General features: G+C 40.3%; 1 protein-coding gene across 1 annotated transcript; it reads right to left on the reverse strand.

The window, feature by feature from the left end:
• Positions 1–3,115: 3,115 nt before the first annotated feature.
• LOC126095069 (mitochondrial genome maintenance exonuclease 1-like) lies at positions 3,116–57,633 on the reverse strand. Its single transcript, XM_049909752.1, has 5 exons — positions 56,575–57,633; positions 31,898–32,120; positions 21,888–22,023; positions 19,442–19,615; positions 3,116–3,307 (listed from the first exon to the last, which is right to left on the reverse strand). The coding sequence occupies exons 1-4, from the start codon at positions 57,353–57,355 to the stop codon at positions 19,442–19,444; spliced, it is 1,314 nt and encodes a 437-aa protein (XP_049765709.1). The 5' UTR covers positions 57,356–57,633; the 3' UTR covers positions 3,116–3,307.
• Positions 57,634–72,089: the final 14,456 nt, after the last annotated feature.

The following is a 72,089-nucleotide window of genomic DNA, read 5'->3' on the forward strand; positions in this document are numbered from 1 at the left end:
AAGGCTGAATTGTACTTAAGAGAAAAATAATCAGAACTTTCAGCTTGAGGATCAACTATAGGTGCCTTATTTACAGCCAGACAGGTAGGAAAAAATGGGAATTTGGGAAAGACATCACAGTTATGTTCATCATAAATACACAAAGACAAGTGGCACTGTTAGAAGGAAAGAGTTGTGCCAAGATCTGAATAGACTGGAACTGCCAAAAGAGATGCAACTCAGAATCAGAAACATGTATAACAACTGCCTGAATTGTGTTATGTTAGATGGCAAAAATCAGAATGGTTTAGAACAGATTGAGGGGTTTTACAGGAAAGTGTGCTCTCACCAGTACTCTTCAATAAAGTCATGGAAAACATCACAAGCAAAGTTGGCCGAGGGTCAACAGCAGATAATATGAAAATCATAGCATATGAAGACAGTGTAATGATATGGGAAAACAACGAGCAGGGATTCGAAAAACAACTAGGTAAATACATGACAGATGGTAATTAAAGAAAAAAGGATGGAAATAAGCTTAACAAAAAGAGAGGTAATAAAAATCAGCAGGGAAAATGATAAAATGAAAAATGTAAGTTGTAATGGAAAAATTATTAAAGAAGTAGATGCTTTCAAATATCTAGGAAGTAAGTTAATGAGTAAAGGAAACATCAAGGAAGAATTTCAGGGAGGATAGAAAATTGTCCAAAACTTTATTATTGTGGAATAGATATAATTAGGAATTGGAAAATACCTGCCAATGTAAAGATCATGATATACAAATCATATTACCTACCAATTTTGATCACTGGATAGGACACAGAAAGATTCAAATACAACACAAGCAACAGAGAAGCCCTTTCTACAAGGATAGGACACAGAAAGATTCAAATACAACACAAGCAACAGAGAAGCCCTTTCTACAAGGGATCTTGAGTAAGATGAGATGGGACAATATAAGAAATGAAACAATATGAAACACTTCAAATGAATCCCCTAAAAGGAACTATGGGGAAAAACAGGCTGAAATGGTTGGGCACATTAAAAGAATGGTTAAAGAATGACAATCAAGAATTGCTCTGGAATGAACAGAATCTGAAAGACCACAAGCAAGATGGACAGACCAGGTGAAGGATTATGTGAATCAGAGAGAACTGCAATGGGATGAAATGCTGAACAGTGGACTGTGGGAGAAAAGGGAAGATTATAAGAGCCTCTGTGAATGCTGCCTAAGCAGAAATATTTTGGGAAGAAGATGAAGATGAAGAAGAAGAAATGGACGAGACACTGACAGGTATGAAAGGAGGTTAGCCACCTAAATTGGATGAAATAAGTGCACAAATGATTACAGCAGCAGAAGAGGTGGACAAAAAGTGGCTGTATAATTTTATGAGAGCTGTGTGGAAGGAAATAAGAACTTCAGGAGACTGGAAAAAGGGAATGCTTGTATTTGCCTTCAAGGAGCGATGCAGAAAGCATTTTGTAAACTACATGGGTATTATCCATATGTGTCATTGAGCAAAAAGTTTTGAGAATATCCTGGGGAGAGAAATCCAGAAAGTATTGGAAAAGCAGCTCACAAAAGAACAGTATGGCTTCCATTGTAGATCTCATGTTTCGCAATGAGACAACTGAAGGATCACCAATATGAGTACAGAAGAGATCTACTGCTGGTTTTCCAGGATTGGGAGAATGTATACAACACTGTAACCAGCAGTAATGTTTGGGAAGCACTAACAAATAAAGGGCTAGCGAAGAAGGTTGTGCTGTGGATAAAAGAATTGTACAAGGACAAATGTGGCAAAAGAGCTAGGAGACAGGCGGACAGCAATGTTATTTGCTGATGATTTGTGGTGTGGAGGAACAATGGGAAAGAAGTTGTGCAAATTATAACATTAGTATACACTACATTCAAACCCAAGAGGACACTGGTTTACATTAGTCACACACAATGTACATTTGTATTAGGCATGGTGTTATTAGATTCCTCTAGTCAGATGATTATGCTCCCATAAACAGCCAATTCAATTTCTTACATAAGTGTAATGAATGAATGGACGGATGGAAGTAGGTACCCTCCTCATTTTCCTTGTCCTTTGTCAACCTTGCCCCCCCCCCCCCCCCCACCCTTGCCGCCCTCTCCAAACATGCACATAGTCTGTCCTATCGTAGTTTAGTTCCCTGTGTCACAAACTGCTAACTTTTGGTCTTTGTATGTTTGCCTCAGGACTTATTCACAAGTCTTCACAATCCCAAAATACTGTAGCAAAGTAACAGCCACCAACAACACCTGTATGATAGTTTTTTCCTTGGGGGATTGGCGGGGAGAGCCTATGCTGGACATATATGAAGTATTTTCAATATTTTGGAAAATGAATGGCAACTTGTAAGTAGCCATAAAAATGTTTCAGATCCGACTCTGTTAAAAACCTGCCTAATACCGCCATTTAAACTGTTTCTTGAAAGAAAAACACCTGAATACACTATATATTGTTTTTCCTTTCCCTGGGAGCAAGGGTGGGGGTCTTGCTGCTGCCCCACCCCCCACCCCCCGCCCCCGTCACCCCAGTTGTGGGCACCCTTGGCAACACAACTTCATTGTTGAACATGAGCAACCATAGCCAGCTGTCTGAATCATGTGCAGTGGTACCATATAAAACAAGTTGATAATCAACGTTTCTTTATTATGTTACTTGGATGGTGACTGCAGAAAACATGATGCTGTGACGACACACTGCATTTACAGTCAATGGCTATGGGGACTGTATTTCATTAGCAGTTATGAATGAAGGAATACAATGAGTACGATAACAAATGTAGAACCGTCTTCAACTAAAAGGTTAGTGTAAATGGCACAGTTTTATGTAATTCCTCACCTTCACTCAACCTTTTACTAGCTTATCCACATGTTTATAAGCTGTTTAACAGGCTAATTTGTAATCCAAGCCTTGAAGCAACTTGGTATTATTTCACATAGAGAAAGCATTGCCAGGTGTGTAGATCATTTTAAGTATCAGAGAAAAGCATATGAGCAATGGGAATCATATTCTGATTCTTTGCATTCTAAAACATACCCACCAACACATCATCCTATACAATAAAATTAGACCAACACGCCAAAAAATAAATACAATAACATTTATTCAATATAAACTGATTTATAGCCACAAAAATTGTGATGTAGAGATTCCATTCAAAACTTCAGTACAAAATATATTTAAGACTTAGTGGAATATTTTGTAAAATAAGATCGGGCTTCCTCTATATAGATTCAGCAGTAACATGCTACTGAGATAATAACATTGAACACAACTGAAGAGGTCTCATCCTGAAACAAACAAAGAACTGAAGTTAATATTATAAGGCACTCAAAACATATAAGAAATTTTACATTATGCTGAGGTATTTATTGTAACTTTAATTTCTGTCACATTACAGAACTGTACAACTAAATAATACTATAAAATAGGTGATAAAATTTACAACATTGGAGCTGAAAATAATTTTTTCTTGACCAAGGAAAAAAAAGGAAGAAAAGAAGAAGCAGAAACAGGAAAAAGAGAAATACGAAGCTAAATAATGAATTCAGTTCAAGTGAGTTGGGTTGGACTGTTTGGGAGACGAGACCAAGCAGCGAGGTAATCGGTCTCATCAGATTAGGGAAGGATGGGGAAGGAAGTTGGCCGTGCCCTTTCAAAGGAACCATCCTGGCATTTGCCTGGAGCGATTTAAGGAAATTATGGAAAACCTAAATCAGGATGGATGGACGCGGGATTTAACTATCGTCCTCCCACATGAGAGTTCAGTGTGCTAAGCACTGCGCCACCTTACTCGATCAGCTCAAGTGAGAAAGACACAAACTGCAGATTGGAATGGAACTTTAACAACATACTTCAGCAGTAGAAAAGAAGTATGACAGACCATAACTGAGAACTTGAGAAAAGACAGTATTACAGAAACAGTACAAAACTTTTCAAAGGAACCATCCCAACATTCGTCTTAGGTTACACTACAGTACAGTTGAAATGTAGCTTTTTACAACATTCTTTGAAAAAACTCAGTTCATTTCTTGCCAAATGAGGCTTACATGATATTTTGCATTCTTGATGACTATCTTCACTGACAGAGTCATGAACACACTGTCTTACCTAATGTGCTAGTATGTTATATGTAGCAATCAGTGCATTGTATCATGGAGATGACATACAAATGTCAAAGAATTTACATACTCTAACAGTAATTAAGTTGATGTCTGTGGCAGAGGAATCCTCAATGACAATATATCAGGGTGTCAATGTAAGAGACAGGAATTTTGTCTTATCACAAGTAATTCCATGTTTGATTGTGAGGCCATGCCGAACAGCTGCTGATCTGCCCAAATCTCGAGTCTGGCATCAATGATCTGCACAATCTACATACAGAATAGTCACTATACCTGCCATTGCACTCACAAGCTATTTTTCCTGGATTTCCCGGTTGAAAATACACTTTCTCATGGGTGAAAATACACTTTATCCGTGTTAAGTGACAGTACCGATATACTTTTCCTTGGCACTCTAAAACTTATCGATCATTAGAATGTTTATGGTTTCCTACACAGACGTAGAATTTGTCAGCACTTTAGAAAATGAAACCCAGGGGGGAAAAAAAACTTTTTGGAAAGATTTTTGATGTGCAGCAACATGTACACTGCATTTTTTCATGTTACGGAGGTATAAATTCGAATTCCACCAAACACTGCATGTTACTTTCCGAAGCAATGAAATAAGAGCATCATGGATATTCACAGGTCTATGGTGACCTGGCAGTGAACAAAAGCACAATGAGTCTGTGATCACTGAAACAAGGCCACACAAACCTGTCTTATCTCCCAGGTGCTGGCTGGCTGCACACTGCTGCAGGTCCTGTGATGTTGGAAAGTACAGACACTCTCATTTCAGGTGATCAACAGATTACAATCAAACACCTCACTACACAAATGGAAATGACTGCTGGTAGTGCTGACACACTCGTCCACCAGTTTGGGTAATTATTTATTTATTTATTAATGCATACATCTAGTTCTGTAGCACCAAACTGAGGAGCAAATCTCCAAGGTCATGGAACAGGTCAGTACATGAAATTACAACATAAAAGTAATTACAGATAAAATAAAATGTTTATGAACCCAAAAAAAAGTCAAGCCATAAGTTTAAGTAAACCCATTTGAGTCACAGACAGGCACAATGAAACATTAAAGCTTTCATACAGTAAGTCCTCCCAAAACAGAAAACACACATTCACACATTCTTAGCATTTGCAATGTGTATTTTGTCAGGTGCCACAAACATGGATACCAGAAAGATAGTTTATCACTGCTACTTTGAGTCAGTTATTCGTTATGGCATAATCTTCTGGGGAAATTCAGCAAATGTCACTAGGCTCCTAGTATTACAAAAGAAAGTAATTAGAAATGTGTGTTGCAAAAAAAATGGGAATCCTGTCGACCACTGTTAAAAAATTTAAAAGTACTATCTATCCCCTCACTTTACATATGTGAGATGGTGGTGTTCCTATATAAAAATCAACATACACTAGACACTTTCCGTTTTAACCACAACTACAGCACTTGCCACAGAGATAACTTCAAACTTCCAACACATTGTTTAAAACTTTATGCCAAAACACCAGAGTGTATGGGGTTAAAAATCTTCAATAAAATAAAAGGCAGTAATATATTTAAAATGGAGCTTAGTTCACTGAAAAGACTGCTCTTTACTCTTCTGTTGAAAAAGTGTTATTATTCGTTGATGAATTCATTGAGGACAGCTTCACAGTCTGAACACAGGGATTGTATTATATGTATTATTTTATGTACATGTGTACCTGTAACTTAGAAATGTAAAATATAATGTAAACTTATGTATTTCTCTCAAAAAATTGAAAAAAGTTTCTTTTCTAAACCTTGACATGTCTCCTGTACATAAAATCAAATGATTTGAAAATTGTACGTAATGTGATGAATAAATCACATATCACACAAGCACAACTCATACACATGGCCACTGTCTACGGCTGCCGGGGACTGGCTGTGGATTGTGACTGCATCTGACACGAGCAGAAATTGCTGAGGTGGGTGGCTGCTATTGAACATTACCTTTTCCAATGCCCAACTGACTGCAAACCTGCTCATCATGAACAACTATATCCTCACCCATAGTTACTTTTCCTTTGAAGGGCATCGCCCACAAACAAATCCATGGTACAGCAACCTATTCATGGGTCTTGTAGTATAGCCCTTCCTAACTACCCAGAATACCAAACTTCTCACCTGCTTCAGATTCATTAATGACATTTTCATGATCTGGACTGAGGGTGAGAACACCCTATGAAGAGTCCTCCAGAACATCAACACCTTCTCCCCCATTTGCTTCACCTGGTCCTCCAACCTGTATTGGTGAGCAGTCCTTCTCCTAATCTGCCAAGAGTCTCATTGAGGCTTTCACAGACCAAAATCACCATGTTGTCCACACACACATCTCCCATGCCTTGTCTCTCCAGTCACCTACCATCTCCCACATACCAGCTGTCCAGCCACAAGGAGCACTCCTCTCGTGACTCTGCAGTCAGTATCGAATCACAATCTCTGCCACAGTTTTGACTACCTGTTATCATACCGTGAAATGAGGAACATAATGCCCATCCCTCATACAGTGGTATTCCGCTAACTACTGAAACTATGCAGTATCCATATGCACTCTTACTCCATCGCTGCCCCCAACACCTAGCCTCATGTCCCTGCAATATACCTAGTTGCAAGACCTGTCCCACGCATCCTCCCACTACCACCTGCTCCATTCCTGCCACAGGCATATACAGGGTTTGTATAAAAAGTAATGAGACTGAGCTTGTGAATCAAAATTTATTGTAGATATCACTACAACCACTTAGTACTCTTCAATGTATGACCCTTGAGAGTCAACAATCCACTGCATGCAAGATAACCATGCTTCAAACACTGCTGCGAACGCTGAGTCCAGGATGGCCTTTAAAGCCCTCGTCGTGGCAGCTTGGACCTTCCTCAGGGTCTCACAATGCTGCCCTGAAAGAAGTTTTTAGTTTGGGGAACAAAAAAAAAAGTCTGGTGGGGCCTCATCAGGACTGGGTAATCATTGGAACCCCTTTCTTGGCCAGGTAGCTGACCACCATGAAGCAGCTTGACTCAGCGTGTTGTCATGATGATGCTTCCAATCACTGGTGATGGCTGGCCTCACGTGATGGACCCTGGCTTTCAGTCTCTTGAGCACTTCACAATAAAAATCACCGTTGACAGTATGGCCTTGGGGCACAAACTCATCATGAACCACGCCCCCTGATGTCAAAAAACACAATCAGCATGGCTTTCACCTTCGATTTGCTCATGCAAGCCTTTTTGGATGTGGGGATGCCACGATGTGCCATTCGGCTCTCATGCACTTTATCTGTGGATTGTACTGAAACATCCAGGTTTCATCTCCAGTGACAAAATTATCTAAAAATTCCAGATCAGCTTAAAGGCTCTGGGGATTGTCTTGGCAGGTGTCCAAACGTGCTTGCTTTTGAACATCTGACAAAATCTTTGGTACCATCTTGGCACAGATCTTCCTCATTGACAATTCTTTGGTGATGATGTTGTGCACTGTCATTTTATCAGGTCTGAAGTCATCTGCTATAATCCTGACACTCATACAATGGTTTCATCTCCAGTGACAAAATTATCTAAAAATTCCAGATCAGCTTAAAGGCTTTGGGGATTGTCTTGGCAGGTGTCCAAACATGCTTGCTTTTGAACGTCTGACAAAATCTTCGGTACCATCTTGGCACAGATCTTCCTCATTGACAATTCTTTGGTGATAATGTTGTGCACTGTCATTTTATCAGGTCTGAGGTCATCTGCTATAATCCTGACACTCATACAATGGTCAGTGTTCAATAAAACGCACACATGGTCAACATTTTCATCCGTTTTGCTAGTTGACGCGCGTCTGGAGCGGTCCTTGTCCTCAAAGCTGTCCCAGCCCTCTTTAAAGCTCTTCACCCATCTGAGAACCTGGACTTTTGACAGGTAATGATCGCCATAGGCTTGCCGACGCATATCCAATGTTTCCATACCTGATTTTCCTAGTTTCACACAAAACTTGATGGAGTAACATTGCTCGATTGTTTGCTGCATGTTGGACCACGACCGAAGAATCCACTCAATGCATGATGCTGCCAAGACAAGAGTCCGCAGGTGACTGACACGCCACGCATTTTCGGCCAGACACCCCCCACCACCAATCCCCCTGGGTGAGCGTGTGCTGTGAAGTACAGTTGCATCGGCAAAAAATCAGTCTCATTACTTTTTATACAAACCCTGTACTACCCTATCAACGGGGTTACCTGTGAAAGCAGCCATGTGATCTACAAACTAAGCTGCAACCATTGTACCACTTTCTTTGTGGACATCAGCACTAATAAGATGTCTGTCTGTGTACATGACCACTGCCAAACCATAGCCAAAAGACAGCTGGACTACTCAGTGGCTGAACATGCTGCACAACACAATATGCTTTTCTGAACTGTGCAGGTGGTAATTCTCCCTAGAACATGTTTTTCATTCTTGTAACCTCCCTGGCCTAAACATTCACCACTCCCTGTCCTTCACCTACGTATCCCCTTTCCTGATTGTTCCCAGATGCAGCGCAGCATCTTCCCCCACCCCTACCCTGCTATCAATTCTGCTCTCCACACCAAGCCTCCTCCTTACACCCACCACCCACCCCAGCAGATTGCTGCTCATATCAGATGAAGTCACAGTCTGCAGACATTGTCCTTTTGCTCGTGTGTGTGTGTGTGTGTGTGTGTGTGTGTGTGATTTCAGAAGAAGAGCTTTTTTATCTGAAAGGTTAAATGTTTAGCAGTCTTTTTCATTGTGCCTGTCTCCAATACAAAACCTTTCATACTTGAATACTACACAACACCAGACTTTGTCCCAGCTTCAGTGCAGCAATGTGTTCTTCAATAATCAACACTAATGATACCTTCTCATTAGCAGCTTCCCTTTTCATTACTGTAAGCTTCAGCACAATATTGACTGCCCTGTTGTCAAGAAATGTACTGATTGCTCAATCTGATATGCTGTGCCAGTTCCCACTTCATTTTACAGTACATTTATTTGGCTGTCAACATACTTTATAAGTAGTACACAGCTACTTTAGATTGTAAAAGGCGTTTATTTTCTTTTTTGATCATTTAATCATTTGTTATGGCTGTTTGAATATCAAGTATCAGATTGATACACGACATCTGATTGCGTTACTTTATAGGGATTTTATTATTTTAGGTGAGAGAAAGTTAATCATGGCAAGTTACATTAAGGTGTGTAAATTCCTCTCCCCCATGAACCACAGACCTTGCCATTGGTGGGGAGCCTTGTGTGCCTCAGAGATACAGACAGCCGTACTGTGGGTGTGACCACAACGGAGGAGTATCTGTTGAGAGGCCAGACAAACGCATGGTTCCTGAAGAGAGGCAGCAGTCTTTTCAATATTTGCAGGGACAATAGTCTGGATGATTGACTGATCTGGCCTTGTAACACCAACCAAAACAGCCTTGCTGTGCTGGTACTGTGAATGACTGAAAGAAAGGGGAAACTACAGCCGTTTTTCCCTACGGCATGCAGCTTTACTGTAAAGGTGGAAAAGAGCTCAGATGGAGAACCAGTCCTAAGCAAAGAAGAGAAAGCAGAAAGGTGAAAGGAGTAGATAGAGGGTCTACGCAAGGGCGATGTACTTGAGGACAATATTATGGGAATGGAAGAGGATGAAGATGAAATGGGAGATATGATATTGTGTGAAGAATTTGACGGAGCCCTGAAAGACCTAAGTTGAAAAACGGCCCCGGGAGTAAATAACATTCCATTAGAACACTACTGATAGCCTTTGCATGACAAAACTCTTCCCTCTTGTGAGCAAGATGTATGAGACAGGTGAAATACCCTCAGACTTCAAGAAGAATATAGTAATTCCAATCCCAAAGAAAGCATGTGTTGGCATATTTAGAAGGATGGGAGTTGCAGTATCTATTCAGAGATGAAGAGGCTTGCACAGGATAGAGTAACATGGAGAGCTGCATCAAAACATTCTCTGGACTGAAGACCACAACAACAACAAATTACTCAATCCAAAAAATCTTGAAGAAATCAAATGTAAATTGTTTGAAATGGATAATAATGAAGTTAAAGAGGATTTTTTAGGTGAAATGGACAGATTGTGATGATGAAGTTTTAGTTTGGCTGGAAGATTCATAAACCAAGAAAAAAGGCAGTGGTAATTATGATGATGATGATGATGGTGATGACGACAATGAAGTACTCAAGAAAAATGCCCATTACTATATTGGAAGGAACAAAGACTTGCATTGATGACACAAAAGGTGGAGTCAACATTATAAGTTGACAACTTTGTGCAATGTTGCCACAAATGTGCACAATTTGTCCATCGTTACATGTTTTGCAATGATCAATGTGAGTCAAATCAGTACACAAGGAATTTATTTCAGCAAGAATGACAATTTTGTCAGGAGAAAAAGATTTCTGAACCAACTGTCTTATGTATTAGTTTTGACTCATTTTATCTGAAAAGTTTGGATACCTCAGGAAATCATGTGAATCCTCAGCAAAGGCTAAAACATTTGAAGAAAAAACAATCTTGGTTGCAATTCATTTTTTTTACCAAATATGCATTTTGCCTTCATGGGGCACCTTCGGATTATCTTAAAATTTATCTTTTACAAAATTTTAAACACTATAAAATGTCTCTGTGCTAGAGTCAAGCATGTGTTGAATCAGATGAACCTGCAAGGACCTTAATAATGCCATACCTGCAGGCCAGAATGGTGCAATGATAGGACCACACTCATAAAAGGGTAATAATGAAGGGTAGTGATTAATGTCCTGTTGACATCAAGGCCATTAGAGATGGAGCACAAGCTTGAACTGATTTAAGGATGAGGTAGGAAATCAGCCATGCCCTTTCAAAGGAACCATCCTCGCATTTGTCTGGAGAGATTTAGGGAAATCACGGAATAACTAAATCAGCATGGCTGATCGTTGCTTTAAACGGTCATCCTCCTGAATGCTAACCACTGCACCTCTCTTGGTCAAGAGCAAGTGTCCACATTTAAACATAACACAACATCAATGCCACTGTAACTTCAAGGCAGGAGTATGGCATATGTTGGCATCTCTGTGTATTATGTTTAAATGTGTGTACTTTTTTGAGAGTGTGGTCCTACCACTGCACCATTCTGGCCTGCTGGAACAATTTTATTAATGTCTCTGGAGGTTCATCTGATCTAACGCATGCTTCAATATAGCAGAGAGCCTTTTTATGTTTTATAAATATTCTAAAAGGAAAATTTTAAGATAATCTGAAGACTCCTCACAAAGGCAAAACACATGGTTAATAAATTGTAAAAAAGACCTTTTTTAATTCAAATATTCTACATACATAACAGATTTGTGACAACATAAGACACAAACAACAGTACAGCCACAATTAAGCAAAGTTTATTCTTCTACTTCATACAAGCGAAGAACAGTTGAGAACATAGACATAATCTATTTATTTATTTATATACTTGTTCCATAGATCTATACATGTGAGCAAGTCACTCAGATGTGGAACGTGTCAAAGTACATAATAAAATACATAGAATAAAGACATTGTTATAGTATTAATAACAGTGCACAAAAGTCATACTTATTAGCTTAAAAACTAGTCAACATAAATGTGAAGATAACAGTTTCATATTTAGGGCATTATTGCATCTATTTTAACCTTGAACAGTAATCAAAACTTCCCACTTTGGGTTTAAAAGTGACCCAAAAATGGAAATGAGAAAAACAGGAATTTTTACATTAGGGCATTATTACATTAGTTTAACAGTAAACAGTGTCAAAAAAATTTAAAAACATCTTTCCAATCTGGGTTTTACTTATTTCTCTGAAAGAATTCCTCTAGTGAATAAAGTGAGGTCTCAAGTAAATAATTTTTCAAGCTACGTTTAAATACTGATGTACTACTCCTTATACTTTTGATGCTGTTGGGTAGGGAATTGAAAATTTTTGTTCCAGCGTACTTTACCCCTTTTTGAATAAGTGTCAAGTTCTTTAACTCACAGTGGAAATCCTCTTTTCTTCTGGTGTTATGTTCATGATATAGGCAATTCGTTTCATACAGAGTGAGGTTATTTATTATGAAGCACATCAGTGAATATATGTACTGAGATGTTGCTGTCAGTATTTCAAATCGTTTAAAAAGATTTCGACATGAGGTTCATGGGGGTACACCACAAATGATTCTTATTGCTCTTTTTTGTGCAGTGAGGATTTTCTTTGCGGCAGGTGTATTGCCCCAGAAGTTGATGCCATAACACATGACTGAATGAAAATAGCCAAAGTAAGCTGACTTTGAGATGGTAATGTCATTGAAGCGTGACAAAATTCGTAAAGCAAATGTTGCCGACGTCAGCCGTTTTAGTGTTTGTAGAACGTGATGTTCCCAGTTCAGCCTACTGTCCACGTATACGCCTAGGAATTTTGATAAGTACACTTGCTTTATCATCTGATCATTCTGTGTGATAATTATTTCTTTTGGGTTTTTGTGGGTTGTCTGGAACTGGATAAAATTGGTTTTTTCAGGTTTATTGAAAGGGAGTTAATACTAAACCAACCCAGAACTTCTTTAAGGATATTATTGACCTCGGATTCTAAGTCAGTAGTTGACACATTATCCACCACAATGCTCGTATCATCAGCGAACAACATTGTAAATTTACACTGCTTATTGATGGATAAAGGCAGGTCATTAACATATATGAGGAACAGCAAGGGCCCAAGCACTGATCCCTGTGGCACTCCATGCTGCACAATTCCCCACTCAGAGTCCACTATATATTGTGATACACTATCTGAAACATCTAGAATAATCTTCTGCTTCCTATTTTCGAGGTACGATTTTAACCAGTTCCCTACGGGTCCTGTAATTCCATAATGACGGGCCTTCTTGAAGAGTATCTGGTGATCTACACAGTCGAACGCCTTTGATAGGTCGCATAAGACACCAATTGGCAGCCTCTTGCTGTTTATAGACTCTAGAACATCATTTGTGAATGAGAAAATTGCGTTATCTATTGAAACTCCCTTTTGAAAACCAAACTGCTGACTGTTAATGATGTTCAGGTCACCAAGGTGTGCCACAATCCTGTTGTACAGAGCTTTTTCTAGGACTTTTGAAAATGTTGTTAATAGAGAGATAGGGCGATAGTTTGACACATTTGTAGCATCCCCTGCTTTGTACAGGGGCCTGACAACAGAGTATTTCATTCTGTCTGGAAACACTCCTTGTTGCATGGATGTGTTGCAGATGTGAGACAAACTTCGGTCACTTCACTACAGCAAGCCTTCAACAGCTTGCTTGAAATATCGTTGATACCAGCAGAATGTTTATTTTTCAAAGACTGTATGATTTTTTTTATTTCATTGGCAGTAATGGGAAGCACACTTATTTGACTGAAAGGTTCTGGAAAATTATTTTTCATTATACAGGCAGCTTTATCTACAGAACCATGGCAACCTATCTGTGTTGGGACAGTTAAAAAATGTTGGTTAAAGATTTCAGCAATTTCCTCACTATTAGTTATCTCTGAGTTGTCAACAGTTAAAACAATATTTTTGTCTTTGGTGAAGTTTACAGTCCCTGTTTCTCTCTTTACCACATTCCAGATTGTTTTAATTTTATTTTCAGAATTAGTAATTTCAGATGCTATACACATACTTTTAGAGTTTTTAATTACTTTGGCAAGAATTTTACAGTAGAGTTTATAATGTTTTAGCTGAGCAGGGTTGTTAGAAGTCTTTGATGCTATGTAGAGTTGTCTTTTTCTCTGACAGGAAGCTATGATGCCCTTAGTGAGCCATGGTTTCTTTGCAGACCTAGCAGGTTGGACTCTGTATGACTTTTTTGGAAATACACTTTCAAAGGTACCTGCTATCTCATTTGTGAATAAATTGTATTTTGAATTAGCAGTTTCTGCTAGATAAACAGGTGTCCAGTCAGCATGCTGAAGACATGATCTGAACGTTTGAATAGCTTCCTCACTTATTTTCCTTACTGTTTTCCATCTAAGTGAGGTGTCACTCAGAGGAATTCCCAAGCTGTTGAAAGTAACTCGTTGTCCGTCATGGTCAGACAGACCATTTATAACCATTTCAATATTAATATGGTTGACTTTACTCTGATCAACAAAAACGTTATCAATGAGAGTACTGGAAGAGGTTGTGGTTCTGGTGGGCGAGCTAACCACGGGAACAAGGTTGTATGTGCACATGAGATTTTCAAACTCCACCTTGCAGGGAGAATTAACCAAGAAATCTATGTTAAAATCCCCAACAACTACCATGCCCCTATTTTTTCTACTTAAGTACAACAAAAGAGTATCTAATTGTTTAATAAACACTTTAAAATTACCAGATGGTGCCCTGTAAACTGCCACAACTGTTAATCTGGAGACAGTGTTTGGCACCTCTATAGCACATACTTCAAAATGTAGCTCAAAGCAGAATCTTTGTACATCTATTGCCATGAACAAGACATTGTTTTTTACATATACAGCTACTCCTCCTTTATCCATATAGTTCCTGCAATAAGATGTTGCCAAAACATAGTTGGGAATAGGGACCACTTCAATACCAGCAGTGATGTGGTGTTCTGTTAGACACAGAATGTGGGCACTGTTTATATCTTTTGTGTCTTCTATATTTGCTGTGAACTGATCCAGCTTGCAGTATAGGCCTCTTATGTTCTGATGAAACACTGTTAACTTTTGTTTGTCTTTAATTGTATTGCTGTTTGAGTGAACTTTCGTTTGTGTATTAATTATTTGTTGCAGATTTTTGTTACTGGACCAAATCCTGCTAGAGTTGGCCCAGCTCACTAGTTTCCCTCGTCAGTTAGGGCTATGACTGGTCTGCTTTCATGATCGTTATTGTTTAGGCCTATTATTTCATGAAAAGCTTTTCCAATGTCTGCTGCTAGTTTATTTTTGCCAAACTGATTTAGATGTAGTCCATGCTTTGTGAAGCAGTGTCTCTCATACCTGTCTGTATCCAGTAGTGTCACATTCGTAAACTTAGTGCAAAAGTGTTTCAGTTTACTATTCGTTAGGTGAATTTCTCTGTTCACACAAGACCAGTCTGCCAGGTCATATCTCGTGGGCACAGTTGTTAGTATTATGTTTGTATGCTGTAATAACTGCAGCAATACGAGTAGCTTTTTAATGAAAGTGCTGGCCTCGTTGCAATAAACATCGTTTGCTCCTGCGATTATTGCAACACAGTCTTTTTCCGTGAATTTAGCACATTCTGTGTGTATGTCTTCTACCACATTCACGAATTTTGCTCCTGGTTTAACAATTGCTGATATACACGAACCATCTTGAGCTGAGTTCGACATGCATGTCGAAATATTGCGAGCATGAGTGTCTCCAAATATTTTTACGTTATTTTTCCGTTGTGTTTGTTTATGTAGGCGATCTGAACTTTTTCTTACGCAACCACGCGTGTTTTGTGTACACGTGTTGCCGTCTACTACAATATTAGATGCACTGTTTTTGTTATTTGAATTATCACTGTTTATCAAGCACTGAACTTTGTCCACTGTTGAGGCTTCTTTATTCACTTGTGGGTTTCCTTTCTTGTACATAAATGTGGCGTCGTCGACGGTTACGTTTTCACGACTTATAAACACAGAAACAATCCAGATACTGAAACAAGCAGCTGCTAACAATAAACAGGAACTCTACTAACACAGGTTTAGCTGTCTGGAAAGTAATAAATAGCTTTAGGGATTGTAAGGACAGATCAACAAGTGATTTTACTATAAACCATAAAGGGCATATCATGAAATGTCAATGTCAGATTGCAAATGTTTTTAATGAGTACTTTTCTTCTTTGCAAAAACAGACATAATGTCTTATGGGATAACAGCAATCAGTGATTTTATAATGTTGCTTAAAATCCGTCTTGATTGCAAAAAATTTTTTATTATTCATATGACCGGTTTCGGTTCATTCAGAACCATCTTCAGATCTGTAAAAATAATTATACTAATTTACCATTTCACAGAAGCAAATGTTTTTCATCCTATCTAATCTACATCAAATGTACCAGAACGTACCTGATATTTCAGTTACAGGAGTAACCCGTCCAAATCCAGCAACTTTCACATGCTACGTCACATAAAATTGGTTGGCAGAGTGCACGTCATTTATATTGATTATAGCACTATTACCGACAGGTGGCGTCTGGTACATTTGTTACATGTACAAATGGAATGTAACAAATGTACCAGACGCCACCTGTCAGTAATAGTGCTATAATCAATATAAATGACGTGCACTCTGCCAACCAATTTTATGTGACGTAGCATGTGAAAGTTGCTGGATTTGGACGGGTTACTCCTGTAACTGAAATATCAGGTACGTTCTGGTACATTTGATGTAGATTAGATAGGATGAAAAACATTTGCTTCTGTGAAATGGTAAATTAGTATAATTATTTTTACAGATCTGAAGATGGTTCTGAATGAACCGAAACCGGTCATATGAATAATAAAAAATTTTTTGCAATTAAGACGGATTTTAAGCAACATTACTTTTCTTTTGTTGGAAAATCTGTCAATAACCATTTTAAGAATCTTCAGCATAGATATAGGGGCATTCCAATCAAACAAAGCATATACTTGGCCCCAATCAATAACAAGGAAGTCAAAAACATAGTAATGCCATTAAAAAATACAAAATCAGCAGGCTATGATGGATTGTCTATCAGTTCACTAAAAAGATGCATAGACAACATATCTGATGCCATGGCCACAGCAGTAAATGATGTAATTGCATCAGGTTGTTTCCCAGATAGTCTAAAGACAGCACAAGTAACCCCAATTCACAAGAAAGGTGATAAATCTAAAATTGAAAACTACTGCCCCATCTCAATCTTACCTGTATTTTCTAAGGTAGCTGAGAAAGTTATTTATACTAGACTAATGACATTCCTGAGTCAACACAATTTAATATTTGAAAAGCAGAATGGCTTTATGAAAAACAAGTCAACATCAGTAGCAGCAGCACAATTAATAGACAAAATAATAACGGCCATAGAGAACAAGGAGTATGTAACTGGAGTGTTCCTTGATCTAGAAAAAGCTTCTGATTGTGTCAACATCACCATATTACTTGACAACCTGTGGAAACTGGGTATCAGAGCAACTGGCTATGAGGTAATATAATCGTATTTGAGCAATAGAAAACAAGTTGTCTTGCTTAAAACAAACAGTGGGTCTTACAAATCTAAAATTACTGATATCAAATATGGAGTGCCTCAAGGTTCTGTCTTGGGATCCCTTCTTTTCTTGATTTATGTTAATGATATACAGTATTGTTCTCCTAACTGTACAAAAATATTGTATGCAGGTGACACATCAATAGTGTGTAAACACAAAGACGATGAGAGTCTGGAGGTACTATGCAACAGTGTAACTAATGAAATAGTCAAGTATTTTAATGAAATCCATCTAAATGTAAGTGCTTCAAAGACTGCAATGATGGAATTTAACACAAGAAACAAATAGAATTTGACATGAAATTATCCATAGGAAATGACATTGTAAAAAAGGAAAAATGGACAAAGTTCTTGGGAATTACAATCCAGGACAGCCTCAAATGGGACATGCATATTGATTCCTTAGCATGTCGAAGAATGTGTTTGCTATAAATATGATTAGCAAATATTGTAAGGACATGTGTGTACTAAAAACTGCTTATCATGCCCTATTCTCATCAAACTTAAACTATGCTGTAGAAATATGGGGTGCAACAACTCAAGCCAACCTAAGTACATTATTAATACTACAGAAAAAAGTTATCTGAATTATTTGTGGTGCCAAACCTAGAGAATCATGTCGGAATCTGTTCCCAAAAGTAGGTGTGCTTACCATTATAGGTGCATACATATTGAAAGTTATATTGCTTGTGAAAACAATAAATCCAAATTTCAACTGTGACCTGCACCAGTATGATACAAGGCAAAAATTCAGATACCATGTAAATAGCCACAGAACATCTTTATATGAAAAAAATGCACTTCATGCTGGGCTGAAACTAGCCAATGCCCTACCAAAAAGTCTCACAACCCTTCCTACTAACAAATTAAAAGATCAGCTAAAAAGAATTCTAATTGAAAACCCTTTTTATTCCCTAGATGAATATATCTGTATGAAAAGTGCTTCATAAGTATGTCAAGCTCATAGTTATAAGTAACCTACAACTAATATAATGTTGATAAAAACAATATTTGTAATATCGTGATTGCATACTACCAAATGTAAAATCCATCAAAATGTAAAATTTATTAATACTAACAAATCTTTAGTTTGTAATTTATAAATTGATGTATTCAGAAGAATAATCTGTATGATGTCCTGAAACTGTATTATTTCTAGGGATTGTATTTGATTATTCGATGTTGAATAAATATTATTATTATTATTATTATTATTATTATATGAGACAGAATGCCTGCTGCACAGTGCTTATAAAGTGAAGGGCTCTGGTAGATGGTGTTGTGAATGCCATGCCATGTGCACAAGTCATGCAGTCCACCGCAGGTAGCCTGTGGTAGACGGCACGTGCAGATGCCATTGGTAGTATATTCTAAGAGTAGAGCATCAGTGTCCTGGTGCTGTGGTGCATATCCAAGTATTATGTACAGAGTTATAGCAGAGTCTACAATATTTTATGAGCCTACAGCATTACAGGCCAACATGTGAAAAAGAAGCAGAAATAATGTAAATGGAACTGGGATGAAGAAGAAAATACTTTCATTAAACAGTCAGTCAGACCTTGTATGACCTACAATAAATTTAATCGAAAGGGTAGCAAACTTTGATTCACACATGGTGCCTGCAATATGTATCAATGAGATCCCACCCACATCAGTCTCTGTTGGTCCATACCTATTCCCACAAATAAGCTATCAAGACGACTTGCCAGTAATAACAGCAGCATGGCATGAATACATGGGTTGGACATTGAGAACCACCTTGGCTGACACTTTTAATCATCATCACTGAGATGTAACTAATGGTTCTTCCTGAAGTTCTTAATAAGTTACCTTTCAAAGCCTTCAGATACTGCAAAAATAAACAGAAATTTTCTTTACTGGTAAGCACATTTGCCCCATCCATTATCTAACCAACCTCTAAAATAACGCCTAGAAATGAAACAGTATGCCACACACTCAGTTACATCAGCCGCTAAACAATAAATGCGTATAATTTTCAGACTACTTAATTACTGCTGAAGTTTTCACTTTTACAAATTGTTAGGTGGAACATGTACTTACTTACTCAGCTGCTGCCAAAGCAGCATTTTCTACCACCTCTTTGTTTCGCAGCCAGTACTGTTGGAGACGTGCAAGCCACTGCTGCCAGTACTTCTGGCAATCATCAACTGACAGCATAAAGAAATTAGCTGGGGAGCCATCGCTATAAGCAACCACAATGAGGCCACCTTGTACCTGTGTCAAGCATATACAACGTTAGATGAAATGATACTCATCATATTCTTCTATGGGGAAATGTCTACTTTTAGTAATTATTCCCTATCAGTATAAAATACAACATACCAAAAATGAACACTTCAATACTAACTCACTATACATGTGTCACTCACATTACCTGCAAATATGAATCATTATTTTTTCTTCAAAAAGCAAGCAGTTACAAATAAATGTATAAGAAGTTTCTTTGTGATCTGTGCCCATGATTTTTAAATGTTATTCATTGTTTCTACTATGATTATCTTCTTGTACTGAGGTTTTAGATACACAAAATGCAACACTGTTGCTTACAAATGTACACGAGCATAAGTTAAAACAGCAATCATCATCATCGCTAAATACAAGACTGTCAAATTTCAGTTGAGCAGCTCTACAAAAATAATGATATGTATCCTACTGCCTACCATCTGACTGTAACAGAAAAACTCATTACTAAACATTAGGTGCAACCAGTGTGTTTGTTCATGCAAACTCCTTAATCTCTACAGACATTTCCTGAAGTTAGTCTGTTGCATGACCTTCACTTATCCCCAATTCAGATTAAGTTAATCCTTACAGTACCTGTGGTGCTTCTGATACAGACACAGGTGCCATTTAGCTTGTTCTCATGTGGGAGAACTCACGCGAATCAACTTGACTGGGTATGGATTTGGTACATACACTATGTAATCAAAAGTATCTGGACACTCCAAATATATATGTTTTTCATATTAGGCGCATTGTGCTGCCACCTACTGCCAGGTACTCCATATCAGCGACCTCAGCAGTCATTAGACACTGTGAGAGAGCAGAATGGGGCACTCCGCGAAACTCATGAACTTCGAATGTTGTCAGATGATTGGGTGTCACTTGTGTCATTCATCTATACGCAAGATTTACACACTCCCAAACATTCCTAGGTACACTGTTTCCAATGTGATAGTGAAGAGGAAACATGAAGGGACACATACAGCACAAAAGCATACGGGCCGACCTCATCTGTTGACTTGACAGACCACCAACAATTGAAGGAGGTCGTAATGTGTAATAGGAAGACATATAACCAGACCCTCACACAGGAATTCCAAATTGCATCAGGATCCACTGCAAGTACTATGACAGTTAGGCAGGAGGTGAAAAAACTTGGATTTCATGGTCAAGCAGCTGCTCATAAGCCACACATCACGCCGGTAAATTCCAAACGACACCTCACTTGGTGTAAGGAGCATAAACATTTGACGACTGAACAGTGGAAAAACGTTGTGTGAAGTGATAAATCGTGGTACACAATGTGGCAATCCAATGGTAGAGTGTGGGTATGGCGAATGTCCGGTGAACGTCATCTGCCAGCGTTTGTAGTGCCAACGGCAAAATTCAGAGGCGGTGGTGTTATGGTGTGGTCTCGTTTTTCATGGAGGGACTTGCATCCCTTATTGTTTTGCGTGGTACTATCACAGCACAGACCTACACTGATGAATTCGGGGATGGCAATTGTATCTTTCAACACGATCGGGCACCTGTTCATAATGTATGGCCTGTGGCGGAGTGGTTACATGACAATAACATCCCTGTAATGGACTGGCCTGCACAGAGTCCTGACCTGATTCCTACAGAAAACCTTTAGTATGTTTTGGAACACCAACTCTGTGCCAGGCCTCACCGACCAACATTGATACCTCTCCTCAGTGCAGCACTCTGTGAAGAATGGGCTGCCATTCCCCAAGAAACCTCATAGCACCTGTCTCAACATATGCCTGCAAGAGTGGAAGCTGTCATCAAGGCTAAGGGTGAGCCAACACTAAACTGAATTCCAGCATTACCGCCGAACTTGTACATCATTTTCAGCCAGGTGTCTGGATACTTTTATCATATAGTGTATATCCATCCTCCTGTTCAGTGTTTTCTCAGGAGTCTCCTATATCATAATTGTTGCCCTCCTTTCCTTCTCATGTGCAACCTCCACTACTCTTACTCACACTTTAGTCCCACCAACACACACACACACACACACACACACACACACACACACACACACACACAGAGAGAGAGAGAGAGAGAGAGAGAGAGAGAGAGAGAGAGAAGCAGTAGTGTGCGTTACATGCGTACTCACTATAATGAAGGCTGCAAGTTCAATGGCCTGTCCACTATGTGATATCTTCTTGTCCATTATGTAATATGTTTATCTACCATGTATTAGCTGTGAAGTGCTTCATATGTCACATATACATACTCATTTAAGTGATATAATTACCTGTAAATGAGCATGTCTAGGATCAAAGCTAAGTGCTCCCATGTATGCGCATACTTGTAGAGGTGCATCATATGTCCGTTCAATACATGACTTGCGTTTGTCTGATTTCTTCCATTCTATCAGCACTGGTTTACCCCTGGGGGGGAAGCAAAATCACATTTTGTCATCTTTACAGAGAAGTGTCTCTCAAAACAAATTATTGTACATCTTTAAAAAAAAAGCATTGCACATGATTAAAATTAAGGGAACAAAGCTTAATTGCTTTGTTGCGGCAACAAATATGTTTGGTTACAGAGAAAGAATGTTATATTGCAATAATATTCCTACACACACAATTTTTCTACCTGTAGCAAGAAGATATGAGAAGTTTCCAGTATAATTATTAATGAAGTCAGCTTGTTTAACTTAACTGATACTTTGGATCAATTATTTCTCAAAGCAAGATCATATTAATGTTAATGTGTGGTTCCACATGTGGACTGCCATTTTTATGTCACTTCTGTTGTGGCATACTCCAAGGAGAAAATCTGTATGATGCTTGACAGGGACTACACAATTAAAATATGCAAGCAGCAAAAAAAAAAGAAAAAAAAGAAAAAAAAAACTGAAAATTGTAAAGCCCAAAACAGACAGTGTTTTTATTTGAAATTTATATTACAAAATGAATCTGGTGATAGCTGATTTATAAATAACAGATAACCTAATAGATTTACAAGATTTACAATGTACATATCATTATCAATTGAAACTTCCTGGCAGATTAAAACTGTGTGCCGGACCGAGACTCGAACTCGGGACCTTTGCCTTTCGCGAGCAAGTGCTCTACTGACTGAGCTACCCAAGCACGACTCACGCCCCGTCCTCACAGCTTTAATTCCACCAGTACCTCGTCTCCTACCTTCCAAACTTTACAGATTCTCTCCTGCGAACCTTGCAGATCTAGCACTCCTGAAAGAAAGGATATTGCGGAGACATGGCTTAGCCACAGCCTGGGGGGTTGTTTCTAGAATTAAATTTTCACTCTACAGCGGAGTGTGCGCTGATATGAAACTTCCTGGCAGATTAAAACTGTGTGCCGGACCGAGACTCGAACTCGGGACCTTTGCCTTTCGCGGGCAAGTGCTCTACCGACTGAGCTACCCAAGCAAGCATGACTCACGCCCCGTCCTCACAGCTTTAATTCCGCCAGTACCTCGTCTCCTACCTTCCAAACTTTACAGAAGCTCTCCTGCGAACCTTGCAGAACTAGCACTCCTGAAAGAAGGGATATTGCGAAGACGTGGCTTAGCCATGACGATGTACTGGCGGAGTTAAAGCTGTGAGGACGGGACGTGAGTCGTGCTTGGGTAGCTCAGTCGGTAGAGCACTTGCCTGCGAAAGGCAAAGGTTCTGAGTTCAAGTCTTGGTCCGGCACACAGTTTTAATCTGCCGGAGGTTTCATATCAGCGCACACTCCGCTGTAGAGTGAAAATTTCATTCTATGTTATCAATTGTTTTCTATCATTTCAGACGGTTTTATAAACATTAATTAATGCAAGGCTCAAACAGGAAATTTTGCAGGTCAGTACATAACGCAGGTTCAGAATGTTATTTAATTTGCTGACACAAAGACATAATAAAAACCAACACACTGAAGAGTTAGGTTGGTCGATTTGGAGGAGAGGACCAAACAGCCAGGTCATCAATCTCATTGGATTAGGGAAGGGTGGGGAAGAAAGTCGGCCATGTCCGTTCAAAGGAACCATCCCAGAACTGGCCTGAAGCGATTTAGGGAAATCACGGAAAACCTAAACAACAGTGGCCGGACGTGGGTTTGAACCATTGTCCTCGTGAATACACCGAAGAATTAAAATTGTATTATTCTGCTTCTCTTCTTCTCACTTGAGGATGTGAAAAAGTATTTTTTCCCTTTAATACTGTTTTGGATCTTCACATTACTAAACAGCGAAATGGTGTACATCCCTAGTTGCACATTGCTTATCTAATGGCTTCCAGGGGCAACAAAAGTATAACTTTCAGTATTTCAAATAATTATTGACCAATTTAAAATGACATTAAAGGCTTAACACAGCGAATCAAGTATTAAAGTTAGAATACGTGTATATGTACTGATGGAGCATGACTCACAGTATGCAAATCACCAAGATATATTTAACTAGTATTTGAGACTGAGGACACTTAGTAACTTCCAAAAAACTTTACACATAATTTCAAACCTTTTGTAAATCTTTTCTCTCTGACACCCTCCACAAAATACTGAAAGAAAAATGTTTATCGCTTATTACATTTTTGCTACTTGTGCAGTAAAACTTCAGCATGTGGCATAATCTTTTAATTTGTTACTTCTTTACTATTAACTGTATTGCAACACAATTTCCAGATAGTACCCACACATGCCACTCAATGCACCTGCAAAGCTATCTCACTGTGTGACACATAGCTCAAGACATCAAACATTGAGATACACGAAAAACTAACTTTTATTAAAACAGAGTGCAAATTACCCAGACTGTGTTTGATAATGAAATCATTTAATAACTTCCACCATATTTTAAGTACAATTTCATATAAATTCTAACTTTTTCTTACTTACAGCCTCGAAAAATAATTAGTCTTCGCGTCTTTTGCTATAAAGGTTTTACACAATTGATGTCAAATATTAAGTACATTAACTCATTTGTAAAGTAAACAGACATCTGAATTTGTTTTACACATGGAAGTTCAATTCTTTAAAGAGTCATTTATTCTGGCAATGATGGTGCAATCTACTGCCCCTGGTAATGGCATTACGTTTCTCTCATATTGTGGTGGATTTTTTTTAACCTATGTTCACCTTAGTGCACAAGCGAACTCTTCTAATGCTTCCTTTTAAATTTTTGCCATTCTTTTATTGTACTACAGGACCTTAAAAAAGTTTAGGTTTTGAGTTATAATAATATTTTACCTCTTTCACTTAAGAGTCTAGCTCAGCTGGAACATGTTTCGTAAGATTGTAGGAAGTTTTCCCACACTTAGTAAGAGATTTTTCAAACAGGTTCATTAACCACATTTTTATATTAAAGGATAGCAATATCATCTCTGGGTGCATGAATTATTACCTTGAATATAGTTAGTACCTTACCAAACAATTACTTCTCAGTGACCGTTCTGGTTATGATTATCATCACTTATCCTGTTCTGCTCATAAATATAACAGCATTTTTTTCTGAATTCTCTAACTGTGCAGCCACAGTATTTGTAGTTAATATTTACATTGTTTTTAAAATTCAGATGCTGTCCATACTACTGACATAATGTGGTTATTGTCATTAAATGCATTTCCAGCTAATGCATACTGTTCTAACTGCCATAACTTCAATAACAGTTGTGTGACTAAGTGAGTGTTTATACAATTGAGACAGACAACAGTAAGCTGTTTGATAGTGTATGCTTAATGAGAAATGACTGCTACTGTGTTCCATGATAAGACTGATAAGCAATGAAGTCTGCGTATGGCAGTTCCAGCATTATGTCTTCATACGGCTTCACCTGAGGTTCCAGTTTCATTGCCGCATTTTAATTCATGAATATCGCTTGTTGCAAAATTTTCCAAATTTTAAAGAAAGGTTGGGATCTGACTGTAGCTGCGGCTTGATCAATAAAATTCGCACTTCATGATGTAATTTAAATTACAAAACCAATCATGCCTTTAATAAAGAAGTACAACAGCTGCAGCACTTTTTATTCAATGTGCCTACCTACACCAATAAACTCCACATGCATCCATTCTTCTCATCCAAACACTTATTACCTCAGCGCTGTCTGAAGTGCTAGCTAAAACTTTATTCTGTGATCTTCAACAATCCTCTTAGCAATTACTATTTTTCTGGAACTTTTGTGGTTTTGATATGACACTCATTTGTCACCAACAAAATAATAATTTTGTTATATTTTGCAGTCTTCAGTCTTCCACCCTTCCCTACCCATCCCCCATTCCACTAATCATTTGATCATTCTCAGGTTTTGATGTAAGATCACTTCAGTTTAAGATTATTGCATTTTTTTCAATACTTGAGTCTTTACATTGTTTTAATGATTTTGTTCATTTCCTGTCAACCAACCCAAATCAAATTTTCACATTTAGTTCAAGTCATGCAAATAAAGCACAATCACTAAACATTTAGCTGTAAATTCATGTTTGTGAATCATAGCTTACGAAACGATTCCAATTTTTCATCAACAGTGAACATAAATGATCTTACCACCTTCACAAAGAGGGACATTCAAAGGTTTCTTTAACAGATTTAAAATAGGTCACTAATTTGATTCTTTAGGCACTTGACTTGTGGTTGAGAGGACCAGGCTTCAAATCCCTGTCCAGCTATACAAATTTAGATTTCCTGCAATTTCTCTAAATCACTTTGAGGTAAATGCTATGATGGAGACAGTAAATTTTCTCACTCAAATTGCCATCTGAGTCTGTGCTAGTAACCTCATCAATGAGAGGAAATTAAACCTTAATCTTTCTTCCTTCAAATGCAATACCACTGATGCTGACGTGGTACACTCATATTTGACAAGCTACACTCCTGGAAATGGAAAAAAGAACACATTGACACCGGTGTGTCAGACCCACCATACTTGCTCCGGACACTGCGAGAGGGCTGTACAAGCAATGATCACACGCACGGCACAGCGGACACACCAGGAACTGCGGTGTTGGCCGTCGAATGGCGCTAGCTGCGCAGCATTTGTGCACCGCCGCCGTCAGTGTCAGCCAGTTTGCCGTGGCATACGGAGCTCCATCGCAGTCTTTAACACTGGTAGCATGCCGCGACAGTGTGGATGTGAACCGTATGTGCAGTTGACGGACTTTGAGCGAGGGCGTATAGTGGGCATGCGGGAGGCCGGGTGGACGTACCGCCGAATTGCTCAACATGTGGGGCGTGAGGTCTCCACAGTACATCGATGTTGTCGCCAGTGGTCGGCGGAAGGTGCACGTGCCCGTTGACCTGGGACCGGACCGCAGCGACGCACGGATGCATGCCAAGACCATAGGATCCTACGCAGTGCCATAGGGGACCGCACCGCCACTTCCCAGCAAATTAGGGACACTGTTGCTCCTGGGGTATCGGCGAGGACCATTCGCAACCGTCTCCATGAAGCTGGGCTACGGTCCCGCACACCGTTAGGCCGTCTTCCGCTCACGCCCCAACATCGTGCAGCCCGCCTCCAGTGGTGTCGCGACAGGCGTGAATGGAGGGACGAATGGAGACGTGTCGTCTTCAGCGATGAGAGTCGCTTCTGCCTTGGCGCCAATGATGGTCGTATGCGTGTTTGGCGCCGTGCAGGTGAGCGCCACAATCAGGACTGCATACGACCGAGGCACACAAGGCCAACACCTGGCATCATGGTGTGGGGAGCGATCTCCTACACTGGCCGTACACCACTGGTGATCGTCGAGGGGACACTGAATAGTGCACGGTACATCCAAACCGTCATCGAACCCATCGTTCTACCATTCCTAGACCGGCAAGGGAACTTGCTGTTCCAACAGGACAATGCACGTCTGCATGTATCCCATGCCACCCAACGTGCTCTAGAAGGTGTAAGTCAACTACCCTGGCCAGCAAGATCTCCGGATCTGTCCCCCATTGAGCATGTTTGGGACTGGATGAAGCGTCGTCTCACGCGGTCTGCACGTCCAGCACGAACGCTGGTCCAACTGAGGCGCCAGGTGGAAATGGCATGGCAAGCCGTTCCACAGGACTACATCCAGCATCTCTACGATCGTCTCCATGGGAGAATAGCAGCCTGCATTGCTGCGAAAGGTGGATATACACTGTACTAGTGCCGACATTGTGCATGCTCTGTTGCCTGTGTCTATGTGCCTGTGGTTCTGTCAGTGTGATCATGTGATGTATCTGACCCCAGGAATGCGTCAATAAAGTTTCCCCTTCCTGGGACAATGAATTCACGGTGTTCTTATTTCAATTTCCAGGAGTGTATTTTCAGTGGGTTTGGCATGAATTCTCAATGATGCTGGAAATGTCCTTTTCCCATGCTGACAATATCAATAAAAAGTGATGGGGCATTAACATTATCCTCAAACGAACCACAGAGAGAGATCATATAATGAAAGATCAGGACAGTTGTTGGCAATGTATAGAAAGTATTATTTGTAACAAATGCAAACCAATCTACTGACTTGGTGGGTGTAAATTTAAGAACTGTGAGACATCACCAGTGCCAATGTCATGTAGCCTATCTTCTTGTAAAATAAGAAAATATACCTTTCTGACCCTCTCCTCTGTCATCAGTTGTGAGTTTACCAATGTCCCACCATGTCCAAGTGCATGTGACCTATTATATTTCTCTCTTAACTTGACTCCGTGCTCAAATGCTGAGGACCATGCAATACCAACTGACTGGCACATCACACTCTACCAGATGGTGTCATTCAGGTGCATTATGGGAGATGGGGAGGGGTGGGGAGCTTGGGGACGGCACACTGCTCCCATGGATTTCCAGACCTTGTTGCCACTACTTATCAATGTAACTCATCTAATGGCATCATGAGGCCGAGTGGACACTATTCCAATTTTTCTGCCACAGAAGAAAATTCCTGGCAGTATTGGAAATTGAACCTGTGTCCTCTGTGTGGTAGTCAGGTGCAATGATCACTAAGCTAACGAGGCAGGGATTATATTTCTTTCAGTGAAGAAAAATTAGTTAAGAAATTATTGTTTAGAAATGGTACAAAACATGTTTACTTTTGGACTTTCATATTCAATCTCAATTACAGAATGGGTTCCTCAGGTTCCAAAGTACAGACATTGCATCTATGGACTTTTCCAGATACATGAAATGTCACTTGAACACCCACAGTGACTTGTTCATCAAACTGTCATTTTGCTTTGTAATTTTCATAAAATTCTAAGAAAATGCCTGCCTCTTTATGGTGAGTTACAACATGCATATGATCCACCTCAGTTACTCACAACAACCTTTTAACACAACTTTTTTCTGGGTCTACATACAGATTCCTGTGCTCTCAATATTCCACTTCTGCACACAATATTGAATACATTTTCACTAACATTTCATCTTACAGAGTGTGCTTCTGCTTGATGACATATGAATCTTCTGCACCACAGCTACTCATACAACCTTAGAACTGACACTGCAGCAGAGAACCATGTAAAAATTACTGTGTAACTGCCCACTAATTTCAGCAGATTCTGTTTCTTTGTGCCTCTATATTATTATGCTCTCCTAAACAATAGCAAATATTTCCCAAAAAATAGGAAACACAGTCAAACAAAATTGTTGAAAATACAGACTTCCTCTTGCATCTCCACCCATAATCACAAGCCACCTTTCTTCATGTAGTAGACGGTACCTCAGCAATTACTATTGCTTTCCTCTCCCTGTTCCATCCAAGAATAGTGCACTGGAAAAAAGACTGGCAGTGACTACCTATATGATTTCTAATTTCTCCCTTGGTAATTTTGTGATGCACAAGTAAGAGGAAATATGTTGCTTGGCTCTTCTACAAATGTATGCTCTTATAATTCCAATAGTAACCCTCTCCGGACACCTATTTGGTTTGCTGAGTATCTCCATTACACTCTTGTACTTATTAATTAATCCTGTCACAAAACAAGCAATTCTTTGCTGTATCTTTTCTATTCGTTCCATTAATACAACCAGATAAGTATCCCAGTCTCACAATTATTATTCAATGATTGGTTGCATGAGTATTTTGTAAATTGCTCTTTTCATGGATGAATTACATTTTCTTAAGATTCTTCCAATAAATTTCAGCCTGGCATCTGCTTTTCCTACAAACAATTTTATATGGTCATTCACCTGTTGGTAGGTACAGATGATTCATTCAGGTTTCTTTTTATGGTTCTTACTGTTTCCAGTGATATATAACTAACAGTGTTGAGCAGTACTAGATTTTTTACCTATTTATGTACATACAAATCACTTATTTACATTCAGTCAACTGCCAGTTGCTGCACAAATCATCAGTCCTGTTAGGGTATTCCTGCTTTTTGCTAGTTTTCTGGCATTGCAGATTACCTTTTTATGTCAATTACATCCCATTGACGATGAATGTTGAGTTGTATCCCAAAGGAAGTCTTGAATCCCATCACAAAATATGGTTCAGTGCTTAGTAAGTTTGTATTTTCTTCAATAAATGACAAGATAGAGCTGTATTAAAAGGTTTCTAGGTGTCAATGAACATGACAGCAACCTGGATGCTGTTTGTTATGGCATGGACAAATAGAGTAGTTGACTTTCACAAGAGTATTGCTTGCAGAATTCTTTTTAATCTGGAAAATGGAGATTTTCATTCTCTAAAAATATCACAGTGCATGAGCATAAAATTGCTGAGTGTCCTTCATTGCTCCAGGGGCCTGCAATAAACTACTGCAAGAAGGGGAGCAAGTTCTTTCACTTACTACTGCAAGAAGGGGAGCAAGTTCTTTCACATAATTTCTGTAGAATCTCACATGTATCTCATCTGCTCTGGATGTGTCTCCACCTGTTGAGCAGTTTCAACTCATTTGCTATTCCAACATTAATTATCTCAATATTTATCATTTCCAAGTTCATGCAGTGATTGAACTGTATTATGACCTTATCATAGTTAAATCATTTTGGAAGACCACTTTCAGTATTTTAGGCTCCTCTTATATTTTGGTGTCAGTATGATCACTGAGCAACTAAATACATGACTTTGATCTGCTTACTGATTTTAAGTATGCCCAAAACTTCTTAATAATATTGGTATGACTGGCTGATAGTATTTTACTTTTGAATTCATTGAACACTTGTCACATTGCTCTCCTTATGATGCGTTTGGCTTCATACAGCTTTTATTTCTCAACAAGGCTTTCAATTTGCTTAAATCTATGACTTTGCTGTCATAGCAGCTTTCTAGGAAGGACATTGTACCAGAGTGACTCTCCCATCCCTTACAATCTTGTGCAGCACATTCATGTCTGTGGCATATAGAACAATGCTTCTAAATTTCATCCATTTGTGCTCCATGTTTTGTTCTCAGGTCAACACATCTGATGTTGACCACTCACATACTCTGCAACTTGTTTCCTGTCACTCCATGCTGATTCAAATCTGTTGCTACTGGGTAGCAGCTCATGTCTGATACTAAGGTCCAACAATGCACCCATTCAACAAGTTTCCACATTCACTTTCTATGCAGAATAATGCTGTACACCAACTCACCACTTTCCACCCATCACCCTCAAATGAGGGTTACATGTTGTGTATCAGGAAACACAGTGACAAAGAGCTTGCCAGGAGATTCCAGCAGCACCAAGGGTTGCCACAGGTGCTTCAACATCACTGCAGCTTAGGGCAGTAGCCTGAAAGCTGTCGACCATGGCCAACACAGCTTCTAGCTGTTTCCAGACTATGGCCAATACACCTTGAATGTGCACACAACAAGCACAGTCCATATCAATTACCCACTATGAAAGTTACATAAGGAAAAATGTTCTAGCCAAAGTAATAAAGGTTAAAAAACTACATGCAGACTGAACAAGAGATCAAAATTATTAATTGCAGTTCTGTTGGTAGCATATATCTATGGTTCTAAAATTAAGATATATACAAAAGTTAAACAAGAAAAATAAAAACTATCTCTGAAGGCTTTTTGACAGAGGTGAACATGATACATACTAAACAATGCCTCAAAAATCAAAGGTAAAAGCTGCTACCTGTGCACTAACCCACTGCACACAATCATATTTTACACAGGCAAACAACAAAACTCAAGTACCAAATGGTTGCCCTACAATGTTCAAACTGCCCTACTATGGCACTGTAGGCAGTGGAAACCTAAGGTACTAAAATTTTTGGACGTGGTAGTACGATTATGCATCTTTGTTCAGTGTTGGTGAAAAATAATTTTATTAAAATGTGCAATCACTAGCAACAATAATCTTACATTAAAAGTATGAATACTATTTTCCTTACAAAAAAGGAGTAATTACTTGTAACAGGCAACACAATCTGCTATGCCTTGATATCGCAACTGTGGATGCACAACTGGCTGTTCCAGCAGAGATGCTGCCTTAATATCCTGCAATACTGTGTGACGCACACTGTGCCAGCACCCTTCAGCTGCCTCAGACTTCAGTGCCAAGTCACTCTCTGGAATACCAGACAGATACGAACATACTGCTGTGTGAAACTCTTCCCCTTGTGACAGCTGACCTGTAAAAAATGGAAGTACTTCTCAAAAACCATTGGCACGCCATTAGATGGTAATAGTCAATAATTATTAAACAGTACACATTAAACCTACAAAACACATATATTTCATGTGAATACCTGAAAAAATGCTTCAAGTATTTACTTTTTATTCATCAGGAATACAAAATGTAAATTATTTTGCATTGAAATGCCTGTAGAAAAAAGTTTCAAACAAAAAGATTGGTAGTGGAATAAAGTCTTACACTTATGAAACTGTTAGAGAAACACTAATGAAATACACATCTGATGTGTAAGCAACAACATAGCAATTTATATAGTGGCAAAGCTATTATAGTAGAGTAGCAAATTAATTTTGTTTCTGCTGCTGGTGATAAAGACTATGAGAGATCACTGTTCCAATATGGTCACTGTATGTGCAGACTTTTTGCCGTCCTGTTCCTGAAAAACAGTGGCCAGGGTGTGCCATCTTGAAGGTAGTCTACATGTTCTTGAGGTGCAGATGCATCCACACTGCGAACAGCAACAATGTCAATAGCCTTCACCACTGCAGAATACTGTGCTCCAGTATGGTGAGGAAGTCATCATTCCACCAAGATACACATACAGCTCCATGAAACCATATGTATAATTGCTGTTATATTTGGGTATACTCTGATACTGTGGCCCTCTGTCATCAGTAACATACTCCACCAAAGCTAAGATGATGTAAAAAACACTGTTACAGATTGGGAAAAAAGTACTAGACACAAACTATACAAAAAATTACCTGCTCAAGATACAGTAATGAATCTGTCAAGTGTGCAAAAAATTACCTATTCGAGATGTAGTAAGAAATTTATCTGTCAAGTGTGCAAAAAACTACCTATTCGAGATGTAGTAAGAAATTTGCCACATACATGCTTCAAATCACAGAAACTAATATTGAAGAACAATGATGTAGAAGGACAGAACACCTTTAATGTAATAGACATGTGGTAAAAGCACTGGAAGAACTCAGTAATCATTGCCTTACAACTGCAGGGGCTCAGCCTCCCAAAGAAAGACTGGACTAAATGCATTCATATCCAAAGTGGCCACACCAGATGCAACATCATGCTTTCTAAGTGGAAACTTGTGAACTGTCCATGTTGTGACTCTGGAGTACCTGAGGATGTCCTAGATGATGTCATAAAAGAGTAACATACAAGAAAATATGGCAGATTGGCTGAGGACTTTACAAAAGCCACACCTCATGCTATGAAGTGCACACAAGATGTGGACACCAATGTGCAGCTAATTAGTCACACATGCTGCAGATCTTAATTCTGTGTGTTATGTGGTATCTATTATGTGGTTTATGTTCTCTTATACATGTTGCGCATTTGTGTTTTTGTTTATTAATGTATTTATATTTGAATATGTGCTGCTGCTCTGTGCCATACGATAAATAAATAAAAGCAAATTAATTATACATTAAGATGAACACACTGAACATTACAACATCCAGAAAGAATTTTATTAAAATCTCACAAAGATGGTGCACAAGTAAGCACAGCAACCTATCTCTTTGGACAGCCAGAAAGGTCCAACTTCAATAATTGGAAAACCATTAAATGAAGGAAAGGTCAAAGCAACTGGTTACATCAAAGCAAGTAAGTAATATTTAATGGTGCAGAATGCTCACCCTCTGGGAAAAAGCTTAGTCATTACATGACGTTTCAGTTTGTACAGAGTGGACTGTTATGCAGTGATGGAAGAGGGACAAGTGCTACAACACACATGTTCTGGACCACTCATTATGACCACAATATAAGATGACCATTGTCTTGTCTTCACGAATTTAATGGACTTCACAGATTTGTCCATCCTCAGAGTGCTATGAGCATGTAAATGCCATTGTTGACATGCTGAGTGGCATAAAGTATGTTACTAAGTAAGTCTTATTTAAACCTGAATCATGTTTATCACAACTCAACTGCTACAGATGCTCTGTGGACCCATACACAATCCAAGGTGTCCATTACTATGTCCATGCCTTCTTTGCTTTCTTGCAGTGACATTTATTAGGTTCTGACTTCAGTATATGGAGGCTTCATATACTACTGAATTATCAAAGTTTGAGATTATGTACAATTCTGCAACTGTAGTAATCTGTGTACTGACACATATCTACTATGCGGTAGGTATTTCATTCCTGTTAGCATTTTCTTGTTGGTGTTGTCATTTTCATAATCAATGCTGTAATAAAAAATTTACAGTACAACTTATGTTGTTGACTTTGCTTATCAATGCCTTTATGAATTCTTCATGAGATGAATTTGGTTAAAATATATTAACTGCAGCCATGCCAATAGCTAGAAAAGATCACGTTTGTCCTCTCCCACAGTTTCTCACATCAGTCACTCAAAGACACAAAACTGGGAACTCTTAACACAGTCTGTATCTTAAGATACAAGAATACTATTAAAATAGTGAGTCTTGCATCGATCTTCTTATGGACACACAAATTTCTACCAACTTTAGACTGTCAACATTTGTGAATTCTATTTTGAACTAAGACTGCAACAATCTCCACTCCTCAGCATTTTCCAAATTTGATTATTAAAACACAGAGGTTCTTTTCCATTCTTAATACACCAACTTGGCTCATATGTCTCAAGAACATGATCAACAATTAGTTTAAACTGATGGTCAGTGAGGGGCAATGGCAGTAAAAGAGAAAGAGAGATGGGTGGAGAGACAAGCAGTGGGAGCAAAAGTGAAAGGAGAAAATGGAAATAAATAATACAGATGGGTGGAAACCATACATAGGCTTGGGGGGTTTATCCATCCACAATGGCAAACTCTAACATCTAGGCATATGTGAGGATACATTTTGTATTGAAATTTTAATCAAGTGCGTGTAGAGGAAAAGTACAAGGGTGAGTCAAATGAAAACCTTGAATTTGTAATAATAAATCAAAATTTCACGCCATTATCCTGTAAGTTGGCAAGCGTGCTACAAACAGTGTGCAGAATGGTCTGTAGGTGGCAGCATAGTGCAGATGTACACATACCGTCGCAGTATCAGTATAAAGATGGCCGCCCCACTTGCGGTTTGCACCAGGGAAGAAAAGCGTTCTGTTGTTCGATTTTTGCATAGTGAATGTGTGAAACCTACTGAAATTCATCGATGCATGAAGGTTCAGAACGGTGATGCATGTTTATCACAGCAGCAAGTCTACAAATGGAGTAGGAAGTTCACAAATGGTGTAACATCAGTGGAAGATGCTCCTCATCCAGGTCAGGCACAACGAGTTGTGACTCCGCAGAACATTGCAGCAGTTGAAGCCATAGTGAAGGAAAACCGTCGAGTGACACTGAATGACACTGAAGCATGTTTACAGATTAGTCATGGGTCAGCACATCACATTTTGCATGATTTGCTCCAGTTTCACAAAGTGTCTGCAAGATGGGTGCCACAGCAGCTGACTCCTGAAACGAGGGAACGACATGTTGATGCTTGTGAAGAACTACTTCAGCACTTTGAACGAGCAGGTGATCGCTTCCTTGCAAGAATCATTACTGGGGACGAAACCTGGGTTCACTTCCACCAACTAGAAATGAAGAGAGCGAGCAAGGAATGACGCCATTCCTTATCACCAAAACCAAAGAAGTTTCGAACAGAACCATCAGCAGGGAAGGTTATGCTGACTCTCTTTTGGGACGAAAAAGGCATCATTTTGGAGCATTACACGCCTAGAGGGACCACTGTCACCAGCGCATCATACACAAATCTCCTAAAAAATCATCTGCGGCCAGCAATCAAATCAAAGTGACGTGGACTGCTGGCATCAGGTGTCCTTTTGCAAAATGACAATGCAAGGCCCCACACTGCCCGTACAACAGTTGCAACAATCACAGACCTGCATTTTGAGTGTCTTCCTCATCCACCGTACTCACCAGACCTTACCCCAAGTGATTTCCATATGTTTGGACCACTCAAAGACGCAACGGGAGGAAAGACGTTCCGTTCTGATGAAGAGGTACGCCACGCAGTGCAGGAGTGGCTGCGCGGACTACCCAAAGAACTTTTTTCTAAAGGAATTTATGCACTTTGTAAGTGCTGGAGGACTTGGATTGAATGTGGGGGAGATTATGTTGAAAAGTGATACAACTCTGTACCACTTCTGTACAATACATAATATTTAAAAAAATATTTAAGGTTTTCATTTGACTCACCCTCTTATGTTGGATCGCCAGAATTTTTGAGCTACGGAGTTATGGTGGAAACATTGACAGTGTGAAAGAAAGACAAACGGAGCCAGTGTAATTGAGAGAGGAGAGACAGCAGTGTGGTATACTGTAAACCAATTGGAGAAAAAGAAGACAGTGGGAGAGAGACATACACTCCTGGAAATGGAAAAAAGAACACATTGACACCGGTGTGTCAGACCCACCATACTTGCTCCGGACACTGCGAGAGGGCTGTACAAGCAATGATCACACGCACGGCACAGCGGACACACTAGGAACCACGGTGTTGGCCATCGAATGGCGCTAGCTGCGCAGCATTTGTGCACCGCCGCCGTCAGTGTCAGCCAGTTTGCCGTGGCATACGGAGCTCCATCGCAGTCTTTAACACTGGTAGCATGCCGCGACAGCGTGGACGTGAACCATATGTGCAGTTGACGGACTTTGAGCGAGGGCGTATAGTGGGCATGCGGGACGCCGGGTGGACGTACCGCCGAATTGCTCAACACGTGGGGCGTGAGGTCTCCACAGTACATCGATGTTGTCGCCAGTGGTCGGCGGAAGGTGCACGTGCCCGTCGACCTGGGACCGGACCGCACGGATGCACGACAAGACCGTAGGATCCTACGCAGTGCCGTAGGAGACCGCACCGCCACTTCCCAGCAAATTAGGGACACTGTTGCTCCTGGGGTATCGGCGAGGACCATTCGCAACCGTCTCCATGAAGCTGGGCTACGGTCCCGCACACCGTTAGGCCGTCTTCCGCTCATGCCCCAACATCGTGCAGCCCGCATCCAGTGGTGTCGCGACAGGTGTGAATGGAGGGACGAATGGAGACGTGTCGTCTTCAGCGATGAGAGTCGCTTCTGCCTTGGTGCCAATGATGGTCGTATGCGTGTTTGGCGCCGTGCAGGTGAGCGCCACAATCAGGACTGCATACGACCGAGGCACACAGGGCCAACACCCGGCATCATGGTGTGGGGAGCGATCTCCTACACTGGCCGTACACCACTGGTGATCGTCGAGGGGACACTGAATAGTGCACGGTACATCCAAACCGTCATAGAACCCATCGTTCTACCATTCCTAGACCGGCAAGGGAACTTGCTGTTCCAACAGGACAATGCACGTCCGCATGTATCCCGTGCCACCCAACGTGCTCTAGAAGGTGTAAGTCAACTACCCTGGCCAGCAAGATCTCCGGATCTGTCCCCCATTGAGCATGTTTGGGACTGGATGAAGCGTCGTCTCACGCGGTCTGCACGTCCAGCACGAACGCTGGTCCAACTGAGGCGCCAGGTGGAAATGGCATGGCAAGCCGTTCCACAGGACTACATCCAGCATCTCTACGATCGTCTCCATGGGAGAATAGCAGCCTGCATTGCTGCGAAAGGTGGATATACACTGTACTAGTGCTGACATTGTGCATGCTCTGTTGCCTGTGTCTATGTGCCTGTGGTTCTGTCAGTGAGATCATGTGATGTATCTGACCCCAGGAATGTGTCAATAAAGTTTCCCCTTCCTGGGACAATGAATTCACGGTGTTCTTATTTCAATTTCCAGGAGTGTATATACACAGTGGCAGTGAGAGGGAGATGCAGAGTAAATAACAAAGACAGACTGGGTAAAAGGATTTAGAATGTCCTCTGTTAAAAGAAAGTGAATATGTTCACATGCAAAAATATTTGGTGAGGTTGGTGAAATGATGATTGGAGCAGCTGGTTTCCCACTTTTCTGTCTTAGTCTTTTAAAGATGAAAACATTCACCTTTCCTGTGTTCTAGGAGAAACATTTTTTCACTGGTGTGTATATGCTAATTGCTTGAAGTCTGTCATATTCGAACTACATGATGTCCATTCATTGTTTAAGTGGGATGCTAATAATTGCTAACTTGCTTTTTCTAACATAAATACTCTTCTAGACTTCTTGATGGATTTATTAACTTTAGTAACCATCGACACTATGACAACATCGTGAACACTAACCTGTCTCTGTACTGACACTGCTGATAAGGTCATGCCTGTTTTTAGCTACAAGGTCTAAAATATTTTCATTGTGTGTGGGCTTTGACACATATAAACAACAAGTAAGTACACGTAGTATGAGGTTAACACAAATTTGTTTGCTGTACAGTTTTTTTCTGGATACTTTGCTCATAGTCACAATTCATTGAAAATGCCCATCTTATGTGTCTCAAATGAGTAAAAATGTTCATTGGAAATATTTTACTGAATTTGCAGTCTTTTCAGTTTTACACTATTTTTGGCAGTCATTTTAAGTTCTTTACAGGCATATTAAGACCATTGGCCATTTTTTGTCTCTGCAGTACAACTTTTGAGCATACTGGTATTTGTATAGGCATGAAAAGTCTACTATACAGAGACAGCACATCATAAAGTTTTCTTGGTAAAAAAACGCTAATTAAAAACATAGTTTGCTGACCATAGAACTCTTGTGATGATCCTAGAACTCTTGCCATGTGTTCATTACGTTAGTTAAAACTACATTTATGCCTCAGACCAGACGTTACATGCATAACCTCTGAATCTCAGTAATGGAAAAGGATATAGAAAAATGTTTCAGAAGCTCCCCAAGAACATCATCTTACGAATATGTGATACAAATTTCGATTATTTGCCTTGAAGAGAAATTATAGAAGTGATCATCCCCACAACTGATACTTTTTGTAATCAAAAATCATGGTTTTTCGGTGTACCTTGATAACAGATACAGATTTCTGAAAATTGGGACAATTGCATTTTTAGGTGAATGTCTAAAGAACATACAGTTAAAATCTGAGCCATCTGCCATGGTTAGTTATTTAGGTAATTGCAGTCCATGGCTCCAAAATGACTAAAAACCAGTTTTTGCAATTTTATGCAAAAGTACAGTAACTTTGAGCCTTTAGAACTCAGTAATAGATACTTATATCGAAAAAAGTTTTGAAGTTCCCTGAGAATATCACCTTACGTACATTTGGTAAAAATTTTGACAATCTTTCGTGAATAGAAATTACAGAGTGGCCATCCCACAATTGGTACTTTTCGCGCCCAAAAATCATGGTTTTTTCGTAGTTTCTCAGGAACCACTCACAAACAAATTGTGCTTTCATAAGCCACGTAAAGTCCACCCTACAGTACTTGTTCAATTCGCCTGGACTGGAGGAAATGTGTAAGGTTTAAATTTTGACTCTTTACTGTAGGATAGTTACAATATGCCTGTTGTTCTGATAGGTATACAAATGGTCACTAAGCCAGGGGCTCTCCACTACCCTTGACCTTTTATCTCTATGATAAGACCCCCTAAAAATGCATTTTTGTGTGTGGCTTTTTGGAACAAATTGGTACCATGTACTGTCATGCATGGACCGATATATGGAATAAGTTAAAGGCTGCCCTTGGTGGCAATAATGACCGAAACCTTAACAATGTTTACCATTGATTAATGCACCACTTCTTACATGGTTCTCTAGGAGACTAGCTTGTCTTTAGGCACGCTCTGCTGCATGCACCTGTTGTCATTCATGGAATTTGTGTTAGTCTGATGCCTTATATGAGATATAATTAGTGATGAATCATTATTAGTAGAGTAATTAGCACAAAATTTTTACTGTGACACAACAGTAATATTATCTCATACTTTATCATGAAAGGAATAATAAGAAACATGTTGATTATTTAGTCAGTTTTGAAATGATCACAGTGGCATTATATGCACCCTCCAAAACATTTGTGTCACTGAATATCAAATTTAAAAAGTGTACCATAATTGTAGGAGTTGTATGCCTGGTGGTAAACTTACACTTGAAGATAAATGTGAGACCACAACACAATCAAATTCTGAGTAAATTATCAACCCTGCTATTAACATTCAATTTTTTTTCATTAAGCGACTGGGCTATACGATATAAAACTTCTACAAATGGTGCTCTCAAGTTATAAGGACACTTGCTTATCATCCAACTAATTCTGTAATAGAATAGTCAAATTTAAGAGGAGATCACCATCATATCACAAACAAAACAATGAATGACAATCTTACTGAAGGTTTACATACTGTTGAAATATAGCAGATAAGAAAAAATAACAAGCATAGAAGTAACACTGATGATATAGATTTCTTGTAGCTCTCACATAAATGTCCAGAGTGAAATTTCTATTTAATTTTCTGCTCTTATATAAGTGATGAACTATTTTCAGAGTTTCCTCTAACCACATTCATTAATGACAAGCAAAATACTTATAACTAAAATTTCTATTCAAGATGTCTCACATTCCACAAGCGGCTGGAACCAACTAAATGTAGTCTAGATTCATTAACAGCAAATCTCTTGGTCAAAATCAAACAATGCAAAATCCAGGATGGAATGTAACAATATTATGAAAACTAAGGTTGCCACTTACCTTATAGCAGAGATGCCGAATTGCAGACAGGCACAACAAAAAGACTGTCACAAATAAGCTTTCACCAAGCAAGGCCTTCATCAAGCATGGACGACAGATACACACGCACACACACACTTATACATGAAAATGCAACTCTCACACACACACACACATGGCTGCAGTTTCCAGCAACTGAAGCCATTCTGTGAGCAGCAGCACCTGTGCATGATAGGAGTTGTGACTGGGTGGGGGTACGGAGGAGGCTGGGGCGGGGAGGGATGGTAGGGTAGAAGTGGAGGACAGTGAAGCGCTGCTGTGGAGCACGCGGGAACGAGGTGCAGAGATGGTAGGGTAGTTATATGCAGTCTGGAGGTTAGACGGAGGGCAAGGGAGAGGTGGTGGGGGATAGCAGAAAAGGAGAGAAGTAAGAAGACTGAATGCGATAGTGGAATGAGGGCTGTGTAATGCTGGAATGGGAACAGGGAAGGGGCCGGATGAGTGAGGACAATGACTAACAAAAGTGAGACCCTGAGGGTTACGGGAATGTAGGATATATTGCAGAGAATGTCCCCCTCTCCCCAACCCTCCATCTAACCTCCCTACTACACATAGCTGCCCTACCTTCTCTCCACCTCCTCCCTGCACACTCCCCAGCACCACTTCAGTGAACCCAAACCTACCCTATAATCCCTCCCCCTCCCACCCCAGCCTCCTCTTTACCCCCACCCAGATGCCACTCCCATCATGCACTGGTGCTGCTGCTGATAGTGTCGCTTCAGTTTCCAGAGACTACAGTCATGAGTATGTGTGTGTGTGTGTGTGTGTGTGTGTGTGTGTGTGTGTGTGTGTGTGTGTGTGTGTCAGATGTCTATTTTTGATGAAGGCCTTGCTGCCCGAAAGCTTATTTGTGACAGTCTTCTTGTTGTGCCTATCTGCGACTCAGCAACTTTCGTTTTCATTACCTCTTTGCCACTTACACAACACAGAGAAAAAGAAAAGACAAACAAAATTACTATTTTAATTTCATTATTATGTCAAACTGCTATTACAGATCTATTATCTTAGTACCCACAGCTTACTATTTTGTAAGTTAAATAAGCAACATACATAAATCACTCCAACCTTGAAGGAAAAATATCAAATGTTCACAGCCCGTAGTCAGGTTTCCTTAATGGATGTAATAATTCTAAGTTCATCTAATATGCTGCACTATCATGAGAGAGAAGCAATTCTGCATGCTCTTACATAGTACATTTGAAGATAAATATGTGGTAAAGTAACTACGGTGCTTGACCCGCTGCAACAGTTGTCCAATGGGATGATGGCACCTGCCTCTCATTCTACTCGAGCTAAACACTACACAAGTTAGTTGTAACATATATTACATTAAGTCATAACAAGTGCACTCATAGTCTCAACATGATGATATTAATTTCAGCTTTGTCTCAGTTCTGCAAAGCTATCTGCTACAGGAAATAATATTAAAAATACAATATTTTATTAATGGATCTACAGAAAAAACATTTTACACTTGCAATATCTTTTCACACAGCAGCACCTATGATGAAAATACAAGAAATAATACACACCAAAAATAGAAGTATATCATTCAGAATGGGAAAAGTGCAACTGCAGGAAAATAGTGCCAGTAAAAGTAATTTAATAACAGCTGCTACAAAGGGAGGATGCACCAACGCATATTGGCTAGTCAGCTTTTTCTCCCCCACCCAACCCCCTCAATCTCTCTTTCCTGGAATTATTTGCACCTTCAGGGTCCATACATGATGGAAACTAACTCACCCAGGAATGACCCTCAGAAGTTAAGTCCCATAGCGCTCAGAGTCATTTGAGCCAGGAATGACCTACTATTGCTCTCTGTAGTAAGATTTCAGCCCAGTTGCTACACAATCACTTACCTTAATATCAGAGGAAAAGTGTGCATCATCTGCCTGTGATACAAGTGCTTTTCACGTTCTCTCTCTCTGTTTGTTGTACTTCAGAGCTGGGAAAAAACTCAGCCGTTGCCTATCTCCAATTCAACAGTGTTTTCATGTTCTACTTATCTGTTGGTTGTACTCTTAGCTGGGAAACCAACACAGTTTTTGTCTAGAAAAACAAGAAAATTACCCCCCCTCCTCCTACTATAAGCCACACTCAAGTTGGTTGATGTACTACGTTGACTGTCATTAATACAGTGCAAGCATTTCAAATCAGTCTCCCTTACCCCAGACCCCCGCCTTCTTTACAAAATAATCATTAAAAAAAGTAAAACACTAATTGAACTGATGGTTGGTTGCAACTTCACAGTGATTTACTATACATGGTCCTGTTGAAGGGGTGTGCCCTTGTCTTCCTCTCACCTTTGAAATGGTCTGACCAGCCAATTATATGGGGGCATAATGTTAAACATGGATACTGAACCATATTGCAACTCAGCATTTTTCACATTAGGAGACACTGACAGAGGTGAAATTGATGACAAGGACTGGCTGCAGATTGAAACCCAGGCCTTTGGATCTGCAGTCTGGCACTTCACCACCGATCCATCACCAGACAGTCATCTCAGTTACCACAAACCTAAAAATCTGACTGATTTTTAAGGTGCTTAATCATGAACTCAGTGGAATGGTGGGCTGATTCTTCATTTCTACTTATAATGTTCACTTGATAAACAATTATGAATACAAATAAAAAGTTAAAAAATTGCAAAATGGATTTTTGCAGCGAGTGGAGGGTGTGTTGTAATGGGTACAACAACCTGTAAGCAAAAGTGTTATAGGAAAATGAATTAACCTACAAAGGTACTTCCTTGTGCATGCATAACACTTTTTCTGATGCAATAACAATTAGCTGAACAGGAGGTACTTTCTACCAAACAAACAAAATTTTGTTGTTACATACACAAATTGGTAGTCTTGTCTGCTTCTGCAAAGGAACTGTTGAATCTGAAAGATAAATAGAAATTAATGTTATCTTTGTGCCTCTTATATGACAGAACTGTCTTGTACACAATGACCGAAATTCAGACCATCATGCTACACCACATACATTAACACTGACTTCTGTGTCTGTAAGTAACTCTGAAAATAAAGAGAAGTTGCAAAAAATTAAATTGTGTATCTTCATATATGTTCACAGACATGGATCATTAGTCCACAGTGAAATAATGTAACTAAAACACAAATTCCCAAATACTAAACAAAAAGACTTTTAATTTCTAATACCATGCTCAGATGATTAAACTTATTTTACTATGTTAATAAATTAAATTTACAAATACATAATTGAATATGTTCAATAGAACATTGAAAATCACGAAAAAAGTAGTTATTATCATCTAATATGTTAAGAATCTTACAGAGCTCAACAAAAACTGGGAACTTGGAAACAAGAAACCACTTACATGATTTATACATACGTACACTTGAAAGATACAAAAATCACATTATCTCTTGAGTTTTGTCTTTCCTGTAGGCAATATCTCATCCCCCCTCACACACACACAAATATATACATACAAACACATTCTCTTCTACTGATTGAGATGTGTAATCACAAGTTTCTCCTGCAAGACTTTTTCTTTTACAATAGTTATCAGTTCTTCAACTGCTATCTTGTACTAATCTGTTCATTTATGCATAAATATTGTACCCAACACTCTCAATGACTGTTTTACATAGCTTAACATTTGTCTACACTTTCAGTGTCATATTAAATGTTCCAGGATCTGTTAACTTGTACTCCATCAACTTGTTCATTCTAGTACATATTTATCATACATTTATTTTCTTGTGTACTCTTTTTCAGTATTTATGCCTGGGGTCTCATTCAACACTAAGAGATTACTGTGGCAGCCACTGAGGGAACAGGCTGTAACCAACTGCAGATTGTGACACACTTTGAAACAGACGATCACCGTCATCTGAGCTCCAAGGTCATACAAGGTGGAATCCAAAATTTTCAGGACTGGTGCTGCCATCTGGAGAGTAGGAGTAGTAGATCTTTGCACCCCTAGGTGGCAACAGCTGCATACCTGATGAATCAGTGTGCGGAGTAGCATTCAGCTGTGAGGGCGTGTTGCATGTCCACAGTGATTTCTGTAATACTCTGTGTTTGGTGTGTGGCGATTTTACGATGGATCCCCGAACAGAACAGCACACATGTATCAAATTCTGTGCAAATCTCAGGAAAAGTGGTACAGAGACCCTTGCAATGATTCAACAATTGTTTAGGGGACAGAGCTTGAGTCGTACGCATGTGTTTGAGTGGCATACTCCGTTCACGGCTGGCCGTACAGACGTCGAAGATGATGCTCACACTGGAAGGCTCGTCAGCCACACAATGCCAGACATTGTTCCAAACTTCAACAATTGGTTCGTGCGCATCGACATCGTACCATTCAAGACCTTACGGATGCAGTGGGTATTGGTTATGGGACATGTCAATGAATGTTGACTGATGAATTGGGCATGCATCGTGTCACCACAGAATTTGTGCCAAGGACCTTGACTGCCGACCAGAAGGCACAGCTTGTTGAAGTGTGCACGGACCTTCATCAGACTGCATCTGATGATCCAACCTTCTTGTCACTGGTTGTCACCAGCAACGAGAGCTGGATTTACCATCATGACCCAGAGACAAAGCAACAACTGTCCCAGTGGAAGAGCCTGGGCTCTCCAAGACCCAAAAAAGCAAGACAGGTGAAGAGCATGATCATCATTTTCTTTGATACCAATGGAATTGTGCACAAAGAATTCCACATACTACTGTGACGTTTTGTGATGGCTCTGTGAAAATGTGCAGCTACGATGGTGCAAACTTTGGTGTCAAGAGAACTGGCTGCTGCATCACAACAATGTGCCCTGCCACACGTCCTTGCTCACCAGGACCTTTTTGGCAAAAAACAATATGGCGGTTGCACTCCACACACTGTACTCGCCAGATTGGCAACTTGCAACTTCACGCTATTCCCAAAAATGAAACTCAAGTTGAAAGGCCATTGGTTCGACACTCTAGAGAGGATTCAAGAAGCATTACTGGCAATGATAAACACCCTCAAAGAACAGGACTTTCAGAAAACGTTTGACCAATGGCAGAAGCACTGGGACCGGTGTGTACGTGAGGATGGGAACTACTTCGAGGGTGATGGTGACCATTAGTCCATATGTAAGGTTTTCTACAGATGGCAGCACCAGTGCCGAAAATTTTGGATAATGCCTCATATTTGGATCATTCCAGCAACTGGCAGAGAAGGCTCAGAACACCAGTCTTGCTTCAGAGGTTTCAAAGAAACTCGTAACCTACAGCACTGTATGCAGAATACATTGTGGCTCTCTCGTTCTTAGGCGAGTGGAAGAAGAGAACAAGAGACTGTGAAGGTTCTGTGACTTCCCAGACTTGCGCCATTGGGCTGAGAACTGTAGGGTACCCCTAAATGGGTCAAGTATGTACTCCACAACAGAGACTGCTGCCCAGGTAGCTGACTCCGTGTGGGGTGCACACATGAGATTTTTAGATTAGGCAACTTACCATCCAGTCCAGATAACAATGGTGTAGAAGACCCAGAAGTATTGATGTAAGATCCAAACAAATGTCTACCACAGGCAACAGTGTTAAATTCCTAGTCATTAACTGCTGAAGCATTCACTACAAAGTGCCAGAGTTTGAACTGCTTCCAAACAGCAGTGAAGCTTACATAATACTAGGTATGGAAAGCTGGTTGAAACCTGAAGTTCACAGCAGAGTGATTTTTGGGAAAAATTTAAGTGTCTTATATCAAAAAGATTTAGGCTAATGGGAAATGGGGGCAGTGCATCTGTCACAGTAAACAAGAACGTCAAATCCACCAAGACAGAAATTGCAGCTGCATGTGAGATTGTTTGAGCAAGACTAAATATGGAGTGGGTAAAAAATTATAATTGGATCCCTGTATCGACCACCAGATTCATCTTTTGATGTGGCCAAAAACTTCAGAGAAAGCCTCAGGTCACTTGTTTGTAAGTTCCCCAATCATACTGAACTCATTGGAGGAGACTTTAATCATCCAGCAAGCAATTGGGGTGATTACAGTTTTGTTAGTGTTGGAAATGACGAAAAATCGTTTCAAATATTAGTGCTTGGGAAACTACCTGGAACAGATAGTTCATAAGCCCACTCATGATGGAAATATATAAGATCTAATGGCAATAAATAGACCTGATCTCTCTGAGGATATCCACATCGAAATTGGTATCAGTGACCATGAGGTAGTTATAGCAACAATGATTACCAAGTACAAAGAGTGACTAAAACAAGTGGAGAGATGTACATTTTCAGCAGACTACATAAAGAAGCACTAGTGTCATATCTCAAAGGGATATTTGAAACTCAGGACAGGAGCATATAGAGGAACTATGGCTCAAGTTTAAAACAACAGCTGACCATGCTCTGGAAATATACACACCCAGTGAAACAGAACACTGCATAATAGGTGTAAAACAAAGCACTGGGTTATAAACAGAGAGATGCTGAAATGAATGTCAATAAGGCAATGGATGAAGCCTTCAATCCTATCATAGCAGAATATTGTCAAATGATCTTTCAGATAACCCACAGAAGTTCTACTTGTATGTAAAGACTGTTAGTGGTACCAAAGTTAGTGTCCAGTGACAGGCAAGACAGAAATTGATATGGGCAGCAGTAAAGCAAAAGCAGAACTGCTATTCTAACTCTGTTTTTCCTTAAAAAGAGTATTAGCCCAATTTAACTCTCATACCACTGAAAAGATGAGTCAAGCAGATAATAGTGTCAATGGCACTGAGAAACAACTGCAATAATTAAGACTGAACAGAGCTCCAGGAACCAGCTGAATCCCTATCAGATTCTGTACTGAATTTGGGACTCAGTTAGTTCCTCTTTTAACTATATAATCTATCACACATACCTCGAACAAAAAACCATGCCCAGAGATTGGAAGAAAGTACAGGTCACATCTGTTTACAAGAAGGGTAGAAAAAAATGATCCACAAATCTACGGTCCAGTATCCTTGGCATCCATTTGTTGTAGAATCTTAGAATATATTCTGAGCTCAAACACGGTGTGATATCATGAACAAAATGACCTCCTCCATGCCAACCAGCATGGATTCCAAAAACACCAATCATGTCACTTTTCTCACGTGACATACTGAAGGCTTTGAACCAAAGCAGTCATGTTGATGCAGTATTTCTTGACTTCCAAAAAGCATTTGACTCTGTATCACATTTACATTTATTATCAAAAGTATGATCATATGGGGTACCAATCAGTGGGGAGGAGACAACACAGTATCTTGGATGAAAAATCACTGATAGATGTAGAAGTAACTTTAGGTTTGCCCCAGGGAAGTGGGATCTTTGCTGATCACGCTGTATGTTTATGACATTGCAGACAAGATTAGTAGTAACTTCACACTTTTCACAGATGCGGCAGCTATCTATAATCAAATACTGTCTGAAAGAAGCCCCAAAAATCTCAGTTAGAACTTGATAAGATTTCAAAGCAGTGCAACAACTGGCAACTTGATTTAAATGTTCAGAAATGTAAAACTGTGCACATCACAAAACAAATAACTATAGTATCCTATGACTATAATATTAATGAGTCACAGATGGAATCAGTCAACTGATACTAACACCTGTGTGTAACACTTCATAGGGATATGAAATGGAATGATCATATAGGCTCAGTCCCCAGTAAAGCAGACTTTGGTTTATTGGTAGAATACTAAGAAAATTGAATCAGTCTACAAAGGAGATTGCTTACAAATAAGTTATTCAACCCCTCCAAGAATATTGCTCAAGTGTGTGGGATCCATATGAAATAGGATAACACCGGACACTGAACATATACAGAGAATGGCAGTGCAAATGGTCACAGGCTTTTTTGACACGTGGGAGAGTGTCACAGAGATGTTGAAAGAACTGAACTGCTCGACTTTGAAGATAGATGTAAAGTATCCTAATAAATCATACTTGCAAATTTTCAAAAATAGACTTTAAATGATGACTCTAGAAACATACTACAACCCCATACCTGTAGCTCCAGCATGGATTGTGAGGACATTAATTACAGTCCACATCGAGGCATTAAAATAGTCATTCTTCCATCATTCCATAAGTGAATGGTATGAGAAAAGCCGTAACAACTGGTAGAATGGGTCATACGCTCTTCCATGCCTTTCATGGTGGTTTGGACAGTGTACATGTAGAGTATCTCCTAGATAATACTTTGTCTCATTTTTAATGTCCCTCTGTAGCAATACATTTCTTTCTATGGTGTATGTTTCTTACTGATATAGAGCACTGCTCCAGATGTACAGTTCTGACTATTTCATTCTCAGTTCTATGCCAACATGGGGGGTCATTAAAGCGTCAACTAAACCAATCTACTTGCCCATTATGTGCAATCTTGTTTCATAGTTAAACAATGAATGAATTTCTTCTAATGTCTTAACATCATTACCTGCTTTTCTACTTCTCTTCAGCACTTTCATTGAGCAAGGTGTCTGCCACAGTGATTTGGTGCTGGATTTTTATGTGAAGTCAGGCCCCTTCTTTTGAAAAGATCATAATAGATTTCCTTCCTCATCCTAGTCCAGTTTGTGCTCCATCTCTAATGACTTCAGCATCAACGGGATGCTAAGAGCACATTTTCATGCCTGTTTCCATGACTTTTAATTTGTTTCATTCAACCTTAACACAAATTATGTGTTATGTAACCTACCAATTTCATGCAACGCTTGTTTTAAAATCTTCCTTTCCTTCAGCTCCACAGCTTTGTCACCTGCGTATTTCATTATTGGTTTTTAAAGTTTCATTTCCATACACAAATTATCTTTACGTTTACTCAGTTTACCTGTAACAACAAACTGCAATCCTGCCTTACATCATTTTGAGTATGAGTTTGTATTTCTTGAGTTCTGGGACTTTCTGCATCAACTTTTTTAACAGTATTATTCACATATCTTTGTATTCCATCCAAATTCTATAGATGATTTCAACAATCTTATCCCAACCTTCTTTGAATTTTCTTTGTTTTCCACTGAATGATACTCTGGTCCCACCCCCCCCCCCCCCCCCCCCCATGAACCATGGACCTTGCCGTTGGTGGGGAGGCTTGCATGCCTCAGCGATACAGATAGCCGTACCGTAGGTACAACCACAACGGAGGGGTATCTGTTGAGAGGCCAGACAAACGTGTGGTTCCTGAAGAGGGGCAGCAGCCTTTTCAGTAGTTGCAAGGGCAACAGTCTGGTTGATTGACTGATCTGGCCTTGTAACAATAACCAAAACGGCCCTGCTGTGCTGGTACTGCGAACGGCTGAAAGCAAGGAGAAACTACGGCCGTAATTTTTCCCGAGGGCATGCAGCTTTACTGTATGATTAAATGATGATGGCGTCCTCTTGGGTAAAATATTCCGGAGGTAAAATAGTCCCCCATTCGGATCTCCGGGCGGGGACTACTCAAGAGGATGTCGTTATCAGGAGAAAGAAAACTGGCGTTCTACGGATCGGAGCGTGGAATGTCAGATCCCTTAATCGGGCAGGTAGGTTAGAAAATTTAAAAAGGGAAATGGATAGGTTAAAGTTAGATATAGTGGGAATTAGTGAAGTTCGGTGGCAGGAGGAACAAGACTTCTGGTCAGGTGACTACAGGGTTATAAACACAAAGTCAAATAGGGGTAATGCAGGAGTAGGTTTAATAATGAATAGGAAAATAGGAATGTGGGTAAGCTACTACAAACAGCATAGTGAACGCATTATTGTGGCCAAGATAGATACGAAGCCCACTCCTACTACAGTAGTACAAGTTTATATGCCAACTAGCTCTGCAGATGACGAAGAAATTGAAGAAATGTATGATGAAATAAAAGAAATTATTCAGATAGTGAAGGGAGACGAAAATTTAATAGTCATGGGTGACTGGAATTTGAGTGTAGGAAAAGGGAGAGAAGGAAACATAGTAGGTGAATATGGATTGGGTGTAAGAAATGAAAGAGGAAGCCGCCTGGTAGAATTTTGCACAGAGCACAGCTTAATAATAGCTAACACTTGGTTTAAGAATCATGATAGAAGGTTGTATACATGGAAGAACCCTGGAGACACTAAAAGGTATCAGATAGATTATGTAATGGTAAGACAGAGATTTACAAACCAGGTTTTAAATTGTAAGACATTTCCAGGGGCAGATGTGGACTCTGACCACAATCTATTGGTTATGACCTGTAGATTAAAACTGAAGAAACTGCAAAAAGGTGGGAATTTAAGGAGATGGAACCTGGATAAACTGAAAGAACCAGAGGTTGTACAGAGTTTCAGGGAGAGCATAAGGGAACAATTGACAGGAATGGGGGAAAGAAATACAGTAGAAGAAGAATGGGTAGCTTTGAGGGATGAAGTAGTAAAGGCAGCAGAGGATCAAGTAGGTAAAAGGACGAAGCCTAGTAGAAATCCTTGGGTAACAGAAGAAATATTGAATTTAATTGATGAGAGGAGAAAATATAAAAATGCAGTAAATGAAGCGGGCAAAAAGGAATACAAACGTCTCATAAATGAGATCGACAGGAAGTGCAAAATGGCTAAGCAGGGATGGCTAGAGGACAAATGTAAGGATGTAGAGGCTTATCTCACTAGAGGTAAGATAGATACTGCCTACAGGAAAATTAAAGAGACCTTTGGAGATAAGAGAACCGCTTGTATGAACATCAAGAGCTCAGATGGAAACCCAGTTCTAAGCAAAGAAGGGAAAGCAGAAAGGTGGAAGGAGTATATAGAGGGTCTATACAAGGGTGATGCACTTGAGGACAATATTATGGAAATGGAAGAGGATGTAGATGAAGATGAAATGGGAGATACGATACTGCGTGAAGAGTTTGACAGAGCACTGAAAGACCTGAGTCGAAACAAGGCCCCCGGAGTAGACAACATTCCATTGGAACTACTGACGGCCTTGGGAGAGCCAGTCCTGACAAAACTCTACCATCTGGTGAGCAAGATGTATGAAACAGGCGAAATACCCTCAGACTTCAAGAAGAATATAATAATTCCAATCCCAAAGAAAGCAGGTGTTGACAGGTGTGAAAATTACCGAACAATCAGTTTAATAAGCCACAGCTGCAAAATACTAACACAAATTCTTTACAGACGAATGGAAAAACTAGTAGAAGCCGACCTCGGGTAAGATCAGTTTGGATTCCGTAGAAATACTGGAACACGTGAGGCAGTACTGACCTTACGACTTATCTTAGAAGAAAGATTAAGGAAAGGCAAACCTACATTTCTAGCATTTGTAGATTTCGAGAAAGCTTTTGACAATGTTGACTGGAATACTCTCTTTCAAATTCTATAGGTGGCAGGGGTAAAATATAGGGAGTGAAAGGCTATTTACAATTTGTACAGAAACCAGATGTCCGCCGCTCGTGGTCTCGCGGTAGCGTTCTCGCTTCCCGAGCACGGGGTCCCGGGTTCGATTCCCGGCGGGGTCAGGGATTTTCACCTGCCTCGAGATGACTGGGTGTTTGTGTTGTCCTCATCATTTCATCATCATCCAGGAAAGTGGCGAAATTGGACTGAGCAAAAGACTGGGTAATTGTACGGGGGCTGATAACCACGCAGTTGAGCGCCCCACAAACCAAACATCATCATCATCAGAAACCAGATGGCAGTTATAAGAGTCGAGGGACATGAAAGGGAAGCAGTGGTTGGGAAGGGAGTAAGACAGGGTTGTAGCCTCTCCCCGATGTTATTCAATCTGTATATTGAGCAAGCAGTAAAGGAAACAAAAGAAAAATTCGGAGTAGGTATTAAAATCCATGGAGAAGAAATATAAACTTTGTGGTTCGCCGATGACATTGTAATTCTGTCAGAGACAGCAATGGACTTGGAAGAGCAGTTGAACGGAATGGATGGTGTCTTGAAAGGAGGATATAAGATGAACATCAACAAAAACAAAACGAGGATAATGGAATGTAGTCGAATTAAGTCGGGTGATGTTGAGGGTATTAGATTAGGAAATGAGACACTTAAAGTAGTAAAGGAGTTTTGCTATTTGGGGAGCAAAATAACTGATGATGGTCGAAGTAGAGAGGATATAAAATGTAGACTGGCAATGGCAAGGAAAGCGTTTCTGAAGAAGAGAAATTTGTTAACATCGAGTATAGATTTAAGTGTCAGGAAGTCATTTCTGAAAGTATTTGTATGGAGTGTAGCCATGTATGGAAGTGAAACATGGACCGTAAGTAGTTTGGACAGGAAGAGAATAGAAGCTTTCGAAATGTGGTGCTACAGAAGAATGCTGAAGATTAGATGGGTAGATCACATAACTAATGAGGAAGTATTGAATAGGATTGGGGAGAAGAGAAGTTTGTGGCACAACTTGACCAGAAGAAGGGATCGGTTGGTAGGACATGTTCTGAGGCATCAAGGGATCACCAATTTAGTATTGGAGGGCAGCGTGGAGGGTAAAAATCGTAGGGGGAGACCAAGAGATGAATACACTAAGCAGATTCAGAAGGATGTAGGTTGCAGTAGGTACTGGGAGATGAAGAAGCTTGCACAGGATAGAGTAGCATGGAGAGCTGCATCAACACAACAACAACAACAACGATACTCTGGTCAGCAATTTAATAGCGAGCCTACCCCTGTCACCCTATAGTTTTCACACTTATTTACTGGTACTTACCTCAGTAGGGCGAGATTATAATTTTCTGAAAAGTTAATGGTGTACCTCTTGTATAATAGATTCTGTACAGCTGATAAAATAACAATGCAGCCCCTGAACCTCCACTGATTTTACACATCTGAAGGTATCTTGTCCACTCTTGATGATTTGCTTGAGTTTGAATCATACAGTTGTCTGTGACCATATTATTTCATCATTTGCATCTTCCAAATCAATCTTGCTCTCTTCTGTTACTCCACAGGGTGACTGTCAGAAGTTACAAAAAAATTTTTGTGTCCTTTGTTCCATGCTTAACAAAGGTTTCGAATCTGCAATTCAGTGGTTAACATCTTTACTTTTTAACTTCCCCCAAATTTTGTACTTATTTGGCAAGACCAAAAAGTTTCATTCAAAGGCCACAAAGTCAAGATTCTGTATGCTAATAAGGCAAAATCACCACAACCACTGAGGAAATCATCCCACTGATGCACCTGGTTGAAATTACCCATTTGGTAAGGTGCCGTGTCCTGCTGCATGAAGAAATCTGTAACTTCCTGCTGCAACATCCTCGTCTGACAGGAATCATTGGCCCTTCAAGGCCTTTTTTAAGGGACAAAGTCATGATAATCACATGGGGAGAGATCAGGACTACAGGGTGGATGTTCGAGTGTCTCCCACTTGAGTTGCCATAATGTCTGCATAAGTACCAGACTGACCAGCATCTTGCATCAAATCTCGACCAAACTTGGTGCATCATTCTGCAGTGTTGGTTTTCAAGAGAAATGCTGCCCCTTAAACACTGGATGTGTATTGCTGTTTACCCTTCAGCATCCAAGAATAGAATAAAAGCCTGTTGGTCTTGTACTATCACCATAGCTCACATCTCTGCATTTACTGCATGCACATCAGAAAGACATGAATTCCACATTAATACCTTGCCTACATGTAATTGGAAATGCACTGTGTTGCATATACACTGCAGCAATGCCCTTGAACAGAAACTTTTTGATTGTCCCTTATACAATTTCATTAGCCTCAAATATTTTCCTCTCCATTATCATATTTTCACACAGGACAGTTACATCATCCCCAATATTAACATTGTTTTAGAAAATTTACACTTCCTCACATTCTGCTTATTTACCTGGTGCCCTACTCATTCACATATGCCCACACTTTTATGTTTTTAAGTTCCACCTGAACGTTCACCACAACTGGGTTGGGATCCAAGTCAATATCTGATTATATGGGTGAGCCTTGCAGTTTATTCTCTGATTTCTAAGCTTTTGCCTAACAATAAGGAATTGCAGCTTGTATCTTCCAGTATTTTCCAAGCATACATCATTTTATGAGCTTTGAAAAGTGTGTACTCTAGTCAGTTGAAACTCTCCTCACTGGTTTCTTTCTTCCACTCAATATCATCTAGAAATTCAACGTCCATTTCTCTCTCCTGCTGCAGTATCCCATATACCCAAGAGTATTACATTCAATTTCCCTATCATATATGTTATCAGTTTCTCAGTTTCCCTAACACATCCTAGAGCTGTGCATTTGTAAAACATGTTCACTTAGAACAATAATTTCATCACTGGGTTGCTTGGTGGAGCTAATTGTGCAACTCACTTCCCTATTCACAATACGCATTACACAAGTCACAGCTATTGTTGCCATTATCCCATATTGACCTGTTCACACCTGTCTGACATAGTTCCATTTACCATATATAACCATCACTAAACTTGACTATTCATCTGCCCCCTCAACTTCTCCAGTTTTTCAACAAATTCAAAACTTCTGACATTCTATACCCCAATTTGTAGAAAGTTGGCTCTCTCTTACTCTTACTAGTGAGTCCCTCATGACCAGCCCCCCCGCCCCGGACATGTGACTCATTTTGGATTTTATACCATCTTACTAACAACAATTTTTGGCAGTACACCAAGAGAGGGGCCAACATTCTGCAGACTTCAGTAATTCTATCACACATAATTTCCAGCTGGTAAACTTGTCAATGAACCAATGATGTCTACCAGCTGTGATAGTGTGTCTACAATGCATACCAGGTAAAAGGCAGACCAAAAAATTGAACAGGAAAAATAAGCACTGAGAAATGACACCACATGTAATTATGGCTTTTCATTTATGTCACTCCTGAGGCAATTTTACTTGGACCACTCTACACCACTATTTCTTTGCTTTAGCTAGTTGATGGTTTTTATTTCTACTTTCAGTACAAGTTACACAGTGTGCCCCCCTGCACCACCTTTTTCAAAGTTGATAGATGCTACAGACCTCAGTTCCCCTCTTTCAATTATGGTTCACCTATTTTTACCTTGATGGCAATTGAACCAATTAATAAACGATAATGTAATAATGATGTGGCATGTACTGTCATATATGCAAAAACAGAAAAAGAACAGCACACTGAAAATATTTCTTCTGTATCAATATTAGTTTTAGAAATGTAGGTTGTAACAGAGTAGCCCAAGGTTTAGTTTAGGTTAGAAGGTGACAGTTTGGTAACAAGTTGGCAAAGTCTTAGATATGGTCGCATACTGATCTGTAATGTAGCCCAAGGTCTAGGTTAAGGTGAAACTAGTGAAGCAGTATGAAAGAAATTAGTTAACCATAATTTCCTCCCCTTTTGGCACAGTTCATTACTTACACTCCATATGCCCAAAAGCATGTTCAGCGCACACTCTTATCACCTGTTTTGATTATACGAAACTTTACTTCAATTTATACTGTCTTTCAGTGTTCAATACCTCATCTCACACCACACAAACACTTGTAATTAGCAAGCAAGCCTGTACTATGAACAGTCCATATGTATGGTTAAATGTTACTGCATTCAAAATTTATTATTTAACTTTCATTTATTTCTCGGGAAAGTGATTATTGTTTTTCTCACAACTGCAATTTTTGTATCTTGCATTTTGAATTGACACGTCTTGGCAACTTGAAATTATAAGACAATGACTCAAGTTAACAAAACAACACAGCTGTCTAGACTTAGGATTTCCAGAAAAATTACAAAACTAGTAGGTTCTTGTATCACTTCTGATAGCTAGAATGATTTAAAATTAAATGTTTTACTTGACAAATAAACTGATGTGTGTTAACTAATAGAACTAAATCACTCAGATGTTGTAAATAAAATTATGTCATGCCATATTACCAGTGTAGAGGTCCATGAATCCTTCCTGGCCAAGTTCAGCAATCATCCTCTGTTGCCATCGCCGTAGAGCAACCCGTGACTTTTCAGACATGGTAGCGTTTAGTATTCTACTCACTGCTGGATATTTATAGTACTCGGATTTCCACGCATTTTCAGTTACGGCTTTTTCTGATCTACATGTTGAGAGTTCTTCAATTTTCTCATTGTTGAATAATGGAAAGGAGGGTATGCTTTTCAGTACATTGTCTGGTAAATGCAACAAGGTATGTTTTTTACAGTTTTCTGTTACACTAGGTAATGGTGGGGCATTGGAATAATCAAATTTTGGAAGCAGCCCTTCAATGTCATCAGTAACTTTACTGTCTGGTTCGGAAACCGTGGTTATTTTCGGTTTCGCTGCTGTTGGTGGTGTTTCTGTTTTCTGTACATGGTTCGAAGCCTTTCTGACTATAATCTGGATTTGAGGATTACTCAACTGACGGAGCTTGGTTACTTTCTTAGTACTTCTTGTCAGCGTCCACTGCAGCTCTCCAGTGGCACTATTTCTCTTCTTGTCTTCTGATGCATTTGCAAATAAATTTTTGTTACGTTTTCCGTTTGCTCGTTTCTGACTTCTTGTTTCCAAAAGTTCACCAAACAAGCTTTTATTTTCTTTATTTAATCTTTTTATCGCCTCTCCTACCTCTCTGCTCACTTTTTTCTTATACGGCACAGACATATGAAGCTCACAACTATTATGTGCTACAGGTCGAAGTTTACTGAGCAGCTTGCGTATCAACATAATTAAATTTTTATGGCTTAAAAACAATTTAGGTTACTTGTCTAGTGTCACAATTTTGTGATCCCGAAACATTTATTTCAAAACAACCGCTCGTTATATGGCACAAGCTATGGACAAAGCGATCAGCTTCTGGTTTTCGTCGGCAAAATCTTACTGCCATATGTTATTTGGTGACTACTCGCAAATAAACCACTGTATCAAACGAGCTGCATGCAAACGAACTTGACCTGCACAACTACTTTCACTTGGCGGCGATGCATACGCCCACATACTGTTTACTAATAACCAGAGATTAGCGTATAAACGGTCGACAATATACTCACAGATAAAAGAGTAAAATGTCAGTGTTGGAGCGATAAGAATAATGTTGAAAATAACGTAACCATTACATGCACTCTACGCATTCGATTATCTGACAGTTTAATTTTTTATAAATGGGTTTTCGCCCCTAAATAAAGTTTAAGCCATTGACAACAAACATCATAATTTTTTGTACCACGGATTTTCGCTCCTAAATAAAGTTTAAGCCACTGACAACAAACATGGCGTTACAGTGACACTTAACAATTTAAAAGTTTAAATGTGGATTTACTGCCACATTGTGACCAAACATATGTCATTGTTCTGCTAGACACAAGAACGGGAATAAAATAATGCTGCTCCGTGTATTAACGCATGTGCAGATGAGTAAATATTTGAAAATATAAACAATGGTGCAAGACAAATTTTCATTAAATTTAGGAAGATTCAGTACATTCTGTTCAGTACTTACCACAAAATATGAGAACATAGAACTATCTTATATGTTGAGGCCTACAAAATTAAAGAAATAAATAGCGAATGCCTTTGAGAGAATAAGCTGATCACACTACGAATTCGGTATTTTGACAACTGCTTCATAATGTCTATGTATTTTGACAACTGCTTAATAATATCTATAATTTGACGTAAAATAGAGCGTGTCCGGGAACTAGGGACGAATATTAAAGTGCTATAGAACATACAAAATTTCTTGAAAATGTAACTTTTTTTTTTTTATAAAATACATTAACTAACTTCTCCAATTTATATATGAAAAATTATATTCTCCACATGACCACCCAAGGCCCCGCGGCAACGAGCTCATTGAAGTTCTCAATGACACATTCACAAACATCTGGTGGGATGCCGTTAATTGGTGATTGTTTGTTGTTTGTTTTCGCAAACTTTAGATTTCACAAAACAATCACGAAGTGTAAGATCGCATGATCTGGCAGGTCTTTCCTGGTTGCCACGCAAAGAGATAATTTTTTGAAGAAACTTTTCATTCAGCAAAGCAATCGTTTCATGGGATTTGTGACATGTCACACCATCTTGTTCAAATCAAAAACCGTCAATAACAGGGGAAAATTTATCAGAAAGCATGTTTCAGTAACGGTCGCCATTCTCAGTGACCGCAGCTCCCTCATCATTTTCAAGAAAGTATGGGCCGATCACTCTTCCTGCCCAGCACCCACACCACACAGACGTGAGTTGTGGATGTACCTCACCTTCCACAATCACTGACGGATTTTCGTTACCTCAAATTCTGCAGTTCTGCTTATTGATGTGTCCACTGAGGTTGAAATGCACCTCATCTGAGAAAGATGACTGAGCAGATAAATGTCTCTTTCCATGATCTGCAGGCTTCAACTCGTCTAAGTTGAATCTTGTACACATGCATTTTCAGACCTTTTGAAAGAATTTCATACAGTCAACTTGGTGATAAAATCAATCGAGCTCGTCGGCGAACCGATTTTCTGGGGCTTACAGTCACATTGTCACGCACGACAGCAATGTTTTCTTGTGTTCGAACAGGACGTGGTCCTCCTGTTGTCTTAATGTTTGAGTCAGAACTTGTGGTCTCAAACTTCTGGATCAACTTCCGAAGTGATGATTCGGTTGAAGTAGCTTTACGTCCGAGTGTCACACGCAATTCACGAACGGTTGCCGTGGGACTTCCACTGTTTTTCTAATAACTTTCTATCACATGAATACGTTGCTCGGTTGTCATCTGCTCCAGGACGAAAATAAACATCAGACAACAACGGTGCTCACCACACAAAAACTATCAGGCTGCAAATGTGAAGGAATGCAGATAACAAACATGAAAAAAACACGGCTGCTAACCGTCGTATGACAATATAACGTAAAATTCAAATTCGTCCTAATTCCTGGATATCCTGTAGGTAGTAGCTGACGTTTAAGGTCCGAGAATACGACGTTGTCGTTTGTCCACACACTCTCTACGGTGTTGTCGCAATACGAAATCACTTTGTGTCTGAATCTCCTACAAAAATCACAAATACATTAGAAAAATTAACATTTATTTATTCTTGCTATGGACTAGTCTGCCCCCGTAGCTGAGCAGTCAGTGTGGCTGACTGCCATGTGGGTTGGGGGGGGGGGGGAGAGGGGGGGGGGGGCGCATCCTATTCCCGGTACTGCGAGGGATTTTTTCCTTGGTAGGAGGGCCAGAACAGGGTCCACTCAGCCTTGTGATGCCATCTGAGGAGATATTTGAATGAGAAGTAGCCACATCAGTGCTTTCCTTCTTTTCGTTTATGGGTTACAACTGGTAACTACCCAGTGAGAGTACTAGGTGCATCATGAAATTTATACACGGACAAAATGTTGCATAGTCACAGTAACGAAGTCCTACTAAATAAATTTTAAAAAAGGCAGATTTACCATTTTACATATACATGGTGAATCACCTAAAACTTGCGCCGCAACTTGCGGAAATGGAAAGTGCTATTGATGCGCGCTATTCATAGAATGGATTGGTATTCAGTTATTTATATTGTTAGCCAATAAACAGATTGTAATAATACTTAGAAAGTGCATTTTTTGTGGAAACATACACTTTTTAAACCTATTGACAGTAACAAACTAAAAGTAGGGTAAATTAGAATGTCAGTGGTGTTTGTTACAGGATTCCAGTGCGAGTTGTTTTCGAGATGTCGTATCTTGAAAAGTTTTCACACCGACACTTGCTTGTTCCATTTAACCTGGGTAGCTGCTAGGTACGATGTTGTTATGTTTGCGTACAGTGTGCTGGTGTGTTCCTTCACCGCATTGTGACTTGTTGGTTAGTTGTGACAGTCTAAGCAGAAGGTCACAAGCAGACGATGGGATTTAACAATACATAAAAAGCAGACAAGCTCAAGATGTATGGAGAGTGTAGGAAGAATGTATTCATTCATGTACGGTGTATGCGGTAAGATATCTCAATAGACGTCAACCATCTCGGTAATTAATTAGCAACCTTTTCAACTAGTTACTTGAAAGTGATATTGTAACTTCTAGACAACTTAACAGAAGGAAAAAAACTGACGACAGAAGAGGGGAAATTAATGTTCTTGCTGCTGTTGCGGTTGATCAGCATGTTAGCTCCCGCACAATCACACGAGGATGTGGCATGAGTCAGTTAAGTCTCCTACGCGTTCCCTATCGACATGGGTTCCATCCCTAATACATTTATCTCCATCAAGAGCTGTGTGGAAACGGTTATGAGAATCGTGTTACCTTCTGTACATGAGCATTAAAAGAGCATGTTCTAGATGTATCATGTATCTTGCTTAGTGATGAAGCCACATGTATCAGTCATGGTCAGGTAAATCGTCAAAACATGCACTACTGGAATTGGAAATTTGTGGTAAGGACTATGGGACCAAATTGCTACCCAGCGCGGCCATGCACTATTGGTCCATTGACAATCCCCATTGGCTTCGTCAGATGGAACGTCAGAGTGCATGGAGTTTTCACGTATGGTGTGGGATAGAGAACCATCAGCTCATAGGCTTGTTTTCCATAGACGGAATACTGAATATCTCCACTGAAATGCTAGCACATGTGAAACAGTTGTTCCATACTAGGAATGGATGCGTATATTGCCGCTGTCTGTGGTCATTTTGAACAAAACTTGTGATAGTCAATTGTCTCGTTACTGGTCAGAATCCACGTAAGTAGTGTAGGCACTTGTGTTGTTCTTTAGTGTGTGCTGCCTGAAGTATTGTACAAGTGTCAGGGTGGGAACTTTTTAAAATACGATATTTTGTAACCGTTTCACACTAAAATCCTGCAACTAACACCACTAACATTTTAATTTGCCCCAAATTTAGTCTGTTAATATCAACAGGCATTGTTCCATTTAAAAAATTCTGTGTATGCGCCAAAAATACACTTTATACATATTATTACAATCCGTTTATTGGCTAACAGTACGAGCCTCTGACTACCAATCCACTCTGTGAAAGCCGCACATCAGTAGCACTTTCCATTTCCGCAATATTTGTGGCGCAAGTTCTAGGTGATTCCGTCTGTACATACAGGGTGCCCCTCCTGAGATTCGTCAGGAGCATTTTCTCTGATGCTTCGACAGGTATTTGCAATTTCGTTTTTGCAATGTATAGCTGGAGTCAGACCAAACAATACTTCTGTACTCATCACGTCTTTCACGCGACTCCCAGTGTCAACGGTTAGCGTCCGTTTGTTTCCTGTTACAAACAAAATTATTTTTAAAGCGTAATTTTACGTGCGCTTTCGATAGAGCAGTCCCATATTAGTCTAAAGCGATATTTATTTAATCGATATGTATTAACAGAGTGAGTAAAACACGAAGAATTGATGTGACGTGACGTGACGTCCAGTGTGAATATACTGGTGGTAATGTGATATGGCATGACATGACATGACGATCTCTTGTTGTATATTCTGTATTGGTCTTAATTCTTCGTATTTTACTGTCTCTGTTCATACGAGAATTATTCGAAAAGCGAGGTCAGAATCACTGTAGCTAATCGAACGTCACGTGAAGACTATGCTCATACATACCGACTTCCAGCATGCCTTGTTCGCCTTGGGCTTCTTAGTCAAGCGATGCCATTTGCATTGGTACAGACACTGTGGGCTGTTTACAGTGTCAGTTCAAAATAATTAAAACAATTGATCAGCCCACCAACTGTACAATACCATCAGTGAGTCGGTTTTTGACAGTAAGGGACGTTGCAAGCGGAAATTCATCGACAGATAAGTGTGGTGTATGGACTCAGTGCGGTGAGAGACAGCAAAATGTGTAAGTGGGTGAGAACTTTCAAGGACGAATGGGGAAGTGTCCATGATGAACCGAAATTAGGCCGACCTTCAGTGATCTCAGAAGATTTGGTCAAAGCTGCAAACGAAAAGATTCGTGAAGACTAGCGATTCACAGTTTCAGTTTAGCATTGGAATTGACGACTGTGAGTAGAACTTTTAACAAAACTGCAGTTTCGCAAATAGTGTACATGTTGGGTTTCCAGGCTGCATACGGTTTCTGGTCTTCAATTATTGGACCAGGATCAAAAGGAAGGTGGTCAGTTTCAGAGACCACTGTCAGAGGGGACGAGACGTGGATTTCTCACATGACCCCAGAGTTCAAACGTGATTCGGTGGAATGGCTTCACACATCAGCATTCAAAGACAAGGCCAAGCAAAAGTGTCAACACCCAAGGATATGCCAACCGTATTATGGGGAGATATGGAGTCTTGTTAGTCGAGTTTATGCAGCAAGGGACAACAATAAATACAGCCACTCACTGCACTACCCTGACTAATTCTCGACGTGCAATGCAGAATAAGCAACGTGGTCTTTTGACGTCTGGAGTTTTGTTGCTGCAGGGTAATGACAGACCACATTTTGTCACTCATACCCAAAATTTGAACAGATCTTTTGGATTGGAACAGATTGTCCACTTATATTGCAGTCCAGGCTTGGTGCCAAGAGATTTTCATTTGTTTCTCAGTGGAAAGCTCTTCACAACAGATGAGGTGAATACTGCTTATATTCACAGGTGTCAGTCGTCTATGGTGTAGAAATGTTTAAACGAATATGGAATAGATTAAAAACATTTTTTTAATAATCAGGTCTAGTTCACGTTCATTGATGATACCTTCATGACCTGGACTCAGTGCCAAGACACCATACGCTCATTCCTTCACAATGTCAACCCCTTTTCTCCCATCTGCTTCACTTGGGTCTCCTGCACCCAATGTGCCACCTTCCTAGACGTTGACTTCCTCCTCTCTGACTGTACCATCCACATCTCTGTCCACATTAAACCCACCAGACACGAACAGTACCTGCATTCTGACAGCTGACATCCTTCGACACCAAAAAATCCCTCTCATACAGCATGGCCAGCATAGTATATCTGCAGTGACAAGAACTCCCCTTTCCAGTGCGCTGAAAGTCTCACCAAGAGGCCCTCACAGACAGGCGCTATCCCATAGACACAGTCTGCAAATAGGTTTCATGTATCCTTTCCTCACACACCCCCAATCGTCCCACCACCCCCAAGAGCCAATTACAAAAGAGTGACCCCTTTGTCACCCAATACCAGCTGAACCACATCCTTCATAAGGACTTTGATTGTCTGCCATCATGCCCTGAAATTATTGACGTCCTACACAAGATCCTTCCCACTCGTCCAAAAGTGGCATTCCATCACCCACTGAACTTCCAAAACATCCTAATCCATCCTTACTCCACTCCCAATTCATTGCCACAGGGACACGATCCCTTTGGGAGATGTAGGTGCAACACCTGCCCAATTCACCCGCCCAGCACTTACTATTCCAGAACTGTCACAGGTTTATCTTACCTCATCAAGAACAGGTTACATGTGCAAGCAGCCATGTTGTACACCAGCTCTCCTGCAACCATTGCACAGTTTTTTATATGGGTATGACTAACAACCAGTTGTCCATCAGGATGACTGGTCACTGCCAAACTATGGCTAGCAGCAAAGTAGACCATCTTCTGGCACAACAGGCAGTTTAACATAACATGCTTGATTTCAATGGTTGCATCACAACCAAGGCCATATGGAACTTCCCCGCCACCAGTTTTTCTGAACTAATCAGATGAGAGTTATCCTTACAACACATTCCAAAAATTATCCTGCCCTCAATCTACAGTAACTTCCTGCCCCACACCATCCGCCCAATAATTTCGACCCCCTTGTCCTATCACCTCCTCACTTTTCACACTCGCTCATCCTCTACACCTGCATCTACACCTACGTAATTACTCTGTTATTCACAATAAAGTGCCTGACAGAGGGTTCAATGAACCACCTTCAAGCTGTCTTTCTATCGTTCCACTTTCGAACGGCGCGAGGGGAAAAACGAGCTCTTAAATTTTTCTATTCAAATGGTTTAAATGGCTCTGAGCACTATGGGACTTAACATCTGAGGTCATCAGTCCCCTAGACTCAGAACTACTTAAACCTAACTAACCTAAGGACATCACACACATCCATGCCCAAGGCAGGATTCGAACCTGCGACCATAGCAACAGCACAGTTCCAGACTGAAGCGCCTAGAACCGCTCGGCCACAGCGGCCAGCTTTTCTGTGCGAGCCCTGATTTCTCTTATTTTATCGTGATGATCATTTCTCCTTATGTAGATGGGTGCCAGCAGAATGTTTTTTTCAATCGAAGGAGAAAACTGTGACTGAAATTTCATGGAAAGATCCCATCGCAGCGAAAAACGCCTTTGCTTTAATGACTGCCACTCCAATTCACGTATCATGTCTGTGGCACTATCTCCTCAATTTCGCGATAATGCAAAACGAGCTGCCCTTCTTTGTACTTTTTCAATGTCATCCGTCAGTCCCATTTGATGCAGATCCCACACCGCACAGCAAAACTCCAGAATAGGGCGGACAAGTGTGGTGTAAGCAGTCTCTTTAGTAGACCTGTTGCACCTTCTAAGTGTTCTGCCAATGAACCGCAGTCTTTGGTTTGCTCTACCCACAACATTATGTATGTGATCGTTCCAAGTTAGGGTGTTTGTAATTGTAATCCCTAAGTATTTAATTGAATTTACAGCCTCCGGATTTGTGTGGCTTATCGCGTAATCGAAATTTAGCGTATTTCTTTTAGTACTCATGTGAATAACTCCACACATTTCTTTATTCAGAGTTAATTGCAACTTTTCATACCATACAGATATCTTATCTAAATCATTCTGCAATTCGTTTTGGTCATCTGATGACTTTACAAGACGGTAAATGACAGCATCATCTGCAAACAATCTAAGACGGCTACTGAGATCTTCTCCTATGTCGGTAATATAGATCAGGAACAATAGAGGGCCTATAACACTTCCTTGCGGAACGCCGGATTTTACTTCTGTTTTACTCGATGACATGCCGTCTGTTACTCCGAACTGTGACCTTTCTGACAGGAAATCACGAATCCAGTCGCAACAACTGAGGAGATATTCCATAGGCACACAGTTTGGTTAGAGGATGCTTGTGAGGAACTGTGTCTAAAGCCTTCTGGAAATCTAAAAATATGGAATCAATTTGACATCCCCTCTCGATAGCACTCATTACTTCATGAGTAAAACAGCTAGTTGTGTTTCGCAAGAACGATATTTTCTGAATCCGTGCTGACTATGTGTCAATAAATCGATTTCTTCGAAGTACTTCATAGTGCTTTTGCATCTCTATCCTTTTAGCAGGATGTCTCTGGGACGATGGCCGTTTACTATTGTGACAAAAAATTTTAAAAAAAGCTGATGGTTGGAGTGCTGACACATTATCTGCGAATCCAGTAATGCTGGCAACTGATGGGTTATGCATTGGGATCGTATCAACATGTACCGCATCAAAACAGCCTGAAGATGACGCAACGAAGCGTCGAAACTGGCAGCGACAAAATAAAATAAAATCATAAGGAGGGCTGTAGGTGTTTTTATTTTTTGTCACGACACTTCATAATGTTCGAATACAGTATATGTTCCAAAACCCTACTGCAAATCGACGTTAGTGATATGGGCCTGTAATTCAACGGATTATTCATATTTCCCTTTTTGGGTATTGGTGTCACTTGAGCAATTTTCTAGTCTTCAGGTACGGTTCTTTCTGTGAGCGAGCTGTTGTATATAACTGCTAAATATGGAGCTATTGTATCTTGATTGGAATTCAGGAATATTTACTTCGTCTTCTTTGGTGAAGGAGCTTCGGAAAACAGTGTTTAATAACCCTGCTTTAGTGGCACTGCCAGCAGTGACTTCACCGTTGTTATCGCGCAGTGAAGGTATTGATTGCGTCTTGCCACTGGTGTGCTTTATGTATGACCAGAATCTCTCTGGGTTTTCTGCCAGATTTCGAGACAGAGTTTTGTTGTGGAAATTATTGAAAGCATCTCGCATTGAAGTACGTGCTACATTTCGAACTTCTGCAAAACTTTGCCAGTCTTGGGGGTTTTGCGTTCTTTTAAATTTGGCATGCTTTTTTCGCTGCTTCTGCATCATCGATTTGACCTGTTTTGTGTACCGTGGGGGATCAGTACCAAATTTATGTGGTGTATATCTCTCAATTGCTGACGATACTGTCTCTTTGAAATAATTCCACAACTTTTCTGCGCTTGCATGATCAGATCGGAAGGAGTGCAGACTGTCTCTTAAAACGGTGTTAAGAGAATTTTTATCAGCTTTTTTAAATAGATATACTTTGCGTTTCTTTTTGATGGTTGTAGGGGTTATGGTATTCAGCCTAGCAGCTACTGCCTTGTGGTCGCTAATCCCAGTATTCGTCACAATACTCATTATTTGTCCAGGATTATTTGTTGCTAAGAGGTCAAGTATGCTTTCGCAACCATTTACACTTCGAGTGGGCTCATGAACTAATTGTTCAAAATAATTTTCTGAGAAAGCATTCAGTACAATTTCGGATGACGTTTTATGCCTGCCGCCGGCTTTAAACGTATAATTTTTCCAGCATATCGAGGCTAGATTAAAGTCACCACCGACTATAACTGTATGAGTGGGGTACCTATTTGAAATGAGACTATAGTTTTCTTTGAATTGTTCAGCAACTATGTCTTCTGAGTCCGGGGGCCGGTAGAATGATCCAATTAATAGTTTAGTCCGATTGTCAAGTATGACCTCTACCCATACTATTTCATACTATTTCGCAGGAACATTTCTGACAGCAATCAATACCACCACCAATTGTATTTAATCTATCCTTTCTGAACACTGTTAGATCGTTTGAAAAAAATTTCAGCTGAACTTATTTCCGATTTTAGCCAGCTTTCTGTACCTATAACTATTTGAGCTTCAGTGCTTTCTATTAGGGCTTGGAGCTCTGGTTCCTATAGCTATTTGAGCTTCAGTGCTTTCTATTAGGACTTGGAGCTCTGGTTCTTTCCCAACACATCTACGACAATTTACAACTACAATATCGATCGTTTCTGTAACTAACTTACTGTGTTTTACCTGCCCATTTTTAGATGGACGCCCTTTCTGTGGTTCCCTGAGGCCCTCTAACCTAAAAAACCGCCCAGTCCCTTCCACACAGCCCCCTCTACCCGTGTAGCCGCTTCCTGTGTGTAGTGGACTTCTGACCTATTAAGTGGAACCCGGAACCCCACCACCCGATGGCGTAAGTCAAGGTATCTGCAGCCTACACTGTCAGAGGACTGCCTGCGCCTCTGATTCAGACCCTCCACTCGGCTCTGCATCAAAGGACCGCAGTCGGTTCTATTGACGATGCTGCAGATGGAGAGCTCCGCCTTAATCTCACAAGCAAAACTGGCAGTCTTTATCATTTCCAATAGCCGCCCATAACCAGAGAGAATCTCTGATCCAAACCGACACACCACGTCATTGGTACTGACATGAGCCACCACCTGCAGTTGGCTGCACCCTGCACTCTTCAAGGCATCCGGAAGCAGCCTTTCCACATCCGAATCATTCCATCCCCCCCCCCCCCCCCCCCCCCGGAGTGCACACTGGCTTCCTTCCCTTCCTTGGCAGTTATGTTCCTAAGGGGTCCCCTTACACGCCTAATGTTGGAGCTCCCAACTACCAGCAAACCCACCCTCTACGAACGCCCAGACCTTGAGGGCCGAGAAGCTTTCACTAGAACAGGGTGGACGATTGCACCCAGCTCAGAGACATCGTCAGCCACAGTTAACACCTGAAACCTGTTCGTCAAACGAACCAGGGAGGCCCTACGACCGACCTCTCGGAAAGTTTTTCATTGCCTACCAGACATTGGAATGATCTCCCACTCGACCACAGGTGAGGGGTCAACCTCAGTGCAGGCAGTACCCACGTGGCCACAGCAGTGGATCGAACAAGGGATGCGTGGGATGTGAGGCCACTCCCTAGGATGGCCTTCGGCTGTGCGTCTGAGAAGGACTTGTGAGGTTTTCATTCTATTGAGGCTATAATAGCCTAACCTAAATCAGTAATTTTAATTAATTAAAAAAAAATCTCACGGAGCGGTCTGGCGCGACCAATAAACGTCTACCAATAACTACCTAATACTACAATAAACAATACAGTAATACATAAACAAAAAGAAGATTAAACGACCGCCTTGTTTAAAGTTATAAAACTTGACTTTAAGCTGCACTGCTACACGCAGCTGCACCTCATTAAGTACAGGAAGTGCGCCGAGCGCGAGCGTTATCAACGCATCGCAGAGGGTGGGCTTACTGGTAGTTGGGAGCTCCAACGTCAGGCGCGTAATGGGGCCCCTTAGGGATATGGCCGCAAGCGAGGGGAAGAAAACCAAAGTGCACTCCGTGTGCATACCGGGGGGAGTCACTCCAGATGTGGAAAGGGTCCTTCTGGATGCCATGAAGGGTACAGGGTGCACCCATCTGCAGGTGGTCGCTCATGACGGCACCAATGATGTGTGTCGCTATGGATCGAAGGAAATCCTCTCTGGCTTCTGGCGGCTATCTGATTTGGTGAAGACTGCCAGTCTCGCTAGCGGGATGAAAGCAGAGCTCACCATCTGCAGCATCGTCGACAGAACTGACAGCGGACCTTTGGTACAGAGCCGAGCGGAGGGTCTGAATCAGAGGCTGAGACGGTTCTGCGACCGTGTGGGCTGCAGATTCCTCGACTTGCGCCATAGGGTGGTGGGGTTTCGGGTTCCGCTGGATAGGTCAGGAGTCCACTACACGCAACAAGCGGCTACACGGGTAGCAGGGGTTGTGTGGCGTGGGCTGGGCGGTTTTTTAGGTTAGATGGCCTCGGGCAAGTACAGAAAGGGCAACAGCCTCAACGGGTGCGGGGCAAAGTCAGGACATACTGGGACCAAGCAGCAATCGGTATTGTAATTGTAAACTGTCGAAGCTGCGTTGGTAAAGTACCGGAACTTCAAGCGCTGATAGAAAGCACCGAAGCGGAAATCGTTATAGGTACAGAAAGCTGGCTGAAGCCAGAGATAAATTCTGCCGAAATATTTACAAAAGTACAGACGGTGTTTAGAAAGGATAGATTGCATGCAACCGGTGGTGGAGTGTTCGTCGCTGTTAGTAGTAGTTTATCATGTAGTGAAGTAGAAGTGGATAGTTCCTGTGAATTATTATGGGTGGAGGTTACACTCAACAACCGAGCTAGATTAATAATTGGCTCCTTTACCGACGCCCGACTCAGTAGCATTAGTGGCAGAACAACTGAGAGAAAATTTGGAATACATTTCACATAAATTTTCTCAGCATGTTATAGTCTTAGGTGGAGATTTCAATTTACCAGATATAGACTGGGACACTCAGATGTTTAGGACGGGTGGTGGGGACAGAGCATTGAGTGACATTATACTAAGTGCACTATCCGAAAATTACCTCGAGCAATTAAACAGAGAACCGACTCGTGGAGATAACATCTTGGACCTACTGATAACAAACAGTCCCGAACTTTTCGACTCTGTAAGTGCAGAACAGGGAATCAGTGATCATAACGCCGTTGCAGCATCCCTGAATATGGAAGTTAATAGGAATATAAAAAAAGGGAGGAAGGTTTATCTGTTTAGCAAGAGTAATAGAAGGCAGATTTCAGACTACCTAACAGATCAAAACGAAAATTTCTGTTCCGACACTGACAATGTTGAGTGTTTATGGAAAAAGTTCAAGGCAATCGTAAAATGCGTTTTAGACAGGTACGTGCCGAGTAAAACTGTGAGGGACGGGAAAAACCCACCGTGGTACAACAACAAAGTTATGAAACTACTGCGAAAGCAAAGAGAGCTTCACTCCAAGTTTAAACGCAGCCAAAACCTCTCAGACAAACCGAAGCTAAACTATGTCAAAGTTAGCGTAAGGAGGGCTATGCGTGAAGCGTTCGGTGAATTCGAAAGTAAAATACTAGGTACCGACTTGACAGAAAATCCTAGGAAGTTCTGGTCTTATGTTAAATCAGAAACTGGCTCGAAACAGCATGTGCAGACACTCCGGGATGATGATGGCATTGAAACAGAGGATGACAAGCGTAAAGCTGAAATACTAAACACCTTTTTCCAAAGCTGTTTCACAGAGGAAGACCGCACTGCAGTTCCTTCCCTAAATCCTCGCACAAACGAAAAAATGGCTGACATCGAAATAAGTGTCCAAGGAATAGAAAAGCAACTGGAATCACTCAACAGAGGAAAGTCCACTGGACCTGACGGGATACCAATTCGACTCTACACAGAGTACACGAAAGAACTTGCCCCCCTTCTAACAGCCGTGTACCGCAAATCTCTAGAGGAACGGAAGGTTCCAAATGATTGGAAAAGAGCACAGGTAGTCCCAGTCTTCAAGAAGGGTCGTCGAGCAGACGCCCAAAACTATAGACCTATATCTCTGACGTCGATCTGTTGTAGAATTTTAGAACATGTTTTTTGCTCGAGTATCATGTCGTTTTTGGAAACTCAGAATCTACTATGTAGGAATCAACATGGATTCCGAAAAACAGCGATAGTGTGAGACCCAACTCGCTTTATTTGTTCATGATACCCAGAAAATATTAGATACAGGCTCCCAGGTAGATGCTATTTTTCTTGACTTCCGGAAGGCGTTCGATACAGTTCCACACTGTCGCCTGATAAACAAAGTAAGAGCCTACGGAATATCAGACCAGCTGTGTGGCTGGATTGAAGAGTTTTTAGCAAACAGAACACAGCATGTTGTTATCAACGGAGAGATGTCTACAGACGTTAAAGTAACCTCTGGCGTGCCACAGGGGAGTGTTATGGGACCATTGCTTTTCACAATATATATAAATGACCTAGTAGATAGTGTCGGAAGTTCCATGCGGCTTTTCGCGGATGATGCTGTAGTATACAGAGAAGCTGCAGCATTAGAAAATTGTAGCGAAATGCAGGAAGATCTGCAGCGGATAGGCACTTGGTGCAGGGAGTGGCAACTGACCCTTAACATAGACAAATGTAATGTGTTGCGAATACATAGAAAGAAGGATCCTTTATTGTATGATTATATGATAGCGGAACAAACACTGGTAGCAGTTACTTCTGTAAAATATCTGGGAGTATGCGTGCGGAATGATTTGAAGTGGAATGATCATATAAAATTAATTGTTGGTAAGGCGGGTACCAGGTTGAGATTCATTGGGAGAGTCCTTAGAAAATGTAGTCCATCAACAAAGGAGGTGGCTTACAAAACACTCGTTCGACCTATACTTGAGTATCGCTCATCAGTGTGGGATCCGTACCAGATCGGGTTGACGGAGGAGATGGAGAAGATCCAAAGAAGAGTGGCGCGTTTCGTCACAGGGTTATTTGATAACCGCGATAGCGTTACGGAGATGTTTAACAAACTCAAGTGGCAGACTCTGCAAGAGAGGCACTCTGCATCGCGGTGTAGCTTGATCGCCAGGTTTTGAGAGGGTGCGTTTCTGGATGAGGTATCGAATATATTGCTTCCCCCT

Source organism: Schistocerca cancellata, chromosome 8 (assembly GCF_023864275.1).
Source record: "Schistocerca cancellata isolate TAMUIC-IGC-003103 chromosome 8, iqSchCanc2.1, whole genome shotgun sequence".
NCBI lineage: Eukaryota > Metazoa > Arthropoda > Insecta > Orthoptera > Acrididae > Schistocerca > Schistocerca cancellata.

Bases quoted from the DNA above. Each gene is read 5' to 3' on its own strand.
- LOC126095069 (XM_049909752.1), bottom strand. From the start codon at position 57,355: ATGTTGATACGCAAGCTGCTCAGTAAACTTCGACCTGTAGCACATAAT. The intron at 32,121-56,574 runs GTAATATGGCAT...CATTTTTTACAG, and splicing joins ATTCATGGACCTCTACACTG to GTCAGCTGTCACAAGGGGAA. The intron at 19,616-21,887 runs GTAATTATATCA...TGCTTGACACAG, and splicing joins CTAGACATGCTCATTTACAG to GTACAAGGTGGCCTCATTGT.